The sequence below is a fragment of the Panthera pardus genome, unplaced genomic scaffold (assembly GCF_024362965.1).
Source record: "Panthera pardus isolate Hobbes unplaced genomic scaffold, ASM2436296v1 HiC_scaffold_15, whole genome shotgun sequence".
Classification (NCBI taxonomy): domain Eukaryota; kingdom Metazoa; phylum Chordata; class Mammalia; order Carnivora; family Felidae; genus Panthera; species Panthera pardus.
The window spans coordinates 274,910-343,747 of NW_026526710.1; the positions used below are offsets into that span (position 1 = coordinate 274,910).

General features: G+C 58.6%; 1 protein-coding gene and 1 long non-coding RNA gene across 7 annotated transcripts; one reads left to right on the top strand and one right to left on the bottom strand.

Moving 5' to 3' along the window:
* Positions 1–19,497: 19,497 nt before the first annotated feature.
* On the top strand, positions 19,498–38,507 carry LOC109277762 (uncharacterized). Its single transcript, XR_002085314.2, has 2 exons — positions 19,498–20,242; positions 38,046–38,507. It is a non-coding gene; the product is annotated as an uncharacterized LOC109277762 (long non-coding RNA).
* LOC109277761 (translation initiation factor IF-2-like) lies at positions 22,504–27,900 on the bottom strand. Of its 6 annotated transcripts, none has more exons than XR_002085310.2 (4): positions 27,432–27,900; positions 26,738–26,909; positions 24,570–25,147; positions 22,530–22,964 (listed from the first exon to the last, which is right to left on the bottom strand). XR_002085310.2 is itself a non-coding variant. In XM_019467693.2 (4 exons), exons 1-4 carry the CDS (start codon positions 27,561–27,563, stop codon positions 22,959–22,961), a joined length of 411 nt encoding a protein of 136 aa, XP_019323238.2. In that variant the 5' UTR covers positions 27,564–27,900; the 3' UTR covers positions 22,530–22,958. The 6 variants fall into 6 exon arrangements, 5 of the variants coding, with proteins under 5 accessions (XP_053757900.1, XP_019323238.2, XP_053757903.1 ...); XM_019467693.2 differs by having other exon boundaries at positions 25,047–25,147; XM_053901925.1 differs by lacking the exon at positions 24,570–25,147 and having other exon boundaries at positions 22,504–22,964; positions 27,432–27,889.
* Positions 38,508–68,838: the final 30,331 nt, after the last annotated feature.

Here is a 68,838-nt window from a genome sequence, read left to right on the forward strand (position 1 = left end):
CTTGTGGGCCACCACTGGCTCGGGTTGCAACTTCTCAACTTTTACCGGCCTAGCACGAAAGGCGCCGCAGACGATATGTAAACGATCGCGCCTGGCCGGCTGTGTGCCGATAAACCTTTATTGACAAAAACAAGCAGCGGGCCAGATGTGGCCCGAGGGCTGTGGTTTGCGGACCCCCTGGTCGTAAGGGGTGGACTGTAGAAGCAGACCGCCTGGGTTCAAGTCGCTCTCTCCTCCGCCCACTGGGAAGCCCGGCTGGAAGCCAGAGGGAGCCCGGGTCAGCCTCCTGGCGCCTAGAGCCCAGGGGAGTGTGGGTGCCCGGGGCAAACGGAGAACATCCAGCGCCGAGGCTGCTAATGCACGACATCACGGCTGGAATGTTTTCATCGCAACGTTGCTCCCGAGAGTGAAACGGGGAAGCCGGCCGCCAACGGCGAGATGGGTAAGTAAAATGTGGTCCGTCCGTGCGGCGGAGTATTACTCAGCCCCGAAAAGGAAGGAGGGCCTGACACCTGCTCCAGCCTGGGGGACGTGACGCTGAGTGAGAGAAGCGGGTCGCAAAAGGACACGTGCTGTGTGATCGCACTGACACGGGGCTCCCCGAGGGGTCACGCTCCTGGAAGGTCATATCCGCAGGTTCTAGGCAGACATAAATTCGGGGGAGGGGGGCACTATCTGCCCGGGGTCATAGGGTTCGCGGGAGTCGGTCTGTGCACCTGCGCAGGGCGGACACCTCACTCACCAGTTGTCACTGTTGTTGTTCCACGGGAGAAACAGGAGTCCTCCTCTCAAGTCGCTTCTGGGGGGGGCGGGTCTGTTCTGTGAGGCCCAAATAAGTGCCTGACGGGGATATGCGTGGCTTTGTGCCTGAGGCCGGCCGGAAGCCTGCCCCTTCCAAGGATCGTCCTCTATCTCCAGCCCCCCCCCCCCCAGCCCCCTCCGCACCCCCTCCCAGCATTCAGCTGCTTAGTTCAGCTGGGGAGGGCGCAGGCTGCCGTAAAACAGAGGAAGCTGCTCCCATTCTGGTTTCCAACAAGGAGGGCTTAATGAGGCAATTAAGCAGAACTATTTTCTCTTGATCTCCCTTTCCATCTTCCTGAGCCTGGAGGGCCCTCCGAGAGAGAGGAGCCTGCCTCCCCCCTCCCCCGCCCCAGTTTCAAGAACAGGAGGAGAGGATTCAGAGAGGGGCAGTGGCTGGGCCAAGGTCACACAGCGAGTTGGTGGGACCGCCAGAGCCGGCACACCCCGGGGCGCCAGGACCCCGGCGGGTGAGGGGGTGGGGGATGAGCGAGGTGGGGGATGGTGGCATACTGGGACACCCAAGGCCTGGCCGGGGAGTGTGGTCACCGTGAGGCCCCACTGGACCATACCCACGCGGGGGACGGGGGGCCTGTGTGACCAAGTCATCTGAGTTTCCAAGAGAAGCTAAAATCCACATTTGTAAGGAACGCCACATAATAAGTCCAAGTTCTGGAGAGCCCAGTATAGGCCAAACAAAGAGGTTCTTTCCTGGGAACAATGTCTACACTCGGATATCGGATATCGCAGCGCCCGGGGCGGACGGCCCAGAGGCTGGATGCGGAGGAGCGAGTGTAGGGCCCAGCAGGGTAGGCACTGGCTTCTCCTCGTCCCCTGAGTAGTGAGGTGGGATCTTCCTGGACTGCCTACATTACTGTTCCCTCCAAGATCTCCTTACAGCCAACGGGTCTGTAGCAGCCCGGCCATGCACAGTGTATATGTTGCGCACTGCACGAGGGCGCCCAGGAAGAGGTCATCGGGGTGATTTCAGGCCACGCTTGGCTTGCTTGGCTGCTGGTCCTGGAAGGAGTATCTACCACCTGTCGTAACGCACCCACCCAGAGGAGCTCCATTTTCTAACTCTCGCGGTGGTGCTGGCCCAGGTTGGGTGCTCCAAGGGGAGATCAGATGTGTGAGAGTTGGGCTGACGGCAATAGCTCTGAGGGGACAAGGTGGGGGGAGGAGGCAGGAGGGCCTTCAGGCTGAGATGCCGGCCTCACCTCTGTGGAGGATCAAGACGCGGAAGAAAGGTTGGGTAGGAGGGGCTCTGCACGGCCGCGAGGGAGTGTTGTTCAGGCGGATGTTCAGCCGGAGCCGAGAGGCGCCATCAGGGGTGACCCTCATCCTAGCAGAAGGGGCCTGCGTCGTTTCGCTTCCATGCTGGGTCGTGGGCGGGAGCACCCGGGGGCTCCCTGTGTACTTCTGGAGGTCAGAAGTCCGAAGGGAGCCTTACGGGCCTAAAATCATGGGGTCCACAGGGCTGGCTCCTTCTGGAAGCCGCCGTTCCTTGCGTCTTCTAGCTTCTAGAGGAGGCCTGCGTTCCTTGGACCACCGCTCTTCCTCCGCCTTTAGAACCGGCTCGTCCGTGTCTGGGGGGAGCCGCCCCTCTCCTGTCTTCGTCCACGTACTTCTCGCGGATCTGACCATTCTCCTGTCCTCTCCCCCTCGAGGATGAGTTGGAGGCGCTCAAGCCTGGCTCATCAGAGTGGCTCGTGACCTTGGCCAGGCCAACGAGAAGAGCTTGGCCTGGGGTTTGGGGAGGGCTCTTTTCCTGCAAGGTGGCGACACCAGGGGAATGAAAATCTGGAGCGGCTGGCGGGCCTCCTTCCGCCAAGGACGAAGACCTTGCTTGAGAGTCAAGTCCACGCAGAAGAAAGCAGACTAAGAACCAGAGAAAGACCGATTGCTATCGACCTTGAGACCTGGATCCAGCTGTACCTGAAGCTAGCGAATAGGTCCTGAGGTTTTCAGACGCTGAGATCATAAATCCCCCTTCTGGCTTAAGCTGACTCACACTGAGTTTGTAGTTCTCGTGACTGGGAGCCCTGACCGGTACTCCCTTCTCCGATCTTGGACACCCAGCTCGAGACTGCAGAACGAATTCACGTCAGCCTCCCTTGCTTCCCTTCCTCTCCCCTCTCCCTCTCTTCCCCTGCCAGCCATGCTATTGGGCGATACATCCTAATGTATATTTAACAGTGGCTCAAAATCAAATTAATTTAGATTGGTTAATAAACTGTAACATCCGTTTCTAAATCAAGCTACATTTTCCTCTTGAGCAACTAAATTCATGCCTGTTGGTTTAATTTGTTGCTATTGTAATCCTTTAACGCTGATGAAATTATGGAAAGGTTTCTAGTGAAATTATCCAGATTTGATTAGGGTTGGACATATTAATATTTTTCCTTCCCGGTCGTCTTTGGAGAGAGATCGGCTGAGAGTGTGCACGTTCCCACGTGCTGTGGACTGTGTTCTCAGAAGGCAGACAGATGCGTCCTGTCCCTTAGCAGATAACCCTGCTTTGGGTGTGCATCTATCGAGCGCTGGCTGTATGCACAGCCCCGGATGGTAACGTTCTCAGTGGAGGGCTGAAAGAAGAAAAGCTTCTGGGCGTCTCTGGAATAGTTGCTGTGAAGGATGTAGGGACCCTGAGGGTCCCCTTAACTTTGCCTCCTTGTGGCCCCCACCTCCAATTGTAACTCCAGGGCTACGAAGTAAGTGCTCACGAGCAACTCAGTTCGACCTGGAGCTTGACCCTGAAGAATTTCCTGAGGACAAATCACACCTCTCCAGGACCTTGTAGCAAACTGAAGCAGGTGGGGGCAAGAGAGGAAGGGAGGGGAAGGTCAAAGCCGGACCCAGCCCCACAGAGAGGAGTGACAGCCGGGCAGGTGGGTTTCCGTCTGTACCCCCTCCCCACGCTCCCTGCTGAGGCTGTCCCGCCCACCTGCTAATCCATTTGTTCTGGAATGTGCCAGGCCTCACCCAAATAGCACAGAATCCGGGGGAATCTGAAGTGTGCTTCTGGGTTCTCTCCTTCAGGCAAGAGCGGGTTGGGCCTGGGAGGCACGGAGTGGCCCCCATAGGAGGGTCCCCCCACGTCCAGTGTCCAGCCCGTCTGTGGGGAGGGGGGTTCTCCAGAACGCCCTATTCCTCGACCCGCTGGCATTCTGGTGGGTGGTTTCTGTGCCTGGCGGGCTTTTCTAGAAGGACCGCTGCCCCTTTCTTCCACTTGGGTGAGCCATGTAACAACTGTGTGGGCAAAGTCTCTGTGCCGCTCCGGATGCCTTTCAGATCCCCAGATGGACAGAGCAAAGTCTCACTGCCAAGCCTTTGTCCGCGCTGTGCCCTTTTCCGCTGGGCCCGCCCTTTCGCTGCCTCCTGCCTGCTCCCCCTTTGTGCCAGGAGCCCAGGGCCCGAGTCTCTTCCTCCTCGGGGAACCTCCCCTTCTCCTTGGAGTCTGCTCTCCGGCTCTGGGTTCTTCCCTTTGGTCGACTCAACCACAGACGGGAATTCCGAATTGTGACATTATCTCGTCACACCCAGCTCCTCCCGGCCCCCGCCCCCCCCCCCCCCCCCGCTGCGAGGTTGACCAGAGGAGGAGGAAGCCCACGTTTGTCACCCAGAGCTGCCCTCTGCTCCACAAACGTGTTCAGCTGCCCTTACACAGAGTTTTAGCACTTTTAACAAATTGATAGGCACCATTTTAAAGTTAGGAGGTTTGGGGGCACGCGGGGGGCTCAGTCGGTTAAGCCTCTGACTTCGGCTCAGGTCACGACCTCGCCGTTCGTGGGTTCGAGCCCCGCGCCGGGCTCTGTGCTGACGGCTCGGAGCCTGGAACCTGCTTCCGATTCTGGGTCTCCCTCTCTCTCTGCCCCTCCCTGCTCATGCTCTGTCTCTCTCTCTCTCTCTCTCAAAAATAAATAAACATTAGAAAAAATTAAAGTTAGATTTCACATGAAAATCTGGATTTTTGGCCTCCGTTAAAACAAAAGAAAAAGAACAGATTTGGTAACCTTAGGGCCTACGCCCCTTCATGAGGACAGTTGGCGGGAACTGGCCTTTAAACAGGGCGGGTGCACTCATGTTCACTTTGCCCCACTCCCTACCAGCCCCTGTCGCCCACAGCCAAGCTGCCTCGCCAGTCGGCATTGCTCGTCTGACCTTTCTAAGTTGCGTGTTCCAACCCCTTGTCGACTCCTCGTGTCCTGGCCTCTGACTGTCAACCCTCGAAGCAACCTGGTGGGACAGACAGCCACATTTTTAAGACGGGAAAACTGAGGTTTAGGACAGATTCAGCATCCTTTCCAATATCACACAGTAAGTATGTGGCAGAGCGGGGATTGGAACCACTGACGATCTGGTTCCGGGACACGGGGTCCCTTCGCTGTATCCCAAGCCTGCACCAACAAGGATGGAGAAAGCTTCTCCTTTCTTTTTTTTTTTTCTTTAACTTTTTAAAATATTTATTTATTTTTGAGAGACACAGAGAGAGAGAGTGTGAGCAGGGGAAGGGCAGAGAGAGAGAGAGGGAGACACAGAATCCGAAGCAGGTCCAGGCTCCCAGCTGTCAGCACAGAGCCCGACGCGGGGCTCGAACCCACGAACCGCGAGATCGTGACCCGAGTCGAAGTCAGACGCTCAACCGACTGAGCCACCCAGGCCCCCCGAAAGCTTCTTTTTACTTAAAATGCCACCTACATCCTGGTCAGAATTCCTGCCCGCTCCACGTCGAGGGGGGATTAAAAACTCAGTTGCCCACAGGGGCCACAGGGGGACACAAAGGAGAGGATGGGGTGACCTGAGCAGAGGTCCCAGCCCGGCATGGCCAGGCAGGAACGTGGCCCAGCCTGGCGGGATTTCTCACGTCTCAAGAGAAGCCAGACATCTGGATCCGTGCATGGAATATCGCCATCGGTCAGCATCGTGCGCGCGTTGTGAGGTAAATAAAGCCCTTCCGTGGGTCACAGTGGGCACGGCGGCTGGATGCCCCAGGGCCGCGGTCAGGGCCGGGCTGAGAATCTTTGGCAGAGCCCCTGATGTCCCCAGGACTGACGAGGTACAGTCTACACCCTCCAGACGCAGAATCACCACCCACTCTCCCTGACACGGACACTGCCACTGGCCCTTCCCTGCGGTGTTTGGGTATTTACCACTCATTTCTAACAGAAGAAAAAGTATTGACCACTCACTACGTACAGGCCCCACACAAGGCCCTGTGTAGCTTCCAGAATGAAATCAGAAGTTACTCCTTTTTGAGAGAAATGTTTCAGTCTTTATTTAAGTTCGATTGATTGATTTAAGTCTGATTGATTGATTGATTGATTTAAGTTTGATTGATTGATTGATTTAAGTTTGATTGATTGATTGAGAGAGCAGAAACAGGGGAGGGGCAGAGAGAGAGGGGGAGAGAGAATCCCAAGCAGGCCCTGCACTGTCAGCGCGGAGCCAGACGTGGGGCTCAGTCCCACGAACCACGAGATCAGGACCTGAGCCGAAATCAAGAGTCAGACGCCCAACCGACCGAGCCACCCAGGCGCCCCCACGAGTGACTCCTAGAGTCTAAACGAGATGAGTTCTCCCACCTTCTCGAACGTCAGCTCCAAGAGGGCAGGGCTGTCGGCTGTCTTATTCCCCGCCGGCTCCCGCCATCTAGAACATTCTCTGGCGCATAGTAGGTGCTCAGCAAATGCTCTTTGAATGAAGACCAGCGTCCTGGCAGCGTCTTTCCATACATTTGCTGCTGCGAATTCCTCCAAAGCTCTTATCATTATCCTTCGTTTTGGGAGGGGGCATCTGAGAGGCAAGGACGGTGGCCGGGTTGACCAGCCGCTGGGGCCGGGGCCAGACACGGAAAGCGGCTTCCTCTCCCTCCCGCGTTTCCTCTCCAGCATGCACCCGGAGCTGTTTTCTCACACAGCCGAGTTTCAGCACCTCTGGTTGACTCCCAGTGACTAAACAGATGGGTGGGGAGTAGATGTCTCTTGTCACAGCTCGGCAAGGCCCTTCAAGGCCACTCTGAGTGGCTCACCTCCTAGAAAGGGGCCTCACTTCTTGTTCAGAAAGAACTTCATTCTGGAGTCCAGGCGGCATGGAGGGGTCGCTCCTGGAAGAGTATTTCCACCTTCATCAGACGTAATTATTTTCTTAAGTGAAATATTCAAACAGAGCTTCAAGGAATCCAACGAAAGAAAATGAGTTTTAGGGGAAACACACACACACACACACACACACACACACACACCCCACATTCTTTCCTCAAAACATAAGCTGGAAGGATGTTATCTGCTCTCAGAGGGAAAACTCAAGAGGTTTAATTTAAAACTTGGGCGGGCTCATGGCTTCTCAATGGGGTGACTGTTCCATATTCGGGGAATGAGATAATAAGAAAGCTTTTTCGAGCCAGTGTTTCGTTTGGCTTCAGAAATTCCAGCCTGCGTTTTTTTTCCGTTTTTTTTTTCCCAGAGCGCTCCGGCCTCGAGCATCGCCGGGCTGGTGTCTCCCCTGGTCCGGGAGCAGTTCTGCAGAAACGTGTGTCCAGCCCGAGCCGTCCCGGGGGGGCACGGCCAAGTGACTGGCTTGGGCACCGCCGAGCTCGGCCAAGGACGAGGTTACCCACCCTGCCTGCTCGTCGCCCAGCCGTCAGGTGGCCAGAGACTTGGAGACCGTGTAAAATTCGGGCTGAGATGGAAGAATCATCTGCCGTTCTCTGCAAGCCCTGAGACGTGACAGCATCATCACCTCCCCCAATGCCCCCCCCAAAAGCCTTTCTCTAATCAAGAATTCTCGGGGCGCCCGGGTGGTTCAGTCGGTTAAGCGTCAGACTCCTGATTTCGGCTCGGGTCATGATCTCACGGTTCGCGAGTTCGAGCCCCCTGTCCAGCTCTGTGCTGACAGTGTGGGGCCTGCTTGGGATTCTCTCTCCCCTCCCCCTCCTCAAAATAAGTAAATAAACATCCAAAAAATCATAAAAAAACAAACAAAAAAAAACACACCAAAAGTCAACCAAGGCTCGGACTGGCCCGAACCCACCAAAACCCATCCTTAAGCCTAACCTTACCCTCCCGTGAGGCCTGGGCAGCCGGAGGTGAAGTTTGGCTCTCCAGGGGACTGCCCCAAGTGTCCCCGTGGCCCCTCAGCCCTGCTTGGGTCCCCTGAGCCGTGCCAGCCTCGCCCTGCACCGAGGTGATGGATGAGTACAGCTGCTGTCACAGAACCCCCACGTGGGGAACCCGACATCCACGTGGCAGCCAGGGTCCCACAATCTTCCCTTGCTTCTGCCTGGCTTTGGAGGCTCCCGGCAGTCCGTGGCACCCTTGCCTTGCGGCTACGTGGCTGGCTGTCTTCTCTCCGGGTCTCTTTGTCTCCGGACGGCCTTCTTACAAATTCACCCGTCATCGGAGGGATTCGGGGCCCGCCCTCATCCAGCAGGATCTCGACTAGACTTCACCCCATCCACCTGTAACACCCTGTTTCCAAGTAAGACCACACGCACAGGTCCTGGGTGGACACTGATTTGGGGGGGAGGGGGAGGGGGCGCGTTTGCCATTCAGCCCAGTCTGCTCTCCGCGGGCCTGCGCTGGGCTGGGCTTCCTGTGTTGCCCCCCACGGCAGCCCACGGACGCGGGCACGGCCGACGTTCCCATTGCCCGGTTGAGGAAGCGGAGGCTCCGAGCGGTTAGGCGACAAGTGGCCGCGGCCACGCGGCTGGAAGAACAACGAAGCTGCGATCGGAGCTCCGGTCAGCCGGCCTCTGGAGCTTTCTGGCTCTGTTGAAATCTCTACGGCGTCTGGCCTTCCAAGCACTTAACCCGAGGGAGAAGCTTCCGGCTGGCGAGCTCCCTTCTGGGGGGCACTTGTTTCTAGAGCCCCCTTCCAGGCAGACGGATCCGACCAGCCCATGCCGGGAGCGCAGGGGACTATCTGGGCAGATCTGTGGAGACGGCCCAGAGCGGCGGGGGCCAGGCTGGGAGAGGGGCGACAGGAGTCCCTGCGAGCGGCCACGAGGTCTCCTCCGGGGTGACGAACCGTCCTGGGGCAGAGGTGGGGGCCGTGGATGAGCTCCTGTCCCTGAAGTGTGCACCTGAACATGCTGAATCGTACGTGAGTTTTACCGAGAATTTTTTTTTTCCTGTCTTCGTATTTTTCCTTTAAAATCTCACCCCTCGAGTTAGCCTTTGCTCTTGAGGTCTTGTGAAGGCCGCCATTGGGTCCTTTTGTTGGAGACGTGGTGTCCAGGAGGCCCCCAGTTAAAACGCAAGTACCTCTCCTGGGAGGTGGGCAGAGGGTTCCCAGCTAACGCAGGAGCGGGGGTTGGGCTGTGTCCTGGGCCATCTGTCACTGCCCCCAGCACGGGGGGCGGGGGGTGGAGTGCCAGCCAGGTAAGTTTCGCTTGTTTAACTGTTTCTGGGAAAGAAATCTAGAAAAAGGGAGGGCACCCGGGAGGCGGAATGTTGCGGTCCACCTGCTTTTCCTGGTTCGGCTGCTGGCCAGTCTGGCCCATACCTGTCCTCACTCCATCAACCGTCTCCAGGCCCCTGCCCTGCCCGCCAGGGGCGAGGGGTGGCTGAAATGCCAGCCCCAGGGAGCGTGGTTTCCTGTGTACTTGCCGAAAGGCCTGATACAGCAGTAGCTCAATTTTATTGATCGTGTCAATGGCAATAATTCAAGAAAGCTATTTAAATTCACGGGAGGAAGCCAGAGCAATTATCCACATCTGCCTCAGATTCTCCATCATTTTTGTTGTTGGCTATTGAGCGTGGAGACAGACATTTTGTGTAAGGCTGACGTGGGGGCTGGTGAAGGCTGGGGTTTTGTTTGCAGCCCGGAAAAAAAAAAAGTCATCATCAACAGTTCGTCAGATATAAATCTATATGCACAAAGGTTTATGGGGCGCTCTCGAGGGGCGTGCGGGCACCCAGCGGTTTAAATACATTTTATCCCTAATCCCGGCCAAATCCCCTTGGCATATTCCCGCAGTCCCCTATTTCAGCACATAATAACATTGTGATTTGTGACAGAGCAGGTGACTTTTTTTTTTGCAGTCTTTCCCCTGTAGTTAAACTTTAATGAAAGCTTAAATCACACCGGAATTCTCGCGGGTGACAAGCAGATGAGATCAGTAGAAGGCACGGTGAGTCTGGCTGGGTGGGCTGTGCGGTGGGGCGGGGGGAGCTGAGAGGGGAGAGGACCCCGCCCCCCTGCCTCACACCCCTTCACATGGCATCTCCTCTGGGCGGGGGTCATGATTAATTCAGCTCTAAGTCCCTGGCTCCTGGCACAGTGCCTGGGACACAGCAGGTGCTCAATGAATAATTGAACAAATGAATGAGCTGGGGGGAGGGGGGTTGCTTACTTTAAACGGTGTCTGGCCAGACTCGGTTGCCCCTGGCTATCATGATGTCATGGTATTTTCTCTGTCTGTGCTGGACATCTTCTGTTTGCCTCTCCAGGTCTCTCTCCACCTCTTTTCCATTCTGACCCGTACAGGCTGACCCGTGTGGGCCGCGTCCCCTGGGCTCCTCAGCCCTCTGGCGTCCAGGGGGAGTCAGCCAATGGGAGGCGCCAGCTGGAGGCTGGAGGCGGGCAGAGAAAGAGGCCAGGGTATTTACTCCCCAGCTCTCTGCCTGCCTGTGTCAGGTTGACTGTGCCCCTCCTCCTCCTCCGGGGTGGTCCTCTCCTAGAGCCCCACTTCCGGCTCCAGTAATGCTCACCCTTCCCCGGGGCGGCGGCAGCAAAAGCTTGTCACTTTGCTGGGCGGAAGGGGGGGGACGAGGGGGGCGGGGGGAGAGAGGGGGAGGGGCTTTACCCTGCCCTGCCCATACTTTTGCAAATGGTCCCTTTGTTAGCTTTTCTTGATTTCCCATCTGAGGGTGCCCTCTGTCTCTTATGGGGATCTTAACTGATAACGTACCTAAGCCGTTACGTCCTAAGGATTATCCTTTTAAAATAAATTCATGTGTTTTCGCTCAAGTACCAACTGCCCTACCGCAAGTAGGACAGTTCTCAGCAGTTCTCGAAGTGTGGTGTCGGACCGGCAGCCCCGGGATGGCCTGGGAGCTTATTAGAAATGCAGATTCTCAGGCTCCACCCAGCTACCTGAGTTTCCACAGATCCCTGCAGGGGACTTTCTCGACTCCTGCCCGAGCCAAGAACCGTGGCGTTAATAGTTCCTGCCAATCATAGGTTTGGTGTGCCTGAGCCGCACTGGTGGTTGCCTTCCGAGTATCTATTCTCTCTCTCTCTCTCTCTTTTTTTGGTACTAATAAAACAATAATTTTGTATGGGACAGCAGTGTGCCCAGTTTAAACTCTACCTTTCCAGCTTCCTCTGCACATAGAGGTTGCCCATGAGGCAGTCCTGGCCAGTGAGATGTGGCACTTCGGTGAAAACTCTTTAAAAAGTGGAGAGGGGGGGTGGGGAGCAGCAGGACCTGGTACAGATCTTTTGCCCTTTGTTCTTTTCCGTCTTTCTGCCTGGAATTAAGATGCAGTGCTGGAGGTAGAGCAGCCACCTTGTGACCACAGGTGACCATTAGAATGAAAGACTTTAGGGGCACCTGTCTGACTTCGGCTCAGGTCACGATCTCACGGTTGGTGGGTTCGAGCCCGGCGTCGGGCTCTGTGCTGACGGCTGGGAGCCGGGAGCCCGCTTTGGATTCGGTGTCTCCCTCTCTCTCTGCCCTCCCCCCACTCATTTCCTCTCCTCTCTCGCAAAAATAAATAGGCTTAAAAATATTCCTGATTCTTTTAATTTTTTTTAACGTTTATTCATTTTTGAGAGACAGAGACAGAACGTGAGTGAGGGAGGGGCAGAGAAAGAGGGAGACGCAGAATCGGAAGCGGGCTCCAGGCTCCGAGCCGTCAGCACAGAGCCCGACGCGGGGCTCGAACCCACCAACCGGGAGATCGTGGCCTGAGCCGAAGTGGGACGCTTAACCCACTGAGCCACCCAGGCGCCCCATGAATGATTCTTTTTTTTTTTTTTTTTTTTAGCGTTGAGCTGTGTGTGCCCTCCAAATCATCCTGCAGGTGACGAAACTCTGCTCCAATGAAAACTTCACTGTTAAAGGCAAGACGCCATTATAGATTGGCAAAAAAGAAGCTTGCCTGACACAGAGCTGGGCGCATAGCAGATCCCGGGGTTTATGAATCTGTTTAGACCCACATCCTGGCAAAAGAGGATTTGAAAACACTTCTGGAGACACGTTAGCTGAGATGAAATTGGAAGCGGAACTAAGGAGACCTAGCTGGTCTCAAATGACATTTTCTCCATCGTCATCATCATCATCATCGTCACCATGGTCACTCGCAAAACCCCTAGAATGCCCACTGTTTACGGGGCCATGTGCCGGGTCCCAGGGACTCCAAAGTCGCTAGTGACCTGACCTGAACTTCCAAGGTGCTTACTGTGCAGGCAAGAGGAGAGACCAAGAGGTCATCGGAGCCGGGCAGTCACGGAAGACTGCGTGGAGGAGGTGGCATTGGGGCTAGCAGTCAGGGAGAGAGAGAATGTCCACGAACCGAGTATCTACTTATTTCGGGCACAGTGTATTGGCAGCCGCCAGTCTCATAGCTTCTCTGTGATGAAGGGATGCCCGCGAGGAAACGGCCTCAGAGAGGCGGAATGATTTGCTGATGTCACACAGCATCTTAGGGGTAGAGGCTCAACTCCGAACCGTGAGGAACCCGATGAGCCTACCAGTATTATGCCCGGCGCTTCCCCAGGACCCTGAGAGATGCCAGGGAGGGGACCCCCACCCCAGAGAGACCATAGCCTCTACTGCAGCCAATGGCTCAGAATCTAGCAGAGCCCTCCCAAGAGTTTTTCATCGCCCATCTCTTCTAGAAGAGGAAACTGGTTCAGAGAGGTGAAGCCACTTTCCCAGGGTCGCAGAGCTCGAGGAGCAGAGCCGGGGCTCAGACTTCGGTCCATGGGGCTCCAGGGGCTCTGAGTGCACTGGGGATCCCAGGAAGGCTTCATGGAGGAAGAGGGCTAGATTTCACCAATAAGGGAGTGGAGGGAAAGGCCAGGCAAAGGTGGCCTGGGTTCCAAAGAATCCGATGTTCATTGTGTCTTTCTTATGTACGCCATTCTGAACCCTTCACACTTTGGTGTTATTTAGTTTTTATCACCCTTCATGCTTATAAATCCCCGTAATCTCTACAACCATGTGACGTTGGTGCTAGTTTTGACCCCATTTTATGGAAAGGGAAACTGAGGCAGGGTGTTGGTTAATCTCTCTACCTGACTATGTTGGTGCTAGTTTTGACCCCATTTTATGGAAAAGGAAACTGAGGCAGGGTGTTGGTTAATCTCTCTACCTGACTATGTTGGTGCTAGTTTTGACCCCATTTTATGGAAAGGGAAACTGAGGCAGGGTGTTGGTTAATCTCTCTGTTCTTTTTGGGCATTTCTCTCTTTCCCCATTCTGCAGGCAGCCCAGTGACCCGGGCAAGATTTCTCTGCAATTCCAGGGGAGTGCAGGCAGCAGGGACTTTGAGGCTTTGCTTTAGCCACCTAATCCCACAGACGGATCCTATCATGCAACTGTTCTCTTCTCCTCACGTCGTGGCCCCCACAGTGCACGTCTATGGCCTTCTCTGCCCAGGCTCTCTCCTTCTGGAAGGAAATTCTCCCCTCCCCTGTCCCACTGGGGAACCACCCCTTCCTCGTTCTTCATCTATGTGGTTTGAGGGAGTGAAACTCCGCCCCATCACCACCGCCATTGGTTAGGGGGTGGTCATGTGACCTAGACACGTGGCCCAGGCTGAGCCAATGAGAACCTTCCCTGGGACTTTAGCTGGAACCACTTGGAAAAAACCTCTCTTTTCCCACTGAGTTGTTATACCAGTGGGATGTAATTGAACCCGCCTGAGAAAGAGACCCGCCTGGAGGAAAGTAGCACCAAGAAGGAGGGACCGATGACATTATTTGTGCCCCTGAGCCCAGCCATGCCTGAAATCTACCTGGGACTTTTCAGTTACACGAAACAAGAAATCTGAGCGTTGGCCTTCTATCTCTGGCTAGTTAATTGTCCTGACTCACACAGCCTCCTTTCTTTTTTTTTTCAACGTTTTTTTTTTTATTTATTTTTGGGACAGAGAGAGACAGAGCATGAACGGGGGAGGGGCAGAGAGAGAGGGAGACACAGAATCGGAAACAGGCTCCAGGCTCCGAGCCATCGGCCCAGAGCCTGACGCGGGGCTCGAACTCACGGACCGCGAGATCGTGACCTGGCTGAAGTCGGACGCTTAACCGACTGCGCCACCCAGGCGCCCCACACAGCCTCCTTTCTAAGATTCCCCACCCACCCCCCTCCCCAGCCCGGGTCATTTCTGGTCTCAGCAGACTTTGCGGAGACTTGGGAGCAAGGGAGGGGTTTTATAGACCGTGCTGCTCAGACTCTGCCCCTTTCCTGTTTTCCAGTCCCCTTCCTCCCCTCCCCCTCCCCCCCAAAACTATATCTCCTGAACTTCCTGCGCAGCCCTCCCCCCCCCCCCCCCAAGTTTGGGCTCCCATCACCTTTCTGAGCCCTTGTCATTGTGTTTTACTGAGAAAATGGCTGTCCACTCTTTCCCCGCACCCCGGCCTCATAGAAAAACGGGCTCTGGGCTTCGGCAACGTCCGCTTTTCCCTTCCCCTCTGTGAAGAGGCTAAAAGCACCAGAAGGTCTAAGTTCAAGTCCCAGCCCAGCCCCTCTCTCCGGCAGCTGTGTGGCCTTGGGCAGGTGACTTAGCCCTCTCTGTGCCTCAGAACCTGGCCTGGAAAATGGGAATACAGACGATGCCCTTTTCTTAGGTTTGCTGCGAGGATTCACTGAGTTGAATTTGTGCTGAGCGAAAACACTCAGAGGCAAGCCTGGCGTATAGGGATGGCTCTGAAGCGTTTCAGTTATTAAGAGGAGGCAATATAGGAATTCATATCCCCGCTGGAATGGATTCCGCTCCCTCCCTGAGAAGGCAGAAGCAGTTACCATCCCTTCGACCCGCTGCGTCGGGGGTTTCTTCTGCCCAAACAGAAAGGAGAGCCCTGAGAGGAGACGGGCTGGGGGAGGGTGGCGAAGGGGAACCCAAGGCTTGGGGGTGGGGGGAGGCTCTGGACGTGAGTCCTGGGAATGAGGCGTTGTTACTGGTCTTTGAGTAGGGAGAGGAGGTGTCTCACATTTGCTGTCTCGGGTGTATGCAGTGGCGCCGCATTCTTGCGATAACCGATAACCGAGGGGCTCCGGCCCTCCCGCTCCCGCGCTGGTAATACAGGATCAGTGGCTCCTCTGTGAGCTGAGAGCGCCTAACAGCCTAACAGCCGACGTGCAGAAGAAAAAAGGACTCAATCAAGCTAACGGCCCTTCCAGGCTGCCCCGCGGTGATCGCGCTTTGTGCTGAGCTGGGGAAAATACCGGCCCTTAAGTGTTCTCGCTCTCTGGGGAGCAGCGGTGAGGGGAGCGCGACAACCCACAACGGCCGGGTCAGCCTTGAGACAGGGTGAGACGCTGTGGGCCGCGGAGAGGGGAGGTCTGTTCCACGCCAGCCCCGCGCCCTTCCCTGCCTGAAGTGACCACACACTCACGTTCACGGGGACGGCGTGCTCCTTATGTATGCTGGGCTCACTTCACTCCCCGGGACAGATGAGGAAACTGAGGCTCGGCACGGGAGAGCGGCCCACTCAAGGTCATATGCCTGGAAAGTTCCAAACGGGGACCAAAGTCCACGTAATGTTTGCTGGGCTGGCGGCCTCGCGGGTCTGTGAGGGATAGTGGGATAGAGAAGCTGGTGTGGGAAGCAAGTTAGGGAAGGCTGGGGCTTTGCAGTCAGATAAGGGCGGCCTGTGTGCAGGCAGGAGGAAGAGGGTGTGTGTGTGTGTGTGTGTGCATGACAGGTGTGTGTGTGTGGGGGGTGGAATTATCAGCCTCTTTCTCGATTCTCAGAATCCCCTGATGTTCCAGACTGCTTCCGGGCCTGTGAAATATCCGCTCATTCATTCACTCAACATATACATACAATTAGCTGAGCGCCTATTACGTACCAGGCAAACTCTGACCCTTCATGGAGTGTGTGCGTGAGTCGCCGGGCAGAGAGAGAAAAAGGTAAATAAGGAAGGACCAAGAGAAAGGCAAACAGTAAAGAGCAGCGTCTTGGGAGTAAGGCAGGGGAGGTGGGACAGAAAATCCGTGGCATGGGGCGGGGAGGGGGGGGGAAGGGGACACTTTGAAATAAGATGAGATGGGAAGGCTTCTTGGAGGAGGTGATGTGTGCACTGTGTGTTTCTGCGTGTCCGGAAAGAGCCGAGGGCTGGGTGCCCGCAGGCTGGGACTGGGCAAGCCCTCCTCTGACACCCTTCACCTTCACCTGGAGGGAGAGAGATGGGACAGAAACCCTTCAGAGGGACCGCGACCGCAGCTGACGTCCTGAGAGAAACTTCTGGGAAGACCCGGAGCCAGAACCACCCACTGGGTCCCTCCCGGGTCCCCGACCCACAGAAACTGAGATAATAATTAATTTTCATTTAAAACTGCAAAGTTTGGGGGCGTCTCGTTACACGGCAACAGGCAACTGCCACACGGGCCATGGTGGGTGGAGAGTGTCTGTTTGAGAGTGCGCAGATCTTGCCGGGAAACCTGCCAGGAGTCACGTTGTGGCCCCTGGTCGCCACCGGCCACCAATCCCTGGTTAGGGGCCTGGTCCTCTTGAACCAATCAGAACACACGCCCTGGGGCTGGCTCTCCGGGCCCGGATACCGAAGGAAAACCAGGAAAGAGGGTGTATACACAAGCCCTTCCTCCTGACCTTCAAAGCCTCCCATGGTTTAACCCCCGTGCATCCTTTGAGGTCAACAACGACCATTTATTGAGCACTAACTGTATGCCTGGGTTTTCTCCCCCGGGGGAGCTCTGGCTCCACGGTTTTCTCATATCTACTAACCCTCATCCTAGTCTTTGCAGGAGCTGGTCCCACCACTTGGCGTGTCGTTCCTGCCCCCGATGCCAGTTAAAGTCCCATCCATCCTTCCCCTCAGTCTCTACCTCATCTCAGAAGCCTTCCAAGCCGCCCCCCCCACCCCCCCACCCCGAGAGTCCCTGGACAGGCGGCGTGATTTTTTTAAATTTTTTTTTTAACGTTTTTATTTATTTTTGAGACAGAGAGAGACAGAGCATGAACGGGGGAGGGGCAGAGAGAGAGGGAGACACAGAATCGGAAGCAGGTTCCGGGCTCTGAGCCATCAGCCCAGAGCCCTACGCGGGGCTCGAACTCACGGACCGCGAGATCGTGACCTGAGCTGAAGTCAGACGCTTAACCGACTGAGCCACCCAGGCGCCCCCAGGCGGCGTGATTTAATCACCATCGCTGCCCCCGGTGACTCATCACATGCACTTGTTGGTTTGTTTACAGCCGGTCCCTCCTCTGCCAGCCCCGTTAGAACGAAAACTCGAAGAGGGCACGGATAGGGTGCGTGTTGCTACCCCTGTATTGCTCAGAAGGGGTCTGGCCACTTGGGTTCAGATCCTGCTCCTCTGGCTATTGGCTGCGTGACCTTGGACAAGCCGCTGAACCTCCCCGTGCCTCAGTTTCCCCATCTGCAAGATAGAGATGGTGATGGCAGCTCCCTCAAAGGGGCCGTGATGATTCCGTGAAACTCGCGTATCCCAGTGCTTGGCATTCGCTGTGTTCTCACAAGTGAATTAGTGAGTTAGAGCCCCTCTCCTCCACTGTCGGAGGGCCACTCCCTTTGCTGTGGCCTTGGGCTCATGAGCGACGCGTTCTCGCTCTCTCTGGCAGCCACCCTGGCTTTGATGCAGAGGGTGAGCCCCGAGTCTCGTGGGCTGGCCAACCTCGACCACGATGCTGATCGCTGGCTCCTGAGCCCCCGAGTCCCCGGCAAGGGCCAGCCCTTCTCGAATGTGCGCTGCTTTCCAGACAAGGCGTGGGGCAGGAGCGTCCTTCCTCGGGCAGCCCCGCACGGCAGGCTTTCCGCCACCCGAGGGTGCACCTGTGCCCGCGCCCGGGGAGCGCGAAAGCAGGCCAGGCTCAAAAGAAATCAGACCCCGGTTTCCCTTGGCTTCTCCTTTCCACTCATGGCTGCCCCCGGGGAATCAATCGCTCTAGGGGACGGGACTCTGGCTCCTCAGCAATAACAATGGAAATAACAATGACGTGGTCACTTGCAGAGAACTCCCCGCAGGCCAGGCTCTGTGCGGAACAGACGGGGTTCCAGAACGGGCACGGCGGCCCTGTGAGCGGGCTGTAGCATCGTCCCCACTTCACAGATAAGGATGAGGAGGCCCCGGCCCTGAGGGGACACGAGGGAACCCAGGCCTGCAGTCTGAGGAGTGGGAGACATTTTTGAGGGCTGTGCCGTGGGCTCGAGTGACTGCGACTGAAAACAGTAAGACCCGGGCTTGGGGTCAGACTGGCCTGGGTGAATCTGGCTCCTCCCCCACCAGGCAAATTCTTTTTTTTTTTTTTTAAATGTTTATTTATTTTTGAGAGACAGAGACAGAGCGGGAGCGGGCGAGGGACAGAGAGGGAGACACAGAATCCAAAGCGGGCTCCAGGCTCCGAGCTGTCGGCCCAGAGCCCGACGCGGGGCTCGAACCCACGAACCGCGAGATCATGGCCTGAGCCGAAGTCGGAGGCTCCACCGACTGAGCCCCCCAGGCGCCGACCCCTCCCCCCGCCCCAGGCAAATTCTTAAGGCCCCAGCACCTCGGTGTCCTTCTCAGTAAGACGCAGGGAGATGTGGCCGCCCTTCCAGGCCGTTAAGAGCACTGCAGGAAGGATGGATACGGAGCCCACGGTATACATGCTGTACCCAGCATCCGCCTGGCAGAGAGCGGATGCTTAGAAAATGATAGCTGGGAAGACAGCAGGAAGATGAGATTCCAGCAAATCCTTGGAAGGCAGGCCTCTCCGTGTCCCTCACTTTTGACAAGGTACAGACTTTGAAGGACCAGTTACTTTCCCGTGGGAAAAGGAAAGAGGTAGGAAGAGAGAAAAGGAGAACATGAGGTATGAATTCGGGTTGCGGATAAGAGAAAGCCTAACCCAGCGTTGCAAACAGAGTCGAATTCTCCCATATAAAAAGACGTCTGGGAGGCGGGAGAGTTGGTTCCAAACCTCAGGTCTTCCCAGGTCACCGCCTGTGCTTCTCGCAGCCTTTCCCTCAGATCACAAGGCGGCTGCCGTGACTCCAGGCGTCACATCCACACTCAAGGGAGGAAAAAAGGGCGCAGGGGACATTACCTACCTTTGATTTTTTTTCTTTTTTTTTAATCAAGAGAAGCAGAACATTTGCCACCACCTCCCGGTTGCCTTCTGCCTGCGTTTCATTGGCCAGAACTGCCAGGCAAGCCTGGAAAAGCAGAAAAGGCTGGGAACAGGTGATGAGTCAGTCACAGTGTCTGTCACAGAGAGCCCACTCGTGGCCAATATTTTTGGCTTCGGGACGATCCCACAATACTCAAGAGAGTCAAGAGCACCCACCCGAGTTCAGACCCCCGCTCGGCCATTTTCCAGCTGCTTGTGGTAGTGACTCAACTGCTCTGTGCCTCGGGTTCCTTATCGGTGGAGGTGGCAGTCACTGCAGCCCGTCCCTCGGTGGGTCGTTATCTGAGTGCGATGTTCACACACGCGACGTCCTCCGACCGGGCCCGGCGCACACAGAGCTGTCTCCGGCTGTTAGCGGCAGCTTTCCCCCCTGTCTCGCCTCCCAGTGCCCCTCGTGGCTGAAAACGGACACAGGCCAACTGCCCCGGCTCTTATGGGACGCGTTACGGACGATCCCGACCTAGTGGGACGGCGGCGACCCGGCTGAGCCCGCGAGGCCCAGCGTGGCATCTCAGGCTTGCCCTGCGGATTCCCTCACGTCAACACACAGCTCAGCCCTTTCTCCACCCACAAACCGGGCAACTTCCTCCTCCTCCATGGAGGGCACGGGGCTGCGCAGAATCTTCCTGAAAAGAATGGACAAGGCGTTCCGGAACCTGGTGCTAACAGAACTGCTCGGGAAGCATCTCTCCCCTGTGGGAAGTCAACCCGCTCCCGATGGCGAGAAAGTCCCCCTGCTGCAGCCTGGCCCTCCCGGTGGCCAGGAGGCCGGCGGTCCTCTGACGGAGGACGTTTCGGCCGCCCGCCGGGGGTCCTGGTCCGCTACGTGCTCGGAGGCAGCCTGGAGTGTGGTCACGGGCAGGAGGCACGTGCTGGGAGGCATTCGGGAGCTGGCCGACTGCTGTCCCGGGAAAGGAAATGGGTGGCCTGCTGTCTCCTGACCTGCCGGGTTCCTCTTTATGAGCTTTCAAAAACAAAGGCTATTTGCAGAAGGCAGTACGGTATTCACAGGCACCTGAGGAAGATGCTGGAATGTTTGGCTCAGGGGAAGCCGGACGAGGCCCAAGGCCTGGAGCCTGTTCTGCAGATTTGGACGCTTGGAACAATCCGGTTTTCACGGGGTGAGTCGCTCTCGGGAGGCAGAGGGCCCTTCCTCACCCCCTTTGTGTCAGCTGAGAAAAGCATTCGATACCCGCCGTGGACCGAGGCCTGGGTTCTGTTCCTCTGCTCCCGGGACACTCCTAGTTGGCCTTTGTCTGGAGGTGCGGACAAACCGTGGTGTTCCTCGGGCTGCTCTGTGAATTACCGGGCACCACGATGGGGATGAGTCGCGGGGCTTTGAAGGGTTGACACTTATTAATAATAATAATAATTAATAATAAAGAAAATTAGGAATGCTATTGTAAAGGGCTAATACGCAGGGCGTGTCCCTACCCACCGAGGGGCCGTCCTGCAGCTTGGGGGGGCGGGCGGGGGGCTGACACAGGGCCCTGGTGGAGGCGGGCCGCCGGCCGCTGGACATCTATCAGCGTTGGGTGGGGAGACACGCTTTCTCCCGAGGGGCCCCTCTCACGTTACCTGGTGGCTTTAGGACAGAAGCGATGAGCTGAGATTAAAGGCTCTGTTGACGCCCAAAGGAGTAGTTTTATCTGGAAAATTCCACGGCGTGGTGAGGCTTGCCAGGCCTCTAATGCAGGGGCCTGGGGATTCCCGAGCGTTCCCGAAGAGCCCAGAGGGGTGGGGAGGAAAGCGGCCTGTTCAGTCACGTAGTTAATTTTTACTGAGCGCCTGCTATGAGCCAGGCCCCGGTCCCGGCACCGACAGCCAATAGGTATGCGATTGAATGTGACAATTCCAGCCAGTTGTGAATTCCATGAAGACAGTCACAGGTTTGACGGGATCGAATGTGACTGAGTGTCGGGCCTGGCGGGGGTGGGTACGTCCACTTCTAGCCGTGGGGTCAGGCCGTCCTCTCCGAGGAGGCAACGTTTGCACGGAGATCCTCATAAAACAAGGGAGTGAGCTGGAGTCTCTATGGGAACAGCATTCCAGCAGAGGGCACAGCAAGGCCCCGAGGCTTTGGTGGGCTTGGCACGTTCTGGAAGGAGCAAGGAGGTCCGTGTAGCTGGAACCTGGTGGTTTGGGATCGGGGTGGGGCGGCTGCGGGGGGGTGGGGGGGAAGCAAACTTGCTTGATGTAACCGAGTTAAGAGGAGGTCATTAGGGTGGGCGTTAATCCAGTAGGACTGGTGTCCTTACAAGCAGGGGAGGTGGGGCGCCTGGGTGGTGCGGTCAGTGAAGCGTCCGACTCTTGATCTCGGCTCAGGTCACGATCCCACGGTTTGGGAGTTCGAGCCCCTCATCGGGCTCTGCGCTGACGGTGCGGAACCTGCTTGGGGTTCTCTGTCTCCCTCTGTCTCTGTCCCTCCCCCACTCACCCTCTCTGTCTCTCTCTCAAGATAAATAAACTTAAAAAAAAAAAAAAAAAGAAGGGGCCACCTGGGGCCCCCCCGAGGCTGGAAGAGGGAAGGAAGGACCCTCCCCTGCAGCCTCGGAGGGAGCACGGCCCTGCCCACACCTTGACTTTAGACTTCGGACCTCCAGAACTGGGCTCTAAGCCACCCAGCTTGGCGGGGTCGGGGTGGGGGTGGGGGAAGGGTTGTTAACTCAGCCCGAGGATGCGAACACACGACGTCCAGCAGGTGAGGGCACCAAGGGCCTCGAGGGGGGCCATGACCTGCCACAGCCACACAGCTGGTCAAGGTCACCGTCAGGGCTTGAGCTCGGCCACGCCTTCCCCTGTCTGCAGGGCGAGGGCTTGTCACAGGGCCCTGGGGACCTTGTCGAGTGCGGGCTCTGGTTCAGGAGCGCGGCGGTGGGGTTCGAGCCTGGCTCCCTGACGCTGGTCTAGGGACCGTGCGTCGAGTAGCAAAGTACTTGAGGCCGACTTAGCGGTGACCCGGCCGCCATCCACTTCTGTCTCACTCACAGACTATTGTTTTGCTCAGTGTTCATCCCTCAGGGACAGTGACTCAGCCCAGCACAGGGCTGAATCCCAATTAATGTCGCCAGGAGTCAGCAAACTGATTTTCCGTGGAGTCAGACAGTGAATCTTCCGGGCTTCGCGGACCAGATGCAACCGCTCAGCTCTGCCGTTGTAGCACGAACTCAGTCGTATGTGAAAAAAATGGGTATGTGGGGCGCCTGGGTGGCTCAGTCAGTTAAGCCTCTGAGTTCACTTCTGGTCACGATCTCGCGGTTCGTGGGTTCGAGCCCCGCGTCGGGCTCTGTGCCGACAGCTCGGAGCCCGGAACCTGCTTCGGATTCCGTGTCTCCCGCCCTCTCCGCCCCTCCCCCGCTCACGCTCTGTCTCTCTTTCTCTCAAAAATAAATAAACGTTAAAAAAAACTGGTGTGGCTGCGTACCAATAAATCTTTATTTACACAGGCGGACTTGGGGCCAGATTTGCTGACCCTTGGTCTGAGCCAGTCAATGGCTGTCCTGTGCCCCTCGCGTGTGACCCAACTGTAACCAGTGAGATGTGAAAGGGGCTCCAGTGGGGGGTTATGGGGAACCTTGGCTTGCTCTTGAAAAAGAGAGAAACACGAGGAAGACATGGCTGGCTCATCTTGGGCTGCAGTTTGTCCTGGTGGGATGTGATGACTGGATCTGCTGCAGCCATTTTGGGGCCGTGAGGGGAGTGATCCGTACTGAGGGTGGCAGGGGACATACAGGGAGAGACCCTGGTCCGGACGCCACCACTGAGCTGCCGAACCAGCCTGCTCAGAAGTTCCTCCACCGCAGGACTTCTTATGGAAAATATAAACCTTCATCATTATCAAGGCTGTTGGAATTGAGGTTTTTCTGTTATTTGCTGCCCAAGACATCCTGACTGACACAACCTCCCCCGAGTTCCCTCCCCGAGTTAACACCCTCTTCTTTAGGCCCTGCAGGCAGTGACTGAATCAGGAGTCTAGAGATTTGGTTCCCTGCCCCAAATCTGTGTGACTTTGCCCAAACCAGTGGTGTTCCATCTGTGAAACGCGGGCAACACCACAGGTCAGACAGGTTTGCTGTGAAGTCCTAGCAGGTAAAGCCGCAAGAGCTATAGGGCAGTGATCGCCCAGTCGGGTTCCGCCCACACATCCTGGGTGTCAGGGCTCCGACCCTCCTCTTCCCGGTGCCTGGCCCCTGACTGCCGGCGCTTTCCTCAAGCTTCTGCCTCGGCTCCTGGACCGCCTGCCGGAAGTGCTTTGGCCCCTGACCTGCCTGGGGGTTGTCATCACTCTGGGACAGCCCTTAGGTGGCAGCGGACAGTGTGTGGGTCCGGGCCCCCTGCCTCGAGGCAAGAACCCTGGGGCGTAGCTCACACTCCAGAGCCCTCCACAATCAGGGGTTGGGGCTAGGGGACTGGAGGCGGTACCTCCGGTGACCCTCCTTCCCCCTGCTGGCTTCCCCTGGAGCAGCTGTCCACAAGTCCTCAGCTCAGAATCTGTCGCTGGGGGAAACTGAGGTAAGCCCCCAGGCCTTACTCTGCCCGCTCCTGCTCTAAGTGCTTTGTGCGCATGAACGGAGCTGATCCTCCCAAGGCCTCTCTGAAGCGGGCACTATTATCCCATATTGCAGAAGGGGAAACTGAAGACCAGAGGGGCTGAGTTACTTGCCCAGGGTCACACAGCTTATCTCACTCCTGAGTTCGTGTCTCCACCGCTGTACTGCACTAGGCAATGGAGTTCTACGGGCTAGAAATCCCGGGTTTGAACACTAACTGTGACCCTGGACGAGTAATTTTGCCCCTGTGGACCTCAGTCTTTCATCTATTGAATGGGCTGCGTGAAAATTAAGTGATTCACAGCCGGTATTAGTTATTATTAAGAGACGGGTGTCTCCGAGCTGGCTTCGCCCTGCTGGGGTTGAGTGGGTGAGGGGTTCTCAGGACCGCCAGGGGACCCCTGTGGGAGAAGGGCGAGGTGGCCGGCCGGGCCCCGCCCCGCCAGGAGCAGGTGGGGCCTGAACCCAGCTCCCTCACGGTCTAGCTGGGCGGCCTTGGGCACCTTACTTGATCCCTCTGGGCCTCAGTTTCACGATCTAAAATAAATAACCGTAATGCAACCAGCCTAACGGAACCTGCCACATAGGGCTGCTTGTGGGGACCACCTGTCTGCCAGGGGCTCTGCGGGGATGGGTCCCGAAGAGCAGCTCTGACTTACTGAACCCAGCACGCGGATCCTGTTCTAAGCACTTTGGGGACAAGCCCTGAATCCTCCCCGGTCCTCAACCTCCCTCTATCATGTTTGCTCCCGTCGTACAAACAGGGAGACTGAGGCACAAGGAGATTACGCCACCCGCCCCGGCACGGCCTCTGCTTCCCAGGGTCCTCTGTTGCATGGAAGGGGGGGCCCTCAGATACCAGCCAGCACACACGAGCAGGCATTTATTGGGTACCTACTGAATGCAGGGGCGGTTCTGGCCGCTGGGGCGAGTGGGGATGCTCGAGGCAGGGCTGGGACCCTCGGAAAGAAGCATTCAGACGGCCCAGGGGCCCCGAGGTCTCTGCCTTCTCCGGGATTTCTCGATTCTGGCTCAGAGGGGGGGGCAAGGGAGCCCCACAACCTTTCTCCCTCTGAAGCAGAAGCTCTAGCAGCCCCCGTGTCCTGGCCTCCAGCTGTGCCTTCTGCCTCGCGGCTTCTTTCGGGCGCATATTAGGTCAAATCAACCTCAGATCTGCCCCCCCCCGCCCCCACCTCACTCCCCACTCCGGGAACATCTCCCCTCCCGGCCTCCTTCCCAGGGACGCATGGATCCTCAAGGTGGCACGAGGGAGAGGCTCACGTCCCAGGGCCGCCCTCGGGGTCCCTGCTGGGCCGTGCTGGGCTGTGGCCGGTGTCTGTGCCCCAGGGAACCCCGAGGCCCCAGGGGCTGGAACCTTGGGCAAGGTCCTCCTCTCTGAGCCTCGGTTTCCTTGTCTGTAGAACGGGGCTGGTGACACCTGCACCGCTGAGAAACCCCCCATCCTGTTTTGTGGATCTGAAATAATGTAGAGAAGGCACTTTATAAACCAGAACCCTGTCCTTGGGACTCATTTCTGTCCTATCGCCCAGTGCGGGCGGGGTGGCCGAAAAACCTGAGAGTCTGAAACTCTCCTTCTCCTCCTCTTCTCTCCTTCCCCACTCCCCTCCATTCTTTCCATTCCCTCCCCCTCCCCTCCCTCCCCCTCCATCCCTCCCTTCCAGCCCCCTCCTTTCCTTCCCCCTCCCTCTCCCTCTCTCCCCTGTCCCTCCCCCTCCCTCCCCCTCCTGTCTCCCTCTCTCCACCTTCATTCCCTCCCCCTCCCTCCCCCCTCCCTCTCTCCCCTGTCCCTCCCCCTCCCTCCCCTCTCCCTCTCTCCTCTGTCCCTCCCCCTCCCTCCCCCCTCCTTCTCTCCCCCCTCATCTCCTCTCCCTCCCCCTCCCTCTCTCCCCTGTCCCTCCTCCTCCCTCCCCCCTCCCTCTCTCCCCTGTCCCTCCTCCTCCCTCCCCCCTCCCTCTCTCCCCTGTCCCTCCTCCTCCCTCCCCCCTCCCTCTCTCCTCTGTCCCTCCTCCTCCCCCCCTCCTTTCCTCTCCCTCCTGTCTCCCTCTCTCCACCTTCATTCCCTCCCCCTCCCTCCCCTCTCCCTCTCTCCCCTGTCTCTCCTCCTCCCTTCCCCCTCCCTCTCTCCCCCCTCATCTCCTCTCCCTCCCCCTCCCTCTCTCCCCTGTCCCTTCCCCTCCCTCCCCTCTCCCTCTCTCCTCTGTCCCTCCCCCTCCCTCCCCCCTCCTTCTCTCCCCCCTCATCTCCTCTCCCTCCCCCCTCCCTCTCTCCCCTGTCCCTCCTCCTCCCTCCCCCCTCCCTCTCTCCCCTGTCCCTCCTCCTCCCTCCCCCCTCCCTCTCTCCCCTGTCCCTCCTCCTCCCTCCCCCCTCCCTCTCTCCTCTGTCCCTCCTCCTCCCCCCCTCCTCTCCTCTCCCTCCTGTCTCCCTCTCTCCACCTTCATTCCCTCCCCCTCCCTCCCCTTCTCTCCCCGCCTTCCTCTTCACTCTCTTCCTTAGGCTTTTACAGAAAACAAATCCTGAGCTGGGAGCAGTGCTCCCCGTCGTGTCGTGGGCGGTGGGGACCCTGGAAGACACGGCTCAACCCTCCCAGCTGCAGGCAGGCGCGAGGAGGGAGCACTGTTCTCTGTAATGTCGCGGTCATACTCAGCACTTTTCATGTTCAAAGTGCTTCCTTGGCACGAAATAATTAATTCTCGCCACGCTCCCGTGTGAGGGAATAAATAAATGTCACTTGTACGGGGTGACTAAGCCCGGGGGACATCGAGGCTGACAGCCTCAGGATGCGCGGAGGGGTCGACTGGGGACGGTGCGCAGAGGCTCCGCCAGCCCCGGGCCCCAGGCTCAGGTGACCCCGGCCTCTCCTGGGCCTCCACCTTCCCGACTGTGAAATGGGAATCATCCCGGCGCTCGGGTCCCAGACTCACTGGGACCAGTCCGAGTACAGCCTCCCAAACACAGGTGGAGGTTGGGCCCCCACCCCCCACAACGCCTGGGGTCTCCCTCCCCACACTCGTCCCCTCTTCCCCCCCTGCCCCTGCCCAAGCTCACCTGTGCCAGCCCAGGGGCCTGGACTCCCCGGGGTGTTGGACACACCAAGCCTGTCCACCTCGGGTCTTTCCGGGCCGGTCCCTTCCCCTGGGGGCCTCAGTGCTGGCTCTTTGCTCCAACTGGGTCTGTCTCCGTGCCCCTTCCTCTGAGAAGCCTTCCCCGATTGCCCCATCTAGAAAGATCAAATGGGTAAGAACGCCACTGTCCCTCCCTCAGCCCTATTTTCCTTGTGGCATCAGAGCAGGTAAGCGCTGTCGCTCATCTGAGGACTGTGGGCCCTGTGAGGGCAGAGACCACATCCTTCCCGTCACCCCCCCTGCCCCCAGTGCCTGGCACACAGTAGGTGTTTAACAGATGGCTTACTGCTGTGTACCCAGGGCCCAGAGCGGCTCCTGGCACACAGTGGGTGCCCAATAAACGCTTGTTTGATCATGGTTGCCCTCAGCTGACGCACAGTGGATGTCTAATGTCTACTTGTCTTGTTCTATGGCTGTAACCCCAAGGGCTACAACAGTGCCTGGCACACAGTAGGTGCTCAGCAAATACTTGTTATGTTCGTTATTCTATCTCCAGTGCCGAGCAGTTAGTAGGCACCTGGTGTTTAGTGAATGAGAGAACGAACGAGTGCTTGGATCAAGAGCTGTTCTCTCTCCCCCCCCCAAACCCTGGAATCTTCCAGAACAGAGGCGCCTACCTTATGAGGCGAGAGGCGGGGCCGCAGAAGGGGCCGCAGCAGCTGGGCCCGGCGGGCCTGCCTCTGCCCGGCTGTCCGTGCGTCCGGTCGCCTCTCCCCGGGGCGCAGCCCCCAGCCTGCCAGGCAGCACATGGCCCTAACACGCTCTGCCAGCTTTGAGGAGGCTCGCCCCGCCACCCGGTCTGGCCACGCCGCGAGGAGGAGGGGACCGCAGATGGCCGGCCATCTGGCGGCACAGGAGGCTGTCTGGGCCGGCGCCCCCCACACAGGCCCACGCTGTACTTCCTCTTCCTCTCTGTTCGGTGGGGCCGCGGGGGTGGGGCCCTGGCCCGTCCCCACGCTTCTGGGTCTCACCTGGGCACCGCGGGACGCGTCGGCTCTGCGTCCGGGCCCCGGAGGGTCCAGGAGGCACTGGGCTGGCGGGCGGCAAGAGGAGCGCGAGCAGGGCGTCGAGGGCTGGGCCTGGGGGGTTCCCATCCCCCGCCCTAGACGAGGCCAGATGGCGGCCGGCCGAGTGTTCCTCCTCCTTGTCGTCGACCGAGACCGGATGGAGCCGGTGTCAGCCCTCCGGGCCCCACCGAGGCAGCCGTGGAGCAGAGAGCCGAGGCCCTGGGGACACAGGACAGGAGCGCGTCCGTGGGTGTGCACGTGTGTGCGTGCGTGTGCCTCTGGGTGTCTGTGGGTGTATGGGGGGACAGGGAAGTCCCAGACGTCCCGGTTCGCAGGCAGGAGCTACGTACTTTTCGGTCTGCGACTGCGTTCACGGTCCGTGGCAACGTTTCTGCGGACGTCCGTGTGCGAGGACACACGCCCTGGTGTTTGTGTGTGCCCCCCGTGCCGTCCCGGGGACGTGTGTGCAGAGCTGGCGCGTGGGTGCAGGCCTCGGTGTGGGAGCGTGTGCGTGCACGACCCCCACAGAGGTCCATGTGCACTTGTGCGCGGGCCCGCAGACCGTCCGTCTGGTATACCCTCGTGTGTGTGTGCGTGTGTGTGTGTGCCCCGGGACACGCGTGTGTGCGGGCAGGTGTGTGCGCGTGTGGTGAGCGTGTATGGATGGCCGCATCAGAGCGTCGACGTTCGGAGCCAGGGGACTTGGATCCACACCCCAGATCTGCCGCTTTCCGTCACATGTGACAAGTCACTTCACGTCTTCGGACTGGGACGGGGGCAGCACAGCTCCTGTGGGCGCCCTAGAGATCTGGGGCTCCCTCTTGGGGGTCGGAGGTGGCTTCAGGGGGCCAAGGGAGATTTCCTTAAGAAGGAAACATTCGAAAAAAAAAAAGAAGGAAACATTCGAACTGGGTCTTGAAGGATGAGTAGGAGTTCGACGTGCAGAGGAAGTTAAGGAGAACTTATCTAGGCAGATGGCACAACGTTGAAGAAGTCACCGATTCCGGCCCCGGGGGCAGGCTGCCGTCTTCTCTTCCGCAAATGGTGCGGGGACCCTCCCTGCTCGTCTCTCACACCCTTTCTGAAGTCTCACACCAGTCTCCACTTGGGACGGCGGCTTCCCTTCTTCAAGACCTGGCCCTCGGGCCAGCCCCTTGGCTTCTGTGCGTCCATTTTCTTCGCTCTCCTGAGGCTGCTGGGAGCTGTTCTACGGCTCCTTCCTTGCCCCTCATCATACAGATGGGGAAGGTGACGCCCAACGAAGCGCAGAGGCCTGCTTGAAGGCGCACAGTAGGGCTCGGGACAGGACGGTTTCCCTCTGTTTGAGGCACCCCACCACGTGGGTCTCCGTTTTGCAAAGTTCGGCTCGGACCCCGAGGTGAAACCCAGCGCGTCCTTCGAGCAACGAGCTGTAGAAGCAGTACTCGAATGTCACTAACTGAACATGTTCATTGGGGACCGTGTGCCCGGCTCAGGGGACCCAGCAGCGCCCCAAGCAGAAACAGGTCTTTTGGGAAGCAGCGGTCGGCACCTGCCCTGTCCAGTATGGCAGCCACCGGCCTTGCGGGTCCCTCATCAGAGGGAGGCGGGAGGGTCAGAGTCGGGGAAGGCTCGACAAGGAGGCGGAGGGCACAGCGATGTGGGGCCGAGGGAACGCAGGCGGCCTCTAGAAGCCGAAGAGGCAAGAGAAGGTCCTCGTCCAGAGCCTCCAGGAGGGACACAGCCCCACAGACGCCGTGCTGTCGGACCAGTGAGGCCCATTTCAGACTTCGGACCTCCAGAACCGTAAGATTAATTCGCGCTGTGTTAAGCCGGTATGTTTGTGATCGTTGTGCCGGCAGCAGGAGGAAACTCCTACCTGAGGCTCTTTAAGTTGAAATGTAATTAAATTTCAAGTTCGGTTCCTTATCACAGCAGCCCAAGAACACAGCATTCCAAGGACTCAGTAGTGTTGTTTTTTGGGGGGGCTGGGGGGTGGGGAGACACTATTGAACACAGCAGAGGCCCTCTGCAACTTTCCAGGACCCTGGTGGGTACCGATTTGTGTTTCCCAGGCGGCGTGCTGGGTAATTAGGAGCACAGACTTAAGCGGGAGGTGGGGGTTCAAACCCCAGCTTCACCGCCACTTGGCTGTGTGACCTTTGGAAGGTTGCTTAACCTGTCTGGGTCCCACGTGGGGATGATGACAGCACCTACCTCACCCTCGTAGGGCTGTTGAGCGTTACAGGAACCTTCTGGAATTGCCTGCAACACACAGCGAGCCCTGCTGGGGCATTTGCGATCGTCCTCATTTAGGATCTTTCCCAAATGGTTACAGAGACCTGGGCCGGATGCAGACACAGCAGCAAATGAGCCTCGACAGCAAGAAAGTCAGTCCCTTTCTTCTTTCCATTCTCCTGCCTGCTTCAAGGAGAAGGTGTCTGCGGGGTGCCGAGGTGTCTCTGATGTGTCTGGCTTAGATACAACGGGAGAGAGTTACTATCTTGAAAACCATCAGGCAGCAGGATGGTGATCGCCTTTGCTCATGTTCGTGGTCACCTTCTGTTCAGAGCAAGTGCTATTGGGGTTCTGGTTGTGGGGCGATCTACGCTTTCTTTTCTTTCTTTTTTTAATTTTGATGTTTATTTATTTTTGAGAGAGAGAGAGAGAGAGACAGACAGAGCATGAACAGGGGAGGGCAGAGAGAGAGGGAGACACAGAATCTGAAACAGGCTCCAGGCTCTGAGCTGTCAGCACAGAGCCCGACGCGGGGCTCGAACCCACGGACCGCGAGATCGTGACCCGAGCTGAAGTCGGACGCTTAACCAACGCAGCCACCCAGGCGCCCCTCTACGCTCTCCAGGTTCGTTTATTTGCCTAAAGAGAAAGCAAGTGGTTGACATTTTGCAGCATTGAGCAAATCCCAGGTCTGGCACGAGGGAGCGGGATCTGTTCCCCAGGGTGCACAGGGTGGGTGGGCGGAGCCATGTGCCGATGCCCCAAGGCCCCCGGAGGGCAGCCCCCGCTTTGAGGTCCAGGGCGGAATGTTTCCTTGTCTGCATCAATGATTTGATTATCTGGATTATCTTCTGATCCGTGTAGACTCCCCCTGGGGACAATTCACATCCAACACCATCTCCCTTCTTTTGGAGGAGACCCCCCCACCCCCCGGGGTAACTGGACCAAATCGGAAGCAGGAAGCCCCACGAGACTGGAGTTAGGGGACCCAGGGCTGAAGGGGGCTGAGAAATGGGGGACCCCACCGTGACTCAGCCTCCTAATCTCAGCGAAAGGAGATTCTCTGGCCAGGTTGATGCGAAGCACTTAGCAAGTTCACCGTCAGAGATTTAATTTGCTCCCTCCCTTCAGAAGGTGACAAGTTCCATTCACAAGTCAGCGAGAGTGGGCAGGACCTGAGCCTCCAGGAGGGCAAGTCTGTCCCCACAGCACCTCATCCTGGCAAATTCATAGCAAGTGCCCAGTGGTGTGGCCGGGCCAGCTTCTGCCAGCGGCGGGGGTCACTCGGGGACTCAGGCGTGGCCCCCTGCCTCTCTCTGTCTCTCTCGGACAGACTAGCATCGCCCAGGCCTGGGAGCGCCTGGGACTGTGTCGTGTAGTCAGGCCACGGTGGCCCCTGTGGCACCCTCTTGCCCTCAATCCCCCTACTAGCCCCCTCTTCGAAGTGTCCGTGGCTGGGTGACGAATCGTCCCGCACTTAGTGGCACAACCCAACAGCCATGACTGGACTGTTCTGTCACGGTTCTGGCGCTGACTGGGCTCAGCTAGGGTCTCTGCCAGGGTCTCCCGGGCGGGCGGCGGGGACCCAGGTCAGCTCCGTTCTTGGCTGAGCTCCTACGGTCGATGCTGGCTGTCGGCGGGGACCTCAGCCAGGGCCGTGGCCTCCACGGGTGGCTCGGGCTTCCTGACAACATGGGGTCTCCACGGAACAGCGTCCCACGAAGGTCAGGAAGGAGCCGTGTCACCCTCTGTAATGTAGCCTCAGAAATCACACACCGTCACTTGCACCTTAGCCACGACGCGGGCCAAGGGAGGGACCCCGGACCCCACCTCTCGATGGCTGGAGAGACGAGCACGTTGAGTCGTGCAGAGAGCTTGTGAAATGGGCGAGCCGGGGGCCGCCTTGAAGAACACACGGCCACCCCCACCTTTCCTGCCATACTTCCAGCCCCGGGTTCTTGCCGGCCTCCGATTCCGGGGACCTTCCCCAGGCACCTGCCGAAGGCCAGCTGTCTTCACGGACATCAGCACCTCCCCTGCCCACGGCTCCCCTTTGGGGTGGATCTGGAACATTCCCACTCTGCAGAAGCGGGATCTGAGAGTCAGAACGTCTGAGGCACCTGCCCCAGCTCCCACAGCCGCTCGGCGGGTTTGGGGGAACATCAGATCCCAGGGGTGCTTCCTCCGGTCGCAGCCTTGCACACCCTGGGAGACAACGCCTCCCTCACTACAGACCACGTGGCCTGGGTTCGACTACTTCTGCCCACTGGCCCGGAGATGGGCATCTGGCTACCACCAGGCCAGTCTGAATTTTCCAAGCCTGCGGCCTCAGTGATTGATTCAGGGAACGGTAGGTGACCCGACTTGGTCCAGTCAGAGGTAATCCCGGAAGGGTGGCAGGAACAGTTGGGAAGGGAGAATTGGGGATGGCTAACCACAGAATTCAGCTGGCTCTGTTGGGATGCCTTTTCCATCTTGAGGGCCAGGCCTGCCCGAAAATGAAGCCAACAGAAACAGAAACAACCATGAGACAGAAAGAAAAACCACTGGAGGTTAGTGCTTGAGCCCCTGGATCCAGCCATACCTGAGGCTGGCCTGCTTTTGGACTTTGTTGTTATAAAAGCCAATCGCTTTTCGTTTTTTCTTTTTTTTTAATGTATTCACTTATTGTGAAAGAGAGAGAGAGCACGGGAGGGGCAGGGAGACACACAGAGAGAGAGAGAGAGAGAGAGATGCAATCCCAAGCAGACTCTGCACTGTCAACATGGAGCCCAGTGCAGGGTTTGAACTCATAACCAAGAGATCATGACCTGAGCCAAAGTCAAGAGTCAGACGCTTAACAGACTGAGCCACCCAGGCACCCGTCGATCACTTAAACAAATTTTTTTTTTAATGTTTATTTACGGGGCGCCTGGGTGGCTCAGTCAGTTGAGAGACCGACTTCGGCTCAGGTCATGACCTCATGGTTTGTGAGTTCGAGCCCCGCGTCGGGCTCTGTGCTGACAGCTCGGAGCCTGGAGCCTGCTTCTGATTCTGTGTCTCCCTCTCTCTCTCTGCCCCTCCCTCACTCATGCTCTGTCTCTCTCTGTCTCAGAAATAAATAAACATTAAAAAAATATTTAAAAAAATAAATGTTTATTTACTTTTGAGAGAGAGAGGGGAGGGGAGGGGCAGAGAGAGGGAGACACAGACTCCGAAGGAGGCTCCAGGCTCCGAGCTGTCAGCACAGAGCCCGACGTGGGGCTCGAACTCACGAACCATGAGATCATGATCTGAGACGAAGTCGGACTGAGCCACCCAGGTGCCCCTCAAACCGATTGTTCTAAAATCTGAATCCCTTGGGAACAGAGCTCGGTCACAGAAAGCCGGATGGGGGCGTTCAGGGTGGAGACCCGGCAACGAGGAAGGAGCGGGTGTCGGAGGAAGGAGTGTCGCTGTGGCCGAGGCGGGTTGACGGGGACGTGGGAAAGGGCATCCGGGCTGGAAGGAGCAGACCCAGATGTGGGCACTCGCGGGCATGTTCGGGGGACACAGAAGTAGCTGCCGTGGGTGGTACACGGCAGACGAAGGCTGCTCGGTGGTCCCGGGATCATGAGATGCCAGGTGAGGGTTTCGCTGTTTGCTTTCCAGGTGATGGGGTGTGGCCCTGAGGGTGCTGCGGCAGGGGACAGCCTCCTTCAGACCACACTTTGGCAAGACGGATTCGTGCAGGGCGGGGCGTGGCTTGAAGAGGTCGGAGGCCAGAGGCAGGGCTGGGGTCAGGGGTCCGGGGGAATCAAGGGGGAAACGCAGTCACCCAGATCAGGGTCAGTGCCATAGGCAAGGAGTGATCAGGGACATCCTGGGGGACAGTTGGCTCGATGTAGAGACAGACGGGGGGGCGGGCTCAGGGTGGGCCGGCGCCTTGGTGCAGCCCCAGTATTGGCCCCTGTGCCGAGCAAGGCACATGCTTAGCGTCCCCTCCCTTGGGGACGGGCGTCTGTCTCTGGCCTGTCACATATACTGGCGGATCCACGCTGGGAGGACAGAGTTACTCTCCCCTGCTGTGTGGCCGGCCTCTGCATGGACATATCATGAGTTACTTATCTGCTCTCCTGCCCAAGGGCATTCCGGTAGTTTCCAGCAAGCCCCCGTTTCAAATGCGAAGCAGTAAAGTCTGAGAGAGCCCTGGGGGGGGGGGGCTGGCTATATTTTGTGTATTTTGTACACATCAACATAAATGCACAAATATTTAAAGTCAAAGCCGCTCGTTCAGGACCACTGTGCTGCACGGGGCTCCCTCCGGCAAGGGCCGCGGGCATCCGGGCCCCGGTCGCCTCGTCCTTCTCGGTGAGAACCCGCTCCAGGCCTGGAGGTGGGCCTCCTCAGCCCCGGACAGCAGGCCTTCTGGAAGCTGCCTTGGCCCCCGCCCGCCCTCAGCTGGAGGGAGACATTGAGCCCGATTCATCCTGCCTTCAAAGGGCTCCTGTCTGAACCGGGCTCCCGGGTGAAGCCCCTGCCAAACCCTCGCCGTGGAAAGCACACTGGGCCCTTGTGTCGCCCTTGGCCGCCCGCAGGAGGTCAGGGCGGCTGCCAGCGCAGGAGCCCCGACGCGGTGGCCCCCCTGCCCCCCACCCCAGCTCCAGGCCCCGGGCCCCCGGGGAAGCAGGGAGGCCTCACACGGGGACCCACGTGCCTCTGCGCCCCGCGGCGGGGGTGGGGCCTCTCGGGAACCTCGCTCTCTTCCTCTTGGGACACGCAGCTCCTGCCCACCCAGATCTTTCCGGCATCGGCCATTCAGCGCCTCCAGCCTGAGAAAGGATGATTCTCCTGGCAAGAAGCGGGTCTGGGGACCGGCCCGGTGCGAGGGGAGAGGATTCGACAGGGGTCTGAACGCCAGGAGACGACAGGGGGCGGTGGGGGGCATCTGAGGCTCCTTCTCCGCCTCTGGGGGGGGGGGCCCAATCGGAGTCCCTCCCTTCCCCCAGGGGGTCTCAGCCGGTCCCACTCTCCATGTGGCACCCCGGTTCAGTCACTTCCACATTTGTATCTTCCACAGCCTCCTTGCAGGTGACCCGGGGCCTTCACACCACGACCTGAATTCTCGTGTTTTGAGAGAGAGACAGAGACAGAGCGCGAGCAGGGGAGGGGCAGAGAGAGAGGGAGACGCAGACTCCGAAGCAGGCTCCAGGCTCCGAGCTGTCTGCACAGAGCCCGACGCGGGGCTCGAACCCATGGGGCTCGAACTCACAGACTGAGAGATCAGCCGCTCAACCCACTGAGCCACCCAGGCGCCCCAGCCACCTGGATGTCTTAAAGGGACCTCGACTCGTCCCAAACCCTTCTCCGCCGCCTGAACCCCAGACCTCAGTCTCCGCTGGGCTGCGGGGACTGGCATCCTCGGAGGCCCCCAGGTGGGGTCAGAACTGCCCCGTCTGGGGGGGGGCTTCATGGGGAGCTGTGCCAGCAGCCCCCCCCCCCCCAACACGCCCCACACCCACCAGGACACTTTCCTGAAAACACAGGCTGCCATCTGGTGGTCCGGTCCCAGACCCGGGAGCTCAGATCTCTCCACCTGTGTCTTCCCAGGTGGCGACATGCTGTCCCTGGAGGTGGGGGGAGGGGAGGGGACCGTGCGGACCCTTGTGCTCAGCCGCCTGCGTTTATTTCAGACTTTCCCGGGACGAGGCCTGCGGGAGGACTCCAGGGGTGGGGAGGAGGGACGACACAGGCTGGGATGGGCCGCCCACCAGCCAACCGAGTCCGGGAAACTGCCCTGGAGGGAGGGAGCGATGGGAAGCGGGTTCCGCTCAATGGTTCCTAAAAGGAGGCAGGAAAAGAAAATTATTCTGCAAATGAGCAGTCCTCTCGGCCCTGGGCGCTTTTCTCCCCTCTGCAGCGCGGAGGACGCGGTCACCGCGTCTCGCCACGGCGCGAGGGGCTCGTTAATTAAACGGATGGGCAGATGTCCCCGTTCATTAGGCCGCGAGTGTAGCGCGACCCCGCGGCTCCTTCTCCAGGCCCCGCCCGGCCTCGGCGCCCCCTGCTTAATTACGGGACCCCTTGTGGCCCCAGCGCTGGCCGAGAAGCGTGCAGGCGCCCCCGCGTCCTTGTCGGCAGGGGCGGCAGGTGATGGAGACTTTTAATTTCCATCACGCTCGTCCGTCGGAGCCGGGTTTTAAATCACTTTAACAGCGGATTAAAAATATATAAGCTGATATTAGAGGACATTCTCAGTGCCTTTATAAACACCTTAAATCAGAAGTTTGGCTTCATTGCACTTGGGTGGTTAGGGGAGGCTGGGGGGGGAGGGGGACTGGGGGAGCCCTGGGGTGGGGGGGGGGCGGGGAAGCCGAGTGGGTGCGGCATCCAAGGCCCCGGGGCCCGGGGTTCAAAACATCCCTCCAGTCAGCGCGTGATGACCGACCGAGTGGCGCCCACCGGCCCCCACCCCGGGTCCAGACCCCCGGGAGCACGACGGCCTGGCAGGGAGGACGCCCGGTGAGCAAGGAATTGTGCACAGTGACAAGAGCCGCCATTGATCGCATGCCGCGCGTCAGGCGCGGTTCCAGGCCCTCGGCGAGTAGCGTCTCGTGTGACCCTCACAACCCTGTGGGATTCGTCCGTGAGGGAGCCCGGATCTGGCCCCGGGGCCTGCGATCTACTCACCGCGCCCCTTGCCTGCCTCTCTAAAAGTCACCACAGCCCAGAGAGGAAAGTTTCCGGGGAGAGATGCAGGGGGGCGGGGTGGCATGACTGGAGCTTGACCTCATCCCAGGGGCACAGAGGAGGCTTCCCGAAGCAGGGATGTTTAGCTGGGACCTGACGGTGAGGAGGAGAGAGGGGCGAGGTGAACTAGGAAGTCGGTGGCAAGGGAGCGAGAACAGCAAGTGCAAAGGCCCTGAGGTAGGTGCTTGTTTGGCACGTTTAGGGAACGGAAAGGTCGCTGCGGCTGGAGCTGGACGGAGACCTAAGGGCAGATGGGGCGGAAGGCATCTGAAGGACTTCTGTACGAACCCTTCCCCCCAAGAGGCCCGTAGGCCGTCGCTGCCCAGAGCGTCACAAGTAGACTCAGTCCGTGGTACAGGGTGGGAAAAGACGGGGGGGTCGGCGGGGAGATCCCAGACTCCCCAAAGTTCTGCTCAGCCAAAGAGAGGGGAAATCCAGACCCCGAAACGCTGGGAGGCTGGGGGTGGGTTCCGGAGCCGAGGCCGGGCCGTGCAAAGTCTCAGGATCCCAGGGGGTCAGAGCCGGGACAGCCTGTTGGTCGCCCAGGCCAGGGAGAGGCAGGAACCTAGACGCCCTGGGGGCTGTGGAGTCCCCTGGCTTTGTCACACCTGCACCTGCTCCGTGGGCTAATCCTGCTGGCCAAACCCAAGAGATCCACGGAGGCCGTGACCGCTTCTCTCCGCCCCTGCCCTCAGCAAGCCTCCGGTTACCGTCATCACTGGGCTGGGACTCACAGCTCTCTCCCCGCGGCCACCCTCGCCCCTGCAGTCTTTTCTCCACGGAGCAGCCAAAGGGATCCCGCTAAATCGGCATCAGGGTTTGTCATTCCCGATGGAGTAAAAGTCAGCCTTCGCTTGGGCCCCGGAGGCCACACGCAATCTGACCCCATATCGTCCCCAGGCCTTGAGCTAAGCTCCTCTTACTCCCCCCTTCCCTCCCCCTCTCTGTTCTTCCTGGCTACCTGGCTGTGCCTGGGATGCACCAAGTATGTATGCCTACCCCAGGGCCTTTGTATCGGCGGTTCCTTTCCCGGAGTGCACCTGGATTCTTGCCTGGTTAGCTCCTTTACCTACTTTTTGCTTGAATGTCACCTTCTCTGGGAGGCCCGGGCGCCCTATCTAAAATTACACCCACCTCCCACGCTCCCTCCCACCGTCCCCGCCGTATCTCTCTTGATAGCGTTTATCACCGTCTGACGTATCTTTTCTTTCGCGTGTGTATTTTGTGCAGCGGCTTCTATGGAGAGTGGAAGTGTCATGAAGGTGAAGGTTTTTTTGTTTTTTGTTTTTTTGTCTCCAGGGCCAAGGACAGTGCCTGGCACCGTGCAGACGCAGAGGGTGTATTTACTGACTGAACGAGGAGAGGAGGTACCCCTTCCAGGGCACATGTCGGCCACCACGGCTGCGATCGGGTTGGCCAACCGACACAGCGCATTCCCTTGACCACGGTGATTGGCTCGGGGATGGCCATGTGACCTGGATGGACCAGTGAAACTCAGCCCTGCAACTTTTGCCCAAATTGCCGGGGCAGAGAAGCTTCGTCTCTCTGGGGCGTGCTGCGCTGGGAGCTTTGAAGCGAGGTTCTCCCCGGGGTGCGTCGGTCATCTTCTGGGGCGAGTTTGCGAAGGCAAACCGGACGGAGAGACGATGAGAAAGTGACTTGGGAATCTTTGAGTCCCTAGATCCAGCCATTCCTGAAGCCACCCTTCCCTAAAGCTTTCCAGTTACCTGGCCCAATAAATTCTCTTCTCTGTTCATAGCAGGGGGTGTTGGGGTTTCTGGCACTTGTCACCCAGAGTCATGACTGGGCACCGGGTCAAAAGATTGTCATCCGTTGTTCAATCTCATCGTCACACGTGAGGCTGACACACATTTCCCCAGGTTTCCCCAGAACCTGCCACGGAGCCCAGGTTGACTCTCTCTGCCTTGAGACTAGCAGATTCTCTTGCAGATTAGCTGGTGAACTTGGGGTAGTCACTTGTCCTCTCGGGGGGGGTCCCAGCTTCAGCACTCGAGCACAGGGTAATAACTGTGTTCGGTGTCCAGTGACGGCCCTTCTGGAAAACCCAGCACCGCCTCGGGTCCTTCACGGGACGTGACTCTTCCCTTGCAGCGGTCACACTGGCTCTTCATTTGGTTTCTGGGACACAAAAAGCTCATCTCCACCTCAGGGCCTTTGCACTCGTTGTTCCCCCTGCCTGGAACACTCTCTCCTGAGATTCAGGCATAGCCGGATCCTCCTTCTTCTCCAAGGCTCAGCTCAAATGTTGCCGCCTCCGAGAAGTCCTCCCTGGCCTTCGCCTCAGGTCCTTGCTTACCCCACCTTCCTATCTCATTCTCTTTCCAGCCCCTATCATCCGAACCAGCTCCTTTGTGAATCACAAGCCATGTGCCGTGAGCACAGAAGCTTGCCCATCCCGGCAGGCACATAGTGGGTGTGCCGTGAATCTTAACGGACCCACCGCAAGTCCTCAGGCTGGTCACTTACCCTCTCAGAGGCCGCCTTCTTTTTCTCATCTGTAATTTGGCATCTCCACTCATGCCTGGCCCTCTGGGGCTCCGTGAGCCCTCAAATTATGTTGCAATCATATGAAAAAGTGAGGGCTGCTTATTAGGTTGGGGACAGGTCCTTCCACCCTCCCTACAAACCCCCTAGCACTCCCCATCCCCAATCCAGCCCTAAAGGAGGAATTCTCCCTGCCACACTGGCTTCAATCCCAGCGGACTTCCTGGAGGGGGGGGGCATTCTCTCCCCAGCTTCATCCGCCCCTGAGGCTCAAGGGTAGGCTCCCTCCTTTCAAAGCCTCTTCCTCCAACCCCTCCTCCCCTGTTCCCTTCTCGTCTGTAAGCCCTCATCATCATCGTCACAGCCCACGGCCCCACCCCCCAATCCTGAACATTTTCTTCAAGAATGCAAGCCAGCAAGCGGTCAAGGGCACGGCCTCCTCCTCCCCGCCCCCCCTCCACCCCCGGTGTCCCCCGCCCTCTAGCCTGGGGAATTAGACTCTGGGCCACGCCATCTGTCTGAAAACAATTAGCAATAAACGCCAGCACACTGGGGCTCCGGGTCACCAGGGGATGGAGCGGTGGGGGTTATAAATCCAGAAGGTTCCCAGCTGAATCAGCCTTCCTGTCCACGGGCCAAGAAAAATCCTCCCCGGCCCCGGGGAGAAAGCTTCCCGGCTGCCTCTTGCCGGGCTGCAGGCTGCAGGCCGCAGGATGGCAAGGAGCCTCTGAGCGAGCCTCACAAAGCCCCGGCCCTGGCTGGGGAGGCGGCGGGGGCCATCTGGCAGAGTGCGGGACGCGTCCGGGCCAGACGGAGAGCAGCCTTGTTTGCTGTGCATTGTGTGTTCCGTTTCTGAAAACAATCCCGCGTAGGCTTCAAGTGCGTGGCTCGCGGCCAGCTGGGGCCCGGGGTGGGGTGGGGGTGGGGTGGAGTGCTTCCGAAGTGGGGGAGGGGGGGCGGGCCTGTCCGCGGGGTGGGGGGGTGGCAGATCCCCGTCCCCACCCGCCCCACCGGCCCCAGTCCCTCTTCCCCTCCCCCACCCCGGCTTGGCCCGTGGCTAACGTCCCCCCCCGGTTAAGACGCTCAAATGTCACCTCCCCTTACGAGCGAAGGGGAACCCACTTTGCCAAACTCGGCTGAGTTTATCTACACGAGGGTTGGCTCACCGAGCTGTGTTTTCATTTGGGTGATTTGAATAAGTTGCTAGCGTATAAAAGCCAGGAGGTTCTACAGAAAAGTCTGGATGTTCAGCTTCTTTTGAAAGATCAAGAGATCTGGCAAGCCAGAGCTCGCCACATCAGCACGGCCACGCTCAGCGGTGGGGGGGCAGCTGGGGAGAGAGTGGCTGGCCCCTTAGCCTGGTCAGACTTCTCCGTTCCAGTCACTTGCTCGTACACTCACCCGTCCAAAAGCACTGGGACCTGTCACTGTGCCTGAGTCTTTAAGGCGTTTAGATCCTCACAGGGGAGACAGACGCTAAACCCTAGACCGGTGCATATATAATAGAATGTCACCTGGTGACAAGTGTTACTAAGGAAATACACAGCAGGGGAAGAGAATGGGTGTGGTCTCACACAAGAGGCCAGGGGAGGCAGACCCATCAGGCCTGGATAAGATGGCGGGGCCCCAAGACAAAGAAAGCTGTTCTTGCGGCCACGACCGCAGGTGCAAAGGCCCTGAGGTTGCACGCTGGCGCGTCTGAAGAGCAGCAAAGAGGCCGGTGTGGCCGGAGAGGAGGAGGTGAGGCCTCCTTTGGAACAGGTAACCTGGACGGGCCAGGGCTTGGGGTACCCCAGGTGGAGTCCTGGGATATCTCCCGAGTGGGGCCCAACTTTGAGGACTCCAGGTGGTTTCGCCAGGGTTCTCAGCCTCTTCTGGATCAGCTTCGGGTGGTCCCGGTTCGGCAAGGCGAAGGCGGGGCTTCGCCAGAGGGAGTACCCTGGAGTGGTTAAGGCTCCCGCTGCTGCGCAGGCTTCCAATCCCCACCACCCCTGCCCCCACCCCCCATCTGGGCCAGACGCTTCACCTCTCAGAGCCGGGGTTTCCCCAACTGCAAAAGGCAGTAACCAGCATCCCCATCGGGGGTGGGGGGGGGGGTTGTTGTTCTACTCAATTAATACCCGCGTGCACATCTGCGTAAAAAATATCTACGCAAAATGTTTAGACGGATGCCAGGCACGTACAAAGTGCTATGTAACTAAGCTCTTTCAATTTCAGGAGCTAAGGAAAATTGGTGTTCAAAGGAGCGCCGTCCTCCAGCTTTTCGTCTCTGGACCCTGTGAAGCTGAAAAGCCATCGAGGTCCCCAAAGAGGTCTTGGCTTCCGTGGGCTTATTATTCGGCATTAACCGGACTAGAGATCGACATTAGTACAGTTTCAAAACGTGCGTTTATTCATTCACTGAAAAAGAAGGAGGTTGTGCCCATTACCTGTTTATGTCGACAGTGCATTTTTATGAACAAGGTATCTGCTTTTTCCAAAGCGGTCCGTGAGAAGAGTGGCATTGGCTTGTGCCAACCTCTTGCACGCTCCACGTGGGAAAGGATCTGGGTCTGAGTGTCAGCATCCTTGGCGTCCGGCCCCTAGGGACCTGTCATCTCTGCCAAAGGACAGGAAGGAAAGCCCGCTTAGCAACATGGGGCTGCAAAAGGAAAACCCGTGCCCCCCCCCCCCCCCCCAAAAGGGCCTCAGACCCCCGGGGTCCTTGGTCCACATTTTGAGACGGCGGGTCTCTAGGGGCCTTTCTGGCCGGCGAATGAGCATATAGCTCGGTGTTTCCCTGGTGCGGGCTGGGGACGGGGCTCCAGGAGGTGCTGGGACCCGGCAGGGTGGGTGGCGGGAGACAAAGCCCAGCCCGCGTCCGGCGCCAGACCCGCAGGTGAGGTGGCCAGTGAAGGGGGAGGTGCAGCCTCCTGCCGGGCGCCGAAATGGGGGGTGTGCGGGCCTTTGGGGAGCGTGGCATCCTGCCCCGCTAGCGGAAGGATCTGGACTCAGTGCCCGGGGCCTGGGTCGCTCGGCGCTGGCTATGGCTGGGTCACTGAGCGTCACCTTCCCCGGCTGTCGGTGGCTTCCTCATCCCCACTCTACAGAGGAGGAAACTGAGGCTCCTGCCTCCCAGCACCGAGTCGTGGTTGTGGATGGCAGAGCCCGGGAGGGCATCCGAGGCCTGGGGCGCGGGGACCGTAGCAGGCAGAGTTGAGACGGTCCTGCCTCCCCAGCATGAGGCCGGTGGGGCTCCAGGGGGGCACTGGGCTGGGGGCCGGGAGACCCCAGGGGCTCAGAAAAGAAGAGCTGCCACTGAGAGGTGGGGAAGCCCGCGGCCCTCACGGCCTCAGCTTCCTCATCTGTATAATGGGGGCGATAAGCCGCTGGTTCTGCGGCCGAATCGGGCGCTCGCGCCCCATGGGCGCCGCCCCCCGTGGGCACGCGACCCACCTCCCCCACTTGCAGGGATGTCCCCACGGCTCAGCTGGCCCGGTCCCCCCGGGCCCCTCTGTGTAACGATGACTTACGAACGTGCTCGCCGTACGGCACCCGGATCCCTGCCGAGTCCCCTAAGGCCTTTACCCCCTTTACCCCCTTTACGCCCCTTGGAAGCTCTGGCTGGACTGTAGGGCCCTCGTGCGCGTCCCACCGAGGCCAAAAGGGAGCCGGGGCGCCGAGCACCTGTGCACAGACCCACATGGTTCCCGGCTCTGCCATCTCACGACAAGGGGACAAGGCAGTGGGGCAGGAACGCATCCAGGAATAGAAAAGAAAGTCGACACCCCAGTGTGGGCGCTGGGGCTCTAGGGGCCATTCCTGGGACAGTCCTGAGGAAATCGGGGCCACGCTACCCTCATGGCGCCCCTGTTTCCCACCCCAGGTCTGGGAGGGCAGAGGAAAAGGGAGTTTTGAACCACGCCCCAGAGTGCTCGGTCCGTGGGGGGCGGCTCCAGCCTTCCCTCCTGGAACCCCGTGGAATGGACCCTCTGGCCACATGGGGGCTGCGGGGTGGGCAGGCAGCCCCGGGGGCCACCAAGGAGGCAGGGCCCTCAGGCCTTCCAGAACGACCTCATTTGCTCAGCCCAGGAGTTTAATAAGATGATCGGACCGGCCCACAGGGGAGGCAGCCCCGGCCAAGAGGAAGGGGGCATTTCACGCCTGTCCACACACCGCGGGGTTCACAGATGGACCCTGGTAACCTAGGGCGCTCAGCCTCCTGACTGAGATCAATCCTTACACAACCACACAGTATGGAGCCCTGCCTTGTTGAGCCCAAGGCCCGCCGGGGGCTGATGGCAAAGAAGTGACCATCCACTCTAATTTCCACCCGGAAATTCCCGGGCAACGCTGACCTTATTCACCCCGATCACAACCTTGTGCTGAGGACACCAAAGCGTTGGTCTGGAGTCAGATCTGCTCCTTCCTGGCTGTGTGTCCTTGGGCAAGCTGCCTAACCTCTCTGAACCTGTTTCCTCGTCTGCCCCTAAGGGTGTGTTTGCTCCATACTCCTGTCACTTGATTCATTCTTTCTCTCCTTTGACCCTCTCACCCGTGGTCTAAGGAACGGGTTGTTGTTTTCAATTTTTAAAATGTATTTATTTTTCATTAAAATTATTTTTCACTCAGCGTAGAGTGAAATAAGTCAGCCAGAGAAGGACAGATACTGTATGTGGATCTTGAGAAACTTAACAGAAGACCACGGGGGAGGGGAAGGGGGGAAAAAAGGTGACAGAGAGGGAGGGAGGCAAAGCATAAGAGACTCTTAGATACAGAGAACAGACTGAGGGTGGGAGAGGGGAACATGGGGGATGGGCACCGAGGAGGGCACCGGTGGGGAGGAGCACTGGGTGATGTACATAAACGATGAACCAGGGAATCTGCCCCCAAAACCAAGAGCACACTTCACACGCTGTATGTTAGCCAACTTGACAAGAAATTATATTTTAAGAAACAGAAAAACATTATTTTTAATGTTTTATTTATTTTTGGGAGAGAGCAACCCTCACGAGTGATTTTCTTTTTTAATGTTTATTTTTGAGAGAGTGCGCGAGTGAGCAGGGGAGGGGCAGAGAGAGAGAGAGAGAGAGAGAGAGAGAAGGGGACAGAGGATCCAGAAGGGGGTCCACACTGACAGCAAAGCAGACAGCCCGATGCAGGACTCGAACTCATGAGCCCTGAGATCAGGACCTGAGCCAAAGTCAGCCGCTCACCCACTGAGCCGCCCAGGTGTCCCCGGAAAGGCTCGTTTTTTACATCAGAATGGAGGTTCAGGGAGGCAGAGCCAGACTTGTTCCGAGTCCCAGAGCTCTAGGGTGAGGCCAGGATTTGAACGTGACTTTGCCAGGCTGATGCCCGTCTCGCCTCCCCCCAGCACGCCCGGGCTGCCTGCGAAGGCGAGTGAAGCAGACACCCCCCATCGGAGAGGATGCTTCTCCAACGGTGGCGTCTGGGCCAGTGGCGGCCAGCTCGCCGGGCTGTTTGCCAGGAATGCAGAATCTCAGGCCCCACCAGAGACCAGCTGAATCTTGTCTTTCAACAGTCTCCCCAGGATGACTGGTGTGCACGGTAAGGTTTGAGAAGCACAGGCCTAGGTCAGGGTTTCCCGGAGTGTGTTTAGGGAAATGAGAGTAAATGTGATTAAAAGAGAAGGTACCGAGGGGAGGAGGGTCAGGGCCCAAATCAGTCTGGGAAGGGCAAGATTAAACAAAGAGGGAGTACAGAACTTATCAGGGCTTTTAATTTGGAAATGCACATCGTCTGTCTGGAGGACAGATTATATCACGGGACCCATGCTTTTCTAGAATCTCCTTGTGTTCTACTGAATATACTAGGAGGGAAACCTGGGTCCTGGAGGTCTTTTTTTTTTTTTAATTTTTAATTTATTATTATTTTTAAAAAATTTTTTAAATTTTTTAATTTAAAGCATATGTATATTTTCAAAGTTTATTTATTTATTTTGAGAGAGAGAGAGAGAGCTCACGCAGGGGAGGGGCAGAGAGAGGGCAAGAGAGAATTCCAAGCTGACCTTGAAGAGCCCGACCTGGGTCTCAATTACACGAACCGGGAGATCACGACCTGGGCCGAAATCAAGAGTGGGATGCTGAACCGACTGAGCCACCCAGGTGCCCCTGGGTCCTGGAGATCTTAATGATAAAATCGCAACACTTACTATGCACCAGGCCCTGGGCTCCTCTACACATTAGCGTGTGGCTTCCCTCCCCAAAGTAACCTCATCATTCAAGATGGCTCCTGGAGCTCCAGCCATCACGTCTGCATTCCAGCAGCAGGAAGAGGAAAGACACCACTGTCCACCTGAGTCATCCTCCTTTAAGGAGCCTTCCTGGAAGTTCCGCTAAATCCGTCTGCCTTCATCTCACCCGCCAGATTTAGCCACACAGCCATATTTTTAACCACCGGGAAAGGTCACCCAGCTCAAAATCAAGATGTCGTGGCTCAAGACCGTGGGCAGGTGGATACCTAGAAGGTAATTATCAGTCAGTGTCCTGGGGCTTTCCCACGGGGGAGGGTGCTCATCCAAGGTCACGCTGCCGGTGGGTAAGGGAACCATATTTGAACCTGCCTCCTGCCCTGCCAGGAGTCTCCGCTTTTGCTGCGTTTGCGAATTTGATTTCCTTCTGAGGGAAATCAAAAGGTCTTATTTAAAATGTTCCTTTTAGGTTTTTCTGCTCAGAGAAGCCTGAGAAATGTTGGGAAACACAACGAGAAGCAGGCTTCCTTACTCCAGCACTCGTCCAAGTGAATCAAGGAGCCACTGACAACAGAAATGGCTTCCTCAGGGAAAGTTTTATTATCTCACTGCACAGAGAGAGAGAGAGAGAGAGAGAGAGAGAGGATGTCGGGACTGGTTGATTCAGCAACTAACCATTGTCACTGAGGACTTGGTTCTGCTTCCGTGTCTCCATCTTCAGGCTAGCCCCCTCATGGTGCACGATGGCTGCTGTTGAGCCAGGCATCAAGTCCCAAAGCCCAGGGGGCAGCAGAGCGAATACCCTTTCCTCACCGCTATGTGTAAAGACAAGGCAAGCTTCCCACAGCCTCCGGACACGCTCCCCCTCTTGCTGGCATTTCTTGGGGACCTCTCCTAGGCCAGTCGTGCACGAGGGAGGCCCCGGGACCCCTGTGATTGACCTAAATCGTCACCGTCCACTGTGGGGCGGGGATGGGAGGGCCGGCTGGTTATGGGGGGCGGGCGCTGGATGGGGTGGGGGCCCCGGCGTTTGTGCACTAAGCGGACCGGAGAGGGGATTGCGTGAGGTTAGCGTGTTCCCCAAGCTGCGTGTTGGAAACGCGGTATTTTATTTACCTCCATTAAGTACTTTTCTGATACCAAATGGAACACTCACTAGGGTGGACGTGAAGGTCTCGCGGACCCCCGCTCTCCAAGGAAGGGGCCTGTCGCCCCAGTCTGGGGGGCCTCGGCTGTCTGCCCCCCCTCCAGGAGTCCCTGCTGCGGGGCCGCTTCTGGGCCATGACCCTCCGGGCGCTCTCCTCATCCGATGACCCAGCGGTTCTCCACAGGGGGTCTTGCCCCCCCCAGGGGTCATTTGGACACATTTCTGGTCGTGGCGGCTGGCAAGGCAGTGACGCTGGCATCGGGTGGGTTGAGGTCAGGGCTGCTGGTGGACACGCTGTGGTGCACAGACATCCCCCCGAAGCACAGGATGATCCGGCCCCAGATGTCAGTGGGGGCCGAGCTCGAGAAGCCCTGACGGCTGATGAAACCAGGTATCAGAGCCCGGCCGGCCGGGCCCCCCGGGGGACCCCCTCACAGAGCCCATTCCAGCTGCAGAGCCCCCACAGGGCGCCCCCTCCTGCCCTCCCGCGTTCACAGACTGTGCCTCTCAACCGCCTTCTCCCAGCCCGCACCCCTGGGAAGGCAAACGGAGACACTCGCTCTTCCAGAAAATTCTAGCGAGGTCAGAGCCTGCCCTGCAATCCGTAGGCGGCGAGAGCTGCGGATCTCCGACTCCCGAGGTAACTACTCTTCACCCGGATGCACGTTCATCCTGAGGTTTCGCGTTTTGTTTTTTTCCCCGGGCATCTGGTGGGCACCTGTTCTCTGTCCTGGCCAGCTTCCAAGTGCCCTGCTTCTGGTAACCACGCCCGGCCCTCCCCGGGGGGAGATGGGGGATGAGCCTCCCCCATCTTCTAGGCTCAGGCCGGGAGGTCTGCCGCGACCTGACTCCTTGCCCCCCCAACCCCCTAGAGAGGGTCACGTGACCTAGGCCTGACTAATCAACCTAGTCCCTCCTGCCATTGGTGGAGCAGTGGGCGTATGTTCTCAGCAAGGCCTGAGGAATCCGTTGGAAGTCCTGAGAAAGAAGAGTGCTTTCTGCTTTGGTTGCTCAGCTGGCGGAGCAGGAACCTGGAACTGCCTGGAGCCCCCACGTGGAGAGAGACTGCTTGAGAATAAAGCTGGAACAGAATCGGGCTGAGCAGAGAGACGGGGAGCCCGAGGTGGAATCGCGAAGACAGCGGGTCCTGGATCAAGCCACACCTGAAGTCACACTCTTGGTTGTTTTCTTCCAACAATAATTTCCTTTTTTTTTTTGTAACTGAGTGTCTGTTTATGAGTTGAATTGTGTTCCTTCCCCCCAAAAAGACATGTTGAAGCTCTCACCCCCAGGATCTCAGAATGTGACTTTACTTGAGAATGGGGTCTTTGCATAGGTAATCAGCATAGGGCGCAGTTGTTAGGGTGGGCTCTAATCCCGTCTGACTGGGGCCCCTATAGAAAAGTGGAATTTGCGGGGCGCCTGGGTGGCTCAGTCGGTTGAGTGGCCGACTTCGGCTCGGGTCGTGATCTCGCGGTCCGTGAGTTCGAGCCCCGCGTCGGGCTCTGTGCTGACAGCTCAGAGCCTGGAGCCTGTTTCAGATTCTGTGTCTCCCTCTTTCTCACCCTCCCCCGTTCATGCTCTGTTTCTCTCTGTCTCAAAAATAAATAAACGTTAAAAAAATTAAAAAAAAGAAAAAGAAAAGTGGAATTTGGACACAGAGACAGACATGCACGGAGGGACGATAATGCGAAGACACACGGGGACGATGCTGTGCATGCCGTGTGACTGGAATGATGTGCCTACAAGCCACGGAATGCCTGTCATTGCCAGCAAGCACCAGAAGCTGGAAGAGGCAAGGAAGGATTCTCCCCCTAGAGCCATCAGAGGGAGCAGGGCCTTGCTGCCACCTTGACTGTAGACTTCTGGCCTCCAGATCTGTGAATTGGGAGAGTTTACGAAGGGACAGTTGGCAGAGGTGGAAGCAGGATGTGTTTGGGAAATCGGGAAGGAACGGCGCCGTGCCCAGGGTGTCTGGGTGGCTCAGTCAGTTAAGCGTCCGACTTGGGCTCAGGTCATGATGTCACGGTTTGTGAGTTCCAGCCCCGCGTGGGGCTCTGCGCCGACAGCTCAGAGTCTGGAACCTGCTTCGGATTCTGCGCTCCCTCCTTCCCACGCTGCCCCTCCCCTGCTCGTGCTGCCTCGCTCTCTCAAAAACAAAATGTTTAAAAATAAATAAGTCAAGAAATAAATAAAAAGAAGAACACAGCCCCTGTTAGGATCACAGTGAGGCAGGAAGGGAGGTGGGGGAAATACCCCAACCTCTCTCTCTCCTCCTGCCTGCCAGTCTTCCATCGGTGCCTCCCATTGGCTGAACCCAGCAGAGTGCAAGGCAGCCTGGGTAATGTAGTCCCTAGGGTGGCTCCCTGGTGCACAGAGCTGGGAGGGCCTGGAGAGGCAACGAAAGGTACCGGAGGGGCCCCTTGCTGGCTCGGTTGGTAGAGCATGCCGCTCGTGATCTCTTGGTCATGAGTTCGAGCCCCATGCTGAGAGTAGAGCTTACTCGAAGAGAGGAAAAGAAAGATCACCAGAACACTTAAAATGAGGCTACGCGAAAGTAAAATTTAAGGAAACTGTTCAGTACTCCCACTTCTCTCTCCCCCTGCCCTTGTGATCTGTTCTGATGCTCCCCACTGGTCAGTCTCACCCAGGGGCCAGAGGGGAGGAGGTCGGGTGATGCAGGTCACCTGGGCCAGCCCCAGCAGGAACAGAGCAAGGAAGAATATAGCGCGAGATCGTTACAAAGATCCGGTGTCATTTTACGGCCGGGGGAACAGGAGGTCAAGTGCTTCGCTTCGGGACCCTAAGCTAACCAACAGCAGAGCTGGGATTCGAACCCAGGACCGCGTGGCTCCTGAATCCCCGCTCTGCTCATCCCACGGGAAGCCCAGCCACGTGAGCACGCGGCCGTGTGCGAGGGGCTTGCTGGTCTTTGCACGCCCACCGGGTGCGCCTTGTCCCCCGGGCGTGTGTTTCGGGGGGGGGGTGTTCTCTCTTTTCCGATCTCTGTTACCACCAGCAAGTTTCAACAGCAGCGAGAGAGGGAGAGGGAGAGAGGGAGGTGAAATGACACTTACTAAACAGGAACCCTCTCCCACCATCTCCGCGCTCACGGTGCCTCTGCGTCTAATTGGGGGACGTGGCGTTCGGGGTGCGGGCGTGGGTGAGGCAGACGCCTGACTCCCGGGAAGCAGGGGCTCTTCCGTGGACTCGGGCGAGGCTGTCTGCTCCCGGGGGACGATGCAAACGCCCGGCGCAATGCAGCCGGAGGGCCATGTGCGCACCAGTGGGTCCTCCGGGATGCGGGAGGTCCCACGGCCTCTTTCATCAGCGTTAGTACAACTGATCCTTGGACGTGAGCGAGTGGGGGGAAGGATCCGATGCAGGTGAGGACCGGCCACCTATGATTTCATTTCGGCCTTGCAGCAACCAGGGAGCTCTCGCCCAGCAGAGCAAGAGAATCGCCCTCAGTGGAGCGGGGGTCAAGGACAGACAGAAGCGAAACTCTGCACGGAGAGTCACGGCATCAGACCCCGGTGGAAACCTGGGGTTCTGGAGCCCAGGTGCCTGGGGTGGAGCCCCACCCCTGCAGTTCCTTTGCCCTAGACAGGTAACTTGTCCCCTCTGTGCCTCGGATTCATCGTTTGTAAAGTGGGAGTGACCGTAGTACCCCTCTCCGGGAGTGACAAGCGTACCCTCTCCAGGGTTCAGGGAGTCGGTGCCCGGAAGGGACCCGGGGCAGTGCCGGCACGTGGTGGGCAGGCCAGCAGCAACTCGTTATTTTTAGATTCTGTCGCTCCAGCCTGGGATGGGCCATTTTCTTCTCTGTCCCACCTGCAGAACCTCCCTGGCATTCTCCTCGGGCACATCAGAGCAGGAATGTTTGTGGAATGAATTATTGATTGACTTGGGCCGGATGCTGTGTGAAAAGCATCCCGATCCAAAGGCTGGGAGGAAAAGATTTAACCCTGAGGGGGCTGGAGTCGCACTGGGAGGCAAGGGGGTGCCGGGACCCTCCCGGGCAGAGCTGGGAGCAAGGAACTGACGCCTCCCGCCCACAGCCTGTAAGGACCTGAGGTTTGCTGTTCTAGGCTGGATCGTGTACCCCCGAATTCCTGCGTGGAACCCTTGAGCCCCAGTACCTTGGAATGGGACTGGATTTGGAAATAAGGCCTTTAAAGGGATGATGAAGTTAAAATAAGGCTGTTGAGGTGGCCCTCATCCAACCTAACTTCTGTTCCTGCGAGAAGAGGAAGAGGTACGAGGGATGCCAGTGCAGAAGAAAGGCCGTATGAGGACACAGTGAGAAGACAGCCATCTGCAAGCCAGGGAGAGAGGCCAGGAGAAATCAGACCCGGTGGCCCCTTGATCTTGGACCTCCAGCCTCTAATACCGTGAAACCCAAAAGTCCTGTCATTTGAGCTACCCGGTCTGCGTTTGCTACGGCAGCCCGGGCCGACAAGGACACCTGCCAACGGCCCTTGAGTGGGCCATCTTAGAAGCAGCTCCTCCAGCCCCGGTCAAGCCTTCGGATGAGGCAACCCCAGCCAAGATAAGCCTCAGATAACCCCAACCCTCAGATAAGCCTCTCTCGAATTCCTGACCCACAGAAACCACGTGAGATCAATACTTCTCGTTGGCTTAAGTTGGTATTTTGCTCTTCGGCCACGGAAGGGGCCGTATCTAGCTCCCAGGCTCGGCTTGGCCCCCACGGAGCAAGGTCCCTGACGGACATAGAGACACAGCCTCTAGCTGTTACTTTTGCTTTTTAGTTCGGCGACTGTTTTCCACTTGGCATATAGTTAATGCTCAACAAATACTTGTCGATGGATGAGTAATAAACCCTGAGCTCTCCCGGGCAGATGGGTACTTAATCAGAGCTCTTTTTTTTTCCCCCAGGACAATTTTTTTAAAATGTTTATTTGTTTTTTGAGAGACATACAGAGCACGAGAGGGGGAGGAGCCGTGAGGAAGGGAGACACAGACTCCGAAGCAGGTTCCAGGCTCCGAGCTGTCAGCACGGAGCCCGACGCGGGGCTCGAACGCACGAACCGCGAGATCGTGACCTGAGCCAAAGTCAGACGCTTAACTAAGTCACCCAGGCGCCCCTTTTCAGGACTATTTTTAAAGTCCAGCAAGGAAAGGCACTCTCAAATTTCCCTTAGCAACTTTTCTAACTGTCTAGCAACACTTGATGTCATGAATTTTCCCCTCACACACAGCCCGGTTTTCATCGACTGCAGCTAAAACTCTCCCCGTTTTCTTTCTTTCTTTCTTTCTTTCTTTCTTTCTTTCTTTCTTTCTTTCTTTCTTTTTCTCTTTCTTTCTTTCTTTCTCTTTCTTTCTTTCTTTCTTTCTTTCTTTCTCTTTCTTTCTCTTTCTTTCTTTCTTTCTTTCTTTCTTTCTTTCTTTCTTTTTCTTAATTCCTGTTATTGGTCAAGCAAATATTTACTGGCCACATCCTACGGGGAGGACATCAATAACAGACGTCCCCTTGCCTGCGATGAATGAGGACGTGCGCTGGGAGTCAGGGGGCCTGAGTTCCACTTGCTTCCCCGTTTGGGGACTCAATTCTCCCATTTCTAAAAATGGGGGCTCTGTGCTCGACTGGGGGCAGCAAGGAGTTTTATATCACGCGCCAGCTCCTCGAAACTGAGAGCGGCCGCCTCCAGGTGCAGGTTGAGGATCCCGAGGTGACGTTCAGACTCAGAGGGAAAGCAAGCTGGGATCCATTAGTGATGTCTGCCCGGGCCTGGCACAGGAAGGTGCTGGGCGTTGGCCAACCCTGAGCTTGGCCGACTCAGAATTTCCTGCAAGGCTCTGACGGTCCCTGACTTGGGGAGTCTCGACGGACCCATGGGGCATATCAACCCGCGGACCTAAAGCTGTGGCGGCCGGGATCCGTGGAGAACTTTGCGCGGGGAAGGGTAGCTGGGGCCAGAGAGCCTCGCTGGGGTCGGTGCATTCAGAGGCTGCCTGGCACACACATGGGGGGCTTTCCAGGTACTGAGGGAGGAAGGGGTGGGCTGAATGGGGCTGTTGGCTCTCAGCTGGTCCTGGACATTCCAAGCTGTGAGAAGAGACCCCCCCCCCTCCTGGGGTCCTAGAGCCTTGTTTGGGGCTGAGGCTGGGGGTCCCTGACTCGAAGCAGTTAACGTGTATGCCGACGTCTTCCCAGACAGATTCTGAGTTTGGGGGGGATTGGATTACGTCGGGACAGAGGCCGTGTGGAAAGGCAATCTTGACAATCAATAATAGAATAACAGTATCCACGTCGATCACCGATACTCGGGTGCGTTCTATATGTCTGCTGTGGTGAAAGCAGTTGGTATGGGTTTCCCACGTGACCTTCAGGACGCCCTACGAGGTGGGGCTGCCCTCAACCCCTGCCGTCCGCAGCAGCCAGGGCGGCCTTTGGGACATCAGCCAGACCACGCCAACCCCAGGGGCTCCCGCTGCTCCCAGAAGATCCGCCCTCATCACGACCTTCAAGGCCCCTGCCCGTCTCTCCATCTGGTCGCCCGCCTGCTTCCCCTCCATTCACTCGGCTCCGTTCTCAAGGACATTTCTTCTGCTCTTCCCGCACGCTGACTCGTTCCTGCCCCAGGACATTTGCACGTGCTGTTCCCCCTGCCCGGAACGCCTTTCCCTCAGAGTCCACGTGTCCCCCTTCCCCTCTCACGTCAATGGCCTTGCCTGACCTCCTTCTCTAACGAGCGCGGACCCTCCCCAGGGCTCGTTGGGAGGCCTCATTCTGTCGTGTCTCCCCGACGCTATCAGGGGGCGTCTCTTGTCCATCTGCTTGCTGCCTGTCTCGCCCTGTCCTAGAAGGTAATGTCCACGGAGAGCCCTCCCGAGCGAGGAGGCCTCGCTGCCTTAGGGCCACCTCGGTGCCCTTCGTCGTAGCAGAGAGGACATGATGTCACCATGGGGCGGGCCGCCTGGCCACCTGAAGGCAGAGGACAAAACGCCACGACCCCAGCCTCAGAGGTGGCCTCTGGGAGGACAAAATCTCCCCCACGAACGTCAGGACGGGGGGGGGGGGGTGCAGAGATCGACTGTCCTTTGGGACGCTGGCACCGCTTCCCCCCGCCCCCCCCCCCCACAAAAAGAGGAGAAAGTCCGAGCACAACGGTCCCACCGACAGCACGCAGCAGTTTCGAGAGGCCCGTGTCACTGACAGCAAACATTCGCGACCCCCAGGGGCTGGTCAGAGTTTAGGTGGCTGTGGGTTTTCTCAGTGGCGCATGACATTACGGTGCAGCCGACACGGACAGTGGCTTCGCTGGGATGAAATACGGTATTATGCCCACTTTCCAGGTGGGGCCCACGGAGGCCGGCCTTGCCCGAGACCATGGCGTGGGGGGTGGGGGAGCCCAAGCGCTGGTCTCGGAGGAGCTGGCTCCTGCCGCCTGGGAACGAGCCCACCAGACGCCAGCCCCCCCCCCCCCCCCCCCCGGGGACCCTGGGAAGGGCCGCGGACGAGGACGCGCTGGAGAGCCCGCAGCCCTGGGCGGCAGGACTGGCTTCCTACTTCTTGCCCGGGTGAAGCACGTCTGGGCATTTTCCAGCGATCCGTCCGGCAGCCAACGCGTCTTTGTCTGCCGAGGCGGGCGTGACAGGCACCGAGCTCGTTCCCCAGCACGACTACCTTCGGCAGAGGCCCTGGGGCTGGGGAAACGGGGGCCAGGCTGGCTCCCCACGACCACTGTCGGGACGCCGGACGCCCCTCCGCCCCCAGTCGGGCAGGCGAGCCGAGCACAGCAGGTGCCGTGGCCTGACCACAGGGGGCCGGAAGCTGGGGCTCTGGAGTCCACGACCACACCCACGCCGCACCCCTGCGACTCCCGGTGCATAAGGACAGGAGAGCCCTGCAGCAGTTGAAAGCAGAAGCGGGCCCAGAGAGCCGCGTTCGGGTCTTCGCTTTGCCACGTGACAGCTGCGTGGCCTTGGGCAAGTCACTTGGCCTCTCTGGGCTTCGTTTTCCTCATCTGGAAAGTGAGGGCCGTGACAGTAGCCGCTTGAACGGATTGTTGGGGAAATAAAGTGAGTTAATATATGGGAGATGCTTGAAACACAGTGCTTGGCATTTAGTAAGTAGGTTATGAAATTAACCACGATTCTAGGTCCATGTAAATGTATAGGGGAAAAAAGAAACCTGGAAAGAAATACACTAAAATAGGGGCGCCTGGGTGGCTCAGTCGGTTCAGCGTCCGACTTCGGCTCAGGTCATGATCTCTCGGTCCGTGGGTTCGAGCCCCGTGTCGGGCTCTGTGCTGACGGCTCAGAGCCTGGAGCCTGTTTCAGATTCTGTGTCTCCCTCTCTCTCTGCCCCTCCCCTGCTCATGCTCTGTCTCTCTCTGTCTCAAAAGTAAATAAACGTTAAAAAATTTTTTTTAAAAAAGAAATACACTAAAATAGCACTGGAGGGGCGCTTGGGGGGCTCAGCTGGTGAAGCATCCAACTCTTGATTTTAGGTCAAGTCATGGTCTCGCGGTTTGTGGGTTTGAGCCCCTCGTCGGGCTCTGCACCGTCAGCACAGACCCTGCTTGGGGTTCTCGCTCTCTCTCTCTCTCTCTCTCGCACCTCCCCTGCTCTCTGTCTCTCAAAATTAATAAACTTAAAAAAAAATAGCAGTGGAGAAGGCCGCCCTCCCACCGGGTGACAAAAGCCTTTTATTTTCTTCTTTAGAGTTGAAAGTTTTTGTCCAAACATTTTTACAACAAGCACCCTTTCTGTTGTCCTAAAAACGAAGCCCGTTTGAAACCTGCAAGGCGGAAGCTCCTTTAATGAGGTGTCATTTGAAGTCCTGTTGTCTCCGAAGGTGACAAGGTCCTGTGTGTATGGCCCACCTTGGAGCTCATGGCTGTGGACCCCAGAAGGCAGAAAAGGGTGACGAAGGCCTGGACGACAGTGGAGCAGGACCCTGCGCATAATGGGTCACTCAGCGTGGGGTGCCAGGACTTCCGAACTTGGCACCCGGGACATCGCGGGCCACTCTGGGGACAGTTTGGAAATTTCTACTACAACCTAACTTCACCAGCACGGGCTGTGGGCTCTGCATGCACGGGCCCTGGGTGCGTGCATGGGCTCTGGGGGGGGCCCCACCCCTCTCACCATCTTATCTGCTCAGACAAGAGGGGCTGGGCTCTCAGAGCATTTCTTATCAAGAGATTACCAGCTCCCCACCTCCTCCTTGCTGACTCTGGAATCTCTGGGATCCTTCGAGCTGGACACGTGGCCAGGCAGGCAGGAGCATGAGAACCTTTCCCAAAGGGGGAGCTGAGGGCTAAAGCCAGGGGTGTGCGTGAAAGAAAAGGAAGAACAGAGGTGCGTGGTGGGGTGCCCTCCCTCCGCACCCCTCTCCTCCCGCCTCCGCAGGTCGGGAACAATGATCAGGTAGGGAGAGCTTCCTGTGCACAGAGTGCCGTGCTCGGCGTTTACAAACCTGCCGTGTCGGGGAGAACTCCCAGAGGTGGACATTGCTCTTAGCTCCGTGGAGGAGGAAATGGGCAGACAGAGAGGGGAAGTCACTGTCCCCAGGACACACAGCAGGAAGCGTGATTCACCCAGGCCGGCGGCTCCCCACCCAGATGCGATGAGTGTTCAATCTGAGCCAGAAACCTGCTACAGAAAGATGTGCTCAGCCACATCCCGAGGCCAGGGGCACGTAGGGACATCAATCTCTGCCCGCCAGGGCCCGGCGCCTGGCCCTCCCTGGTGGCTCCCCCCACTCCCCCGCCAGCCCTGCCCCAGGCCGGCAGGGGGCTGGTGTGGGCCACCTCCCTGTTCATCTTGTTTGTTCCTATTATGTCAAATAAGCCATTATAATTTTATGTTTTTTAGATTAACATTTTTGCTCAAGGGCATAGTAATTAGCAGATGGCTGGGAGTTTAGCTATTCCAGGCAATAGTGAGGGAAAATTTTCCTCAGTCGATTTTTGGAAAGGCCGGGAGGCTGCCGGACCGCCCACACGGACCCTCGACCCCAGGAAGAGGGGCTTTTGCGTGGGGCCCACAGGCTGGGTGAGGACAGGGGGGGGCATTGCCGCCCTGTGCACGACCCCAGGGCCAGCCACCGCTCCCGGGCTGTGCGGGTCCCGTCCGTGTCTCTCCCCTCCTCTTTCCCCAGGCTGCGCCTGGCACCAAGTTGCTCAATAAATGCATATTAATTGAATGAAGGGACAGAGGTTGCAAACCAGTGGCCCATAGGTCACATCCAGCCCTTGATGCATTGAATCAAGCCGACACAATATACTTAAACAGCTTTTCTAAGTTTATTTTGAGAGAGACAAAGTGAGTCCGGGAGGGGCGGAGAGAGAGAGAGAGACAGGATCCCAGGCAGGTTCCGCACCGTCCGCGCAGAGCCCCACGCGGGGCTCGAACTCACAAACCGTGAGATCATGCCCTGAGCCAAAATCTCGAGTCGGACGCGGAATCGACTGAGCCGCCCAGGCGCCCCTATGTTTATACAATTTAAATAAGTCACCACCGTTTGACGACGAGGACCTTGCACCAGCATCTAAACTTCCAGCTTCTCTAGAAAAGTCAGGGTTTGTGGGTCCCTATCCCCATGCAGCTGCACGTAGTGGACGTGAAGCGTGGCTCTCCTTGCCAGACGGGGTGGGGGCTCCAGCCTGCCGTGGTCTCCACCGCTCCCTATTGCCCCACAGCCAACCCCGCGGCTCTCCCACCAGCACTCGCGATTTAGAAAGGCTCCCCCTTGTGGCTTAAGACGAGCAAGTCTCTCGCTCCCGTTACAGTTCGGGGTTCGAGGTTCCGGGTGGCACATGCAGGTGGGGGGGGGGCTTCCTCATCCGCATCCGGGTCTCGCTCTGCTGATGTTTCCACCACCGCCCTGAGCTGTCTTGTGACAGCGGCTTCCAGTGGTGGAAAAAGAACGAGATCAGGGAGCCTGGGGGGCAGGGTCGAGGGTCACCTTCCATTGGCCACGGCTCACCGCAAAGGAGGCTGGGAAATGCCATCCCGCTGTACCCCCGTAGGGGAGAACAGGCGACGGAACAGCTCGTGGTGTCCGTCCCATCCCCCGGCTTCCTTCCCCAGCCCCTGAAGCCATCACCTGCTTCGGGGGGGGGGGGGCACAGGCTTATCATTATACATATTTCCCCCAATCTGTTGTTGGGGGGCATCAACCTGACGCCTGGAGATCCCCCCCCCCCTCTGGCTTTGCAGCTCAAGAGCCCAGATTCTTGCAACTCAACAGCCCCGGCTTCTAAGCCCAACAGCCTGCTGGATACTCTTCGACTCTGTTTTTCCTTCCCTGGGCAGTGCAGTCCTCTGGAGGTCTAGTCTGGAGAGGGCAAAGGGCAAAGGGCGAAGGAGGGATCACTGGTATGAAAAAGGGCACTGGTTAGAAACGGTGTCCTGTCCGAGGTAATACGTGAAAGACGGCCCAGCAGGTCCCGGTGATTGCACTCGCAGGCGGCCACCCGAGAGGAACGAAATCCTACGACCCGGTTAGTCTCATCCACGAGTGTGCACGGCAGGTGTATTCGTAACAGCCGGAGGCCGTGCAAAGCCCCGCGTCCGTCCAGAGGCGGACAGACGGATGGCGCTGCGCGCACATGACGAAGGCCCCCTCGGAAGTCTAGGCATCGCTGTGCCGAGGGGGACACAGCGATTTCTGGAAAGGGCCAGGCAGAATGTTTTCGGCTTTGCGGGGCTTAGCGTCTCTGTGCCGACGACTGGACTCCACCCTCGCAGCGTCCAAGAGGCCAAGGGCGCTGCGGGAGTGAGTGGGCGTGGCTGCGCCCTAATCCATATTTATGAGCCCCGAAATGTCGATTTCGTATGACTTCCATGTAGCCTGAAATGTTGTTCTTCTTTTGATTTTTCTCAGCCATTAAAAGTGTCAAAACCCCAGATATTCTCATGCACTGGTGGTAGGGATGCAAAGTGGTACAGTTACTTTGTAGACGGCACTGTGGGCGGTTTCTTACGCTTTCTTTTCGATGTTTACTCATTTATTTTGAAAAAGACACAGAGCGCGAGCAGGGGAGGGGCAGAGAGAGAGAGAGAGAGAAAGAAAGAGAATCCCAAGCAGCCTCTGCAGGGTTAGCAAGCACAGAGCCCAAGGTGGGGCTCGAACTCACGAGACCGCAAGATCCCGACCTGAGCCGAAACCAAGAGTCCAATGCTTAACCGACTGAGCCACCCGGGTGCCCCTTCGGCAGCTTTATTCCTAATCTCCCAAATGGGAAGCAACCAAGAGGTCCTTCGGCAGGCGGATGGATAAACTGTGGTCTATCCAGACCGTAGACTATGATTCTGTGCTAAAAAGAGGGGCGCCTGGGTGGCTCAGTCGGTTAAGCGTCCGACTTCGGCTCAGGTCATGATCTCACGGATCATGAGTTCGAGCCCCGCGTCGGGCTCTGTGCCGACAGCTCGGAGCCTGGAGCCTGTTACAGATTCTGTGTCTCCCTCTTTCTCTGACCCTCCCCTGGCATTCTCTCTCTCTCTCTTCTCTCTTTCTCTCTCGCTCTGCCCCTCCCCTACTCGTGCTTTCTCTCTCTCGCTCTCAAAATAAATAAATAAACATTCAAAAAGAAAATAGCAGGCACTGGGCCCGATCTGGCCCTCGGGAGGCAGTTCCCCAAGCCCGTACTCAGGAGCTGGGCCTACAGACATAAAACACATGGGGGGGGGGGGTGGCTTCCCGGGGGAGGTGGGGGGAGAGGGGCTACTGAGAGAGGAGCAGGAAGGACCTCTGGGGATGACGGAAACGTCCTCTGTGTCGGCTGGGGCGGTGGTCCCACAGCACAGTCCTCACACATCTTTGCCCCCCACGCCCCAAGTGGCTGCGTTTTAGGAGAATCCACCGCGGGACCCCCGGATTGTCAGCTCACCGAGGTTCGGGCCGTGTGTCTGTCCTGCTCGCTGGCCGGTGAGACAGAGGACAAGCACAGGCACATCTGAGTGAATGATCCAGGAAGCCGGGGGGGGGGGGGGGGGGGGGGGCCCTGGGCAGGGGTGGGTGGGACAGGCTGCAGCCAGCGGGGGGCGGGGGAGATGTTCGAGGCAGGATTTGCAGATGAATCAGGCGCACGAAGGGAAACAGCCCGGCCAAGGGCAGGGAGGTGGGAAGGGCCTGGGGAGTTGGAGGAAGCAGCTGGATACGGCCCAGGATGAGGTCAGGAGGTCAGGCTGAAGGTTCAGGCATTTTGTCTCCGGGACAGAGAAAAATGGGTGGTTTGTGGTCACGTGCCCTGCGGACTTACTGCTCACCCCGCCAGGACAGGCCCCCTCATCCCAGGTGGTGGCCCCAGGCCCTTGGGTCCCTCTGCCGGGAGGGCCTGCGATGTCTTGAGGCTGGAGGGAGAAATTTCTAGGTCCAGAGCCAGGCTTCGGGGCAAGCCGGGTCCCAGGAAAGGGGTGATCCTGACCCATCCCCAAGGAAGGCAGAACTTTGCCAACCGAGGCAGGAGCAAGCTTGGGGGCGGTTTGTACAAACGCAGACGTTCGGAAGGTGGATGGGGTTCTTCTTGCTGCTGTAACAGATGGCCACAAACTCGGGGGCTTCGAGCCACGCGGACGTGCTGCCTGACGGTCCTGGGGGGCCGCAGACCACAGCAGAGCCCTCTGCTCACCTGTCCCAGCTTCCGGACGTGCCTGCTTCCTTTTGGCTCCCCTGACTCTGACGCTCCTGCCTCGCCCTCTTGCCGGCTGACATTTCGGTGACATCGGGCAGCCAGGACGACCGGGGAGAATCGCTCCGTCTCGAAGCCCCTTTCGCCCCGTGTGATGAGTTGTGTTTTCTCCCCCGAAACGCCTGCATTGAAGCCCTGACCCCCTGCTCGTCGGCACGTGACCGTATCCGGAGACGGGGCCTCTGAACAGCTAATTAGGTTAAAACGAGGGATACGGCAGTAACCACCTCTCCATTCTGCACAAAGCCGTCTGTCGCAAAGGGCTAGACCTGCTTCCGTCCCGGACCCCTCCTCCAGGCCTGGGTCCTCCTCGGCCCCCTCTGGCCGCTTGGGAACTTCTGTCCCATCCCTCAGGCCCTGCGGCTGCTCTCGGTGGGTATCGGAGCAGCCCCGAGGCCTCACCTGACAGGTGCACAGCCCGGGTCCCGGACGAGAGGCTGCCCTCGGCATTCTGGAAAAAAAAAAAAAGCTGCTTCCCCGGACGGTTCTCTGACAGGAAACCAGAGCCCCGCTGCCCTGCAGTCCCCCTGTGCCTTGAGAAATGTCAGGCCGCTCCTGCCGGCCTCCCAGGCGGGGACGCCGGCCTCACGGCTGTGCAGAGGCTGGCGCTCGGGGCGGCGGTGCGTCCCCCACGCGGCCGTGCAGGGGCTGCTGTGCTCGGTGCCATAACCGACCCCCCCAAACCCAGCTCCATCATTCGTTGACTCATCTGTGGTTCATCCTGATCCGTCCCGCTGCCCTAGAACCGGGGCCGCTGCGGTTCCAGAGAAAGACCACACACAAATAAGGTAATTCCTGGACTCTGGACACCAGGAAGGGTAACTCCATACAATGAAATGACAAGAAAGAGGGACAGAAGGGGGGCACGGCTGCTCTAGAAAGGCCTTTTGCCCCCCGTCCCTCCCCCATTTGAGGTGATCTTTGACCCGAGCCATGCCAAGATCTGGGGAAGAAGATGCCAAGCAGAGAGAACGGCAGGTACAAAGGCCCTGTGGCAGGACCGGGCAGGTGTGTCCAAGGGCCCTTAAGGAGGCCTGTGTGGCTGGAGAAGAAGCTCCAGGCCCAGTAAAGAGCCTCCCACAGCTCTCGGCTCCCTCCCCGTTGGGCCCAAAGCCATCGCTTCTGTTTTGCTTTCAGTGCCCTCCTGCCCGCCACACCTCCCGGTCCTCTGTACAGGCCTCCCCAGGTTTTCCTGCATCCTTGCTCTGGCCCATGGGGCGTTAGGATTGGAGTGTTTTGTTTAAGCAAAGAAGCCGTGAGTCTGCATTCCTTAGGAGGGACACAGTTTTTGGAGTCAGTCCTCTGGAGGAGGGAGGTGAGCAAGCAGCAGGTCCGAGAAAGCCCTTCCAGAAGGCAGGCCGGCAGGAAATAGCTAGCGTGGGGTAGGGGTGGGAGAGACCGAGGGAGGCTGGGGCTGGGGCTGCCGCCGCCCAGAGCCCCCTAAAGTCTCCGTGGGCTTCTGTCTCAGTTGACGCTATGTGGCCAAAGTGCCATAGACCGGGGGGGGGTGCTTAAACACAGCCCTCAGGGCTCTGGAGGCCGGCAACACCGGGCACGTCCCTGTCGGGCCGAGGCCCTGGTCCACACAGTCATCTTGAGAAGGGCCAGGGCGCTCTTCACAAGGGTGAAGGGTGGGGTGGGGCATCCCCACGACCAGTCACCTCCTGATACCATCACACTGGGGATCAGGTTCCCTTCAACATATGGATTCGGGAGGACACAAATATTCCGTCCGCGGCAGCCTCAGTGGAGGCGTCCGGAGAATGGGTATGAGATCGGTAAGCCGGTTTCTGGACGCGTGGAAGGTCGACCTGGCCCACACCGCCTCCCTCGTGGGGGTCACAGAAACTCGCCACCCCTGGCCGGCGGCCACCCGGAAGTCTGTGTTCGCTGCTCGGTCTCAAGGGCAGTGGGGACCTCCTCGGGTGACCTTGCCAGTCTCCACGTGTCCCTCCGGGAGGGCCGTGCTGTTCTCGCTGACCGCTGCTTTCCCGCAATGCTGCCCCTCCGTTCGTTCCAAGGGATCCGGAGGCCAGCGGAACAGGGGGGCCAACCTTGAACTCAGCGGAGAGGAACGCTTGACTCATTTCCAGCTGGAAGGCCGTGCAGGGGCTGGGGATTTATGAGCCTGCTCTAAGTGAATGCTCAGCGCTGTTTTCAAGGGGGGAGGGAGAGGAAAACCCGACTACCACCGGCTCGGTGTCCCTTCCCCAGACAGCAGCCCCAGGCCTCCGCGGCGGCCTCCGCGGCGGCCTCCGCGGCTCAGTCGGCCAGAAAAGGCGCCACGGTCGTGAGACCGCGGCCGGCACCGCCCGCCTCTGCCCCCACGGAGTCCTGCAGTTGGGGAAGACCAGAAAGTTCTGGAGACGGGTGGGGGGGGACGGTTGCACAGATGTCAATATCCCCGTTCGACACGACAACAGCTGTCCTTCTGCGCCACAGCTCTTCTGTGTTGTCATCCGTGTGTCTGAACCTTGCCTCCCCCTCCACCCCTCCTCCTCCCCCGCCTCCCCCCTCCTCTCCCATCTCCCCCCTCCTCCTTCCCCTCCCCCTCTGTCCTCTTCCCTCCCCCTCCTCTCCCTCTTGCTTCCTCCTTTTCCTCCTCCTGTCCCCCTTCCTCCCCCTCCTCCTCCTTCCCCTCCCCTTCCGTCTCCCTCCTCTCCCTCTTCCCCTTCTCCTCCTCCCCCTTCTCCTACCCTCCTCCCCTCCTCCCCCTCCCCCTCCTTCCTCCTCCTTTCCCTCCCCTTCCATCCCTCTTCCCTCCCCCTCCTCTCCCTCTTGCTTCCTCCTTTTCCTCCTCCCGTCCCCCTTCCTCCCCCTCCTCCTCCTTCCCCTCCCCCTCCGTCTCCCTCCTCTCCCTCTTCCCCTTCTCCTCCTCCCCCTTCCTCTTCCCCTCCTCCCCTCCTCCCCCTCCCTCCTCCTCCTTTCCCTCCCCTTCCATCCCGCTTCCCTCCCCCTCCTCTCCCTCTTGCTTCCTCCTTTTCCTCCTCCCCCTCCTCCTCCTTCCCCTCCCCCTCCCTCCTCTCCTTCTTCCCCCTTTCTCTTCCCCCTCCCCCTCCCTCCCTCTCCCTCCTCTCCCTCCTCCCTCTTTCTCCTCCTCCTCCCCTTCCTCCTCCTTCTTCTGGTACACTGTGGGGTGGGGGGGGAGGCCCAATGTTTGGGCATTTTATTTGTTTGGATTCCAGATCATCAGACATTATGTCAATGGTCATGCCAGCTGGGTATGTTCTAAAAAATACTGATTTGATTCTTTCTGATGCCTTAATATCTCTGGGAGCGAGTCCATTTTTAGCTCGCATTTACAAGGACAGCACCAACAGCCTGCAGGGGCATTTGTCAGCCTGTTCGGCATACGACACCCACAGTAGGGGAGGGGACTTTTTAAGGTTGAATAGTACCCCACTGTCCCTCCGCACGTCCTTCTGTTCGCCTGCTCGTCCGCCGGTGGCCTTGTGGGTTGCCCCCCCCCCCCCCCCCCCGTTTGTGAGTAATTGTGAGTCATGGAGGGGCTCTTTTGTTTCCTTCAGCATCTTTAAAAGCACCTTGGCTGCAAATGTGACGGCGGGGTGCCACATGCTGGGGACGCGGGGCACCCGGCGTCACACGCGCTGCTGGTGGGGGCGCAGAGAGGCACGACCCTTTTGCAAAACAGCCCGGCGGTTCCTTACGGAGGCTGGGATGTGCCCGCCCCGGACCCAGTGGCTTCGGGCCGAGGTGGGCGCTCAGAGTCAGGCGGCCCGGCCTGCAAGCCGCTCCCAAGAGTCACAAGACAGAAACAAGCCAAGTGCCCGTCCGCGGGCCACCGGACGCGCACCCCGCGGTCCCTCCGCGCAGTGGAATATCGTTCGGCCGCAAAAAGGGGTGAAGCCCGGACGCCTGGGTGGGCGCCCTGGGGGACCCCACTGACACGACCCGTCCGGAAGTGGCGAATGTACAGAGACAGGGCGCAGGCTGGCGGTGGCCGGGGGCGCGGGAGGGGCAAAGGGAAGTGCCCGCCGAGGGTGCGGGCTCTCCTTCTGCGCCGAGGCAAGTGTTCTGGAATCAGGGAGTGGTGGCGGTCGCACCCGCGTGCGAGTGTGCGGAAACCACAGCGTCGCATCGCTTCCAAAGACGAGTGGCGGTTCTGGAAGCCGTTATCGGTCCCATTTGACAGATGAGAACACTGAGGCTCAGAGACTCGGTAACTTGTCCGAGGAGATAGAGCTGGGGGTGTGGGAAAGCAGGGATTGGAGCCCCGGCGGGGCCTGCCTCCAAAGCCCCGCAGGTGACCCCACACCATCGGGGGCTCCCCAGGTCTGGGGCAAGCGTCTTTGCCTCCCCGTGCCTCAGTTTCCAAAGCCGTGCGGTGGGCCCGATTCGAAGAGGCCTGAAGGTGGCGGGCACCGTGCCAGGCACCGAGCAGGTGCAGCCGGCCGCTCAACGCTCCTCCTTTCTCCACTTCAGCCTCGGTTCCGTGGAGGGCAGGCTGGGGGCTGGCAGAGGCTGAGGCTGCTCGGAGAGGCTCGGCCACCTCCCGGTAGCTGTCCCCAGGCCGGGAGAGAGGCCACGGCATCGTGTTCCTGCTGCCCGCGTGTGGGTGTTTCCCGACACCCACTTTTGTGCAAACACATCCCTGTTGCCATGGCGAGAGGCACCCTCTTCTATCTGGAGTGACAGTCACCACCTTGCTGGGACTGGAGCCAGCACAGCCCAAGGGCAGATTAATTCTACCTTCGCAAAGTCAGACTCTGCGGGCTCCCAGCCTCCCGGGAAGGCCAGCTGCGGCGCCTTCTCTTCTCCCAAGGGGGCGAAAGGAGGGCCCCCGGGGCCCCTTCCAGAACTTCATCCTGTTTCCTGAGGAGCTCCGGGTGGGGGGCGGGCAGGCTGACGCAGGTTTCAGTCTGGCGCCTCTGTTTACAAGCTCTGTGACCTTGAGTTTCGGTTTCTTTATTTGAACAGGGTAGATACCAACAGCTCCCTGCAGCCTTGTTTCAGGGGGTCACTCATTCATTCAACCAACGTTCGCCGAACCCTGACTAAATGCCAGGCACTGGCGAGGGGGGAGAGCAGGGGGGCAGAGGCAGAGTCCTTGTGTTGTCACAAAAGAACAAACACGGTTTTATTTGTGAGCGGTGTTATGCAGGCGTGAATCCTTGGCGATGGGACAGAGGATAAGAGGGAGAGGCAATGTGACTTTAGCCTGGGGCAGGGGCTAGGGAAGATCTTTCTGAGGAGGTGGCCACGAGGAAACCTAGGGGACAAGCGTTCCAGGCAGAGGAGCAGCACACGCAAAGGTCCTGGGGCAGGAATGGGCTTGGCATGTTTAAGGAACAAGAAAGTCGATGTGGTATCGCAGACGGAGTGTCAGGGAGAGTGGGGGAGGCGGTGAGGCAGGAGGGGCGGGCAGAGGCCAGTCGCGCAGGGCCGTGTGGGGTGCCGTGAAGAGTCCAGATTTTGATCCGCGAGCCCAGGGAACAGACGAGAAGGATCTGAGCCGGGGAAGGGCGAGATCTGCTTCCCATTCGGTAGGGCATCTGCTCCTTGCCTCGGATGCCTGTGTCTCAGCCTCGCAAACTGGATTTCAGAAGATAAGACTGGGCTCAGCAGATCTCGTTTGAACAAATCACTGACTTTCACGGCGCGGGCAGGCAGTCGTCCTGGAGAACTAAAGCGGGGGCGGAAGCAAAATTGTTCTCCCTATCGACGTTCCCCTGGTGCCGGCTCTGGTCTGGCTGCGGCCTTGGGCCAAAACCCAACGGCAGCTCGGACTCCGACGGCTATTTGCACACCCACGTGCACGGCAGCATTACTCACGACAGCCACAAAGTGGAAGTAACGCGTATGCATCGACGGACGGACGGACGGGTAAACAAGGGTGGTCTGTCCGTACAGTGGAGTATTATTCTGCCTCTGAAAGGACCGGGCGGCTCACCCCTGCTCCAACACGGGTGAGCCTGGCGGGCACGGTGCTCAGTAAACGAAGCCGGTCACGAAAGGACACGTGTTGTATCATGCCGCCGATACGTGGCGCTGGAACAGATTCATAGGGACAGAAGGTAGGAGGGTGGGCGCCAGGAGCCGGGGAGGCAGCGTTTCATGGGGACAGACTCTCAGTTCAGGAAGAGGAAAAGGTTCTGGGGACGCGCGGGTGGCGATGGCCGGGCGACAGCTTAAACATGGTAAAATGGTAAATGTTACGTTATGTATATCTTCCCATAAAAAAAAAGAAAAAGCAGCCCCCAAAGATGCGAACACGATGCAAATCACTGATGATGCAATTCTTGTTGGGAATATTTGTAATATTTGGTGCGGAGAATTCTAACATGACCCCAAGTAACCTTGTGTAACGCCCTCCCCTTGAGTGGCGAGTGGGGACTCGTTGTTTCTCACCAACACGCAGAATGTGAAGAAGGTAAGGGGGGGGGGGTTCGCGGACGTAAATAAAGCCCCGATCAGTTGACCTCGCACTAATCAACATGGCGGTTATCCTTGGTGGGCCCGACCTAATCAGGCAAAACGCTCTAAGAGAGCGATCGGGCAGTGAGAACCGGGAAACCGCAGACCCTTTCTCTCCGTGTCGCTGGCTTTGAAGAAGCCAGCTGTCGTGACTCCCGCGACCCCCACAGCCACGGGGAAGTGAAGTCCGCCGGCAGCACGAGGCGGCTCGCCAGGGGCCCCACCGTCCCCCGGGTTGGGATTTCAAGCGGGTATCGGGGCTGAACCCCGGCCCCGGCTCTCCTGGGCCACGTGACCTCACACAGGCGTCACCGGGTGGTCCTCCTAGGCAGCCGGCCAGGGTCCGAGCCTCGGAGGCAGCCCCTTCCCAGCGACCCCTCCGTGCCTCCGTTTCCACATCTACCAATGCAGGTGCGTCCTGGGGGGGGGGGGGTGACGCGGGAAACAGGCCGGCCTCATGGTGAGACGCCCATAGGGGGCAGGTGCCCAGCGCTTGCCTCCTGCAGGGGTGTCCCGGGAACGAGCGGGCCTTCCCTGCCCCGGTGGAGGCCGGGGGAGGGGACAGGAGCATCGGGGGGCTCCTGGGGGGCTGTCACTCCCTTCACTGCGGAGACTCAGGCTTTGCTCCCCCCACCGCTCCCCTACCAGCCCCCAGCGGCGGGGGATGGGGGGGGTCCCTGAGGCTGTGCTGTCACTACCCCCAGCCTCCCTTCCCCCCCCTCCCTCCAACAGGCACCCAGGAAGCAGGAAGCTTCAGTTTCTGGAACAACACCTGGTGGCGGGGGCGGGGGGGGGGGGGGGATGGCTTGGTGCTTTTCCTCTCTAGGCCCCTCCTCCCTCCGCGCCAGGCCTGGCCCTTGGCTGACTTCAGCTAAGTGGCAGGCGAGGAGGCTGTGGCTTGGGAGAATCGCTCTGAGAAGCCACTGGGTGGAGGCTCAAGCCCAAAGAATGTTCCAGAAACAAGAAATGCTACTCGTGGAATTGCATGGCTGGAGGAAAGAGAGCAATGCTGGTGGATGCGGGGGGGGGGGGGGGGCGGGAGGAGAGACAGGCAGACAGACAGACGGATGGAGAGAGGAACTACCAAAGATTTGCTCCAGAATGGAACCCCTCCCCCCTCTGACCCCAACTTTCTGGAATGATGTTTATTACCCAAGTCACAAGGGCTCAGCGTTCTGGGGTCTCCGAGGGAGGCCCTGGCGGGACTGGGATGCTCACAGCTAGGACACAGATGGATGGGCAAGGCGGGGCCCTGACAGGGAAGGGGCCACGGCGGGGGGCGGGGGGGGGGTCTCGGGAGGGTCTTTGGAAGCAGGACTCAGGCCAGGAGGACTGTGACTTAGTTACCCGACTCTGGCTGGGGGCCCGCTGACCGCTCACCTGCCGTGAGCCCTGGGGCTCCTCACACAGCCAGTGCCTCGATTTCCTCTTCTGTTAAATGGGGACAAATGACAGTTTTGCTGCGCCACGGGCTGAGGCAAGCCCTGGAAAATGCCTGGTGCACGGGGACCGGTTAGATGTTGTGTTATTGTGTTGGTGTTACCATTTGGGGTTTTTAAAAACACCCCAAAGCGGGGCGCCTTGCCAAGTAACGTCCCGCGGGGGACACAACAGAGAAGAGGTTATAGACCTGCCAGGTCCCGTGAAAGAAGTGATCGGCACCAGCGTAGAAACCGCTCCTCTTACCCTGTCGGACTCCACTGGTAACCGGCGCCCAGGAGGCCGGCTCCAGTGAAAACGGCCATGCTGCCTCCTCCAGGCAGCCCTCCGGTCTGCCCAACGGAGAGGCAGGCGATGGGGCGGCTTGGGCATGCCCACCCTCACGCGGACCCTCAGAGACACTTGCAGGGTGCTTCACACTCACGGGGACGCACCCTGACACACCCCCAGGCCTGGAAAGCGAGAAGGACTCAGTGTTAACCTTTAGAGGCGAGCTCTGGTTTTTCTCGCATTTCCTGCAGAGGGAAACTGAGGCCAAAGAGCTTCCAGAGTTTGCCCAGGGGCCGCACAACAGGAAGTGGCAGGGCTGGGATTTGAACCCGGGAGGCTGGCAACCAGTCCCGATCGGTGCCCCAGACAACCCCTCCGGTCACGTGTCCTCCCAGGGCGCGGCAGGTGACGGCAGGGGAGGGGGCAGCTGTGGCA

Coding starts and splice junctions, on each gene's coding strand:
- LOC109277761 (XM_053901925.1), bottom strand. CDS start 27,563: ATGTGCTGCCTGGCAGGCTGGGGGCTGCGCCCCGGGGAGAGGCGACCG. Junction 26,910..27,431: donor CCCGCCTCTCGCCTCATAAG/GTAGGCGCCTCT, acceptor TGATCTTTCTAG/ATGGGGCAATCGGGGAAGGC. Junction 22,965..26,737: donor AGGCCCCTGGGCTGGCACAG/GTGAGCTTGGGC, acceptor CAATTCCAACAG/CCTTGATAATGATGAAGGTT.